Here is a 71,673-nt window from a genome sequence, read left to right as displayed (position 1 = left end):
TGTTATTTTCAAGTTCCTAGAATCATCAGTGTCTCCAGTCACCGTTTACTACTCTGCAAATCACCAGTGTCTTTAATTATTATTCTCAAGTTCCTGGAATCATCAGCGTCCTCAGTCACCGTTTACTACTTTGCAAATCACCAGTGTCTTTAATTATTATTCTCAAGTTCCTGGAATCATCAGCGTCTCCAGTCACCATTTACTACTCTGTAAACCACCAGTGTCTTTAACCATTATTCTTAAGTTCCTTAACTCATCAGCATCTTCAGTCACCATTTACAAGTCTGCAAATCACCAGTGTCTTCAATCATCATTTACAAGTTCCTTAACTCATCAGCATCTTCAGTCACCATTTACAAGTCTGCAAATCACCAGTGTCTTCAATCATCATTTACAAGTTCCTTAACTCATCAGCACCTTTAGTCACCGTTCACAAGTTTACAAATCATCAGTGTCATCCTGTGTTCCAGTTACAGTGCAATCCTGCAACCCTGGTACGTGCATACTCTACCACAGTCTACATCATTCTCATGTACTCACAGTTTCCTGGCATCCCATGTCCCCTCAGTTTTCCCTTTGTGTTCTCTAGTTATTCCTGCTTTATATTTATTGTTTACAGTTGTACGTTGCTTTAATAAACTAGTTATTATTCCATGAATCTCAGTCCCTGCTAATATGTTTTCACACTGGAAGATCCAAACGAATTCTGACATTAAGTATACTATCCATCTACATTCTATACCTGTGGTGCATTTTAGACAGTTTTGCAGTTTGCTGACAGTGTCCACCAGTTTATTTTATATATATACTTATAGCAGTACGTTAGGACACTGCTGTACCTACCTCTGTGTCGTTACTCGTCATCCATTAAGTATACTATCCATCTACATTCTATACCTGTGGTGCATTTTAGACAGTTTTGCAGTTTGCTGACAGTGTCCACCAGTATACTATATATATACTTATAGCAGTACGGTAGGCCACTGCTGTACCTACCTCTGTGTCGTCACTCGTCATCCATTAAGTATACTATCCATCTACATTCTATACCTGTGGTGCATTTTAGACAGTTTGACAGTTTGCTGACAGTGTCCACCAGTATACTATATATATACTTATAGCAGTACGGTAGGCCACTGCTGTACCTACCTCTGTGTCGTCACTTGTCATCCATTAAGTATACTATCCATCTACATTCTATACCTGTGGTGCATTTTAGACAGTTTTGCAGTTTGCTGACAGTGTCCACCAGTTTATTATATATATACTTATAGCAGTACGGTAGGCCACTGCTGTACCTACCTCTGTGTCGTCACTCGTCATCCATTAAGTATACTATCCATCTACATTCTATACCTGTGGTGCATTTTAGACAGTTTTGCAGTTTGCTGACAGTGTCCACCAGTATACTATATATATACTTATAGCAGTACGGTAGGCCACTGCTGTACCTACCTCTGTGTCGTCACTCGTCATCCATTAAGTATACTATCCATCTAAATTCTATACCTGTGGTGCATTTTAGACAGTTTTACAGTTTGCTGACAGTGTCCACCAGTTTATTATATATATATATACTTATAGCAGTACGGTAGGCCACTGCTGTACCTACCTCTGTGTCGTCACTCGTCATCCATTAAGTATACTATCCATCTACATTCTATACCTGTGGTGCATTTTAGACAGTTTTGCAGTTTGCTGACAGTGTCCACCAGTATACTATATATATACTTATAGCAGTACGGTAGGCCACTGCTGTACCTACCTCTGTGTCGTCACTCGTCATCCATTAAGTATACTATCCATCTACATTCTATACCTGTGGTGCATTTTAGACAGTTTTACAGTTTGCTGACAGTGTCCACCAGTTTATTATATATATATACTTATAGCAGTACGGTAGGCCACTGCTGTACCTACCTCTGTGTCGTCACTCGTCATCCATTAAGTATACTATCCATCTACATTCTATACCTGTGGTGCATTTTAGACAGTTTTGCAGTTTGCTGACAGTGTCCACCAGTATACTATATATATATACTTATAGCAGTACGGTAGGCCACTGCTGTACCTACCTCTGTGTCGTCACTCGTCATCCATTAAGTATACTATCCATCAACATTCTATACCTGTGGTGCATTTTAGACAGTTTTGCAGTTTGCTGACAGTGTCCACCAGTATACTATATATATACTTATAGCAGTACGGTAGGCCACTGCTGTACCTACCTCTGTGTCGCCACTCGTCATCCATTAAGTATACTATCCATCAACATTCTATACCTGTGGTGCATTTTAGACAGTTTTGCAGTTTGCTGACAGTGTCCACCAGTTTATTATATATATACTTATAGCAGTACGGTAGGCCACTGCTGTACCTACCTCTGTGTTGTCACTCGTCATCCATTAAGTATACTACCCATCTACATTCTATACCTGTGGTGCATTTTAGACAGTTTTGCAGTTTGCTGACAGTGTCCACCAGTTTATTATATATATATATACACTTATAGCAGTACGGTAGGCCACTGCTGTACCTACCTCTGTGTCGTCACTCGTCATCCATTAAGTATACTATCCATCTACATTCTATACCTGTGGTGCATTTTAGACAGTTTTGCAGTTTGCTGACAGTGTCCACCAGTATACTATATATATACTTATAGCAGTACGGTAGGCCACTGCTGTACCTACCTCTGTGTCGTCACTCGTCATCCATTAAGTATACTATCCATCTACATTCAATACCTGTGGTGCATTTTAGACAGTTTTACAGTTTGCTGACAGTGTCCACCAGTTTATTATATATATATACTTATAGCAGTACGGTAGGCCACTGCTGTACCTACCTCTGTGTCGTCACTCGTCATCCATTAAGTATACTATCCATCTACATTCTATACCTGTGGTGCATTTTAGACAGTTTTGCAGTTTGCTGACAGTGTCCACCAGTATACTATATATATACTTATAGCAGTACGGTAGGCCACTGCCGTACCTACCTCTGTGTCGTCACTCGTCATCCATTAAGTATACTATCCATCTACATTCTATACCTGTGGTGCGTTTTAAACAGTTTTACAGTTTGCTGACAGTGTCCACCAGTTTATTATATATATATATACTTATAGCAGTACGGTAGGCCACTGCTGTACCTACCTCTGTGTCGTCACTCGTCATCCATTAAGTATACTATCCATCTACATTCTATACCTGTGGTGAATTTTAGACAGTTTTGCAGTTTGCTGACAGTGTCCACCAGTTTATTATATATATACTTATAGCAGTACGGTAGGCCACTGCTGTACCTACCTCTGTGTCGTCACTCGTCATCCATTAAGTATACTATCCATCTACATTCTATACCTGTGGTGCATTTTAGACAGTTTTGCAGTTTGCTGACAGTGTCCACCAGTATACTATATATATACTTATAGCAGTACGGTAGGCCACTGCTGTACCTACCTCTGTGTCGTCACTCGTCATCCATTAAGTATACTATCCATCTACATTCTATACCTGTGGTGCATTTTAGACAGTTTTACAGTTTGCTGACAGTGTCCACCAGTTTATTATATATATATATATACTTATAGCAGTACGGTAGGCCACTGCTGTACCTACCTCTGTGTCGTCACTCGTCATCCATTAAGTATACTATCCATCTACATTCTATACCTGTGGTGCATTTTAGACAGTTTTGCAGTTTGCTGACAGTGTCCACCAGTTTATTATATATATACTTAAAGCAGTACGGTAGGCCACTGCTGTACCTACCTCTGTGTCGTCACTCGTCATCCATTAAGTATACTATCCATCTACATTCTATACCTGTGGTGCATTTTAGACAGTTTTGCAGTTTGCTGACAGTGTCCACCAGTATACTATATATATACTTATAGCAGTACGGTAGGCCACTGCCGTACCTACCTCTGTGTCGTCACTCGTCATCCATTAAGTATACTATCCATCTACATTCTATACCTGTGGTGCGTTTTAGACAGTTTTACAGTTTGCTGACAGTGTCCACCAGTTTATTATATATATATACTTATAGCAGTACGGTAGGCCACTGCTGTACCTACCTCTGTGTCGTCACTCGTCATCCATTAAGTATACTATCCATCTACATTCTATACCTGTGGTGAATTTTAGACAGTTTTGCAGTTTGCTGACAGTGTCCACCAGTTTATTATATATATACTTATAGCAGTACGGTAGGCCACTGCTGTACCTACCTCTGTGTCGTCACTCGTCATCCATTAAGTATACTATCCATCTACATTCTATACCTGTGGTGCATTTTAGACAGTTTTGCAGTTTGCTGACAGTGTCCACCAGTATACTATATATATACTTATAGCAGTACGGTAGGCCACTGCTGTACCTACCTCTGTGTCGTCACTCGTCATCCATTAAGTATACTATCCATCTACATTCTATACCTGTGGTGCATTTTAGACAGTTTTGCAGTTTGCTGACAGTGTCCACCAGTTTATTATATATATACTTATAGCAGTACGGTAGGCCACTGCTGTACCTACCTCTGTGTCGTCACTCGTCATCCATTAAGTATACTATCCATCTACATTCTATACCTGTGGTGCATTTTAGACAGTTTTGCAGTTTGCTGACAGTGTCCACCAGTTTATTTTATATATATATACTTATAGCAGTACGGTAGGCCACTGCTGTACCTACCTCTGTGTCGTCACTCGTCATCCATTAAGTATACTATCCATCTACATTCTATACCTGTGGTGCATTTTAGACAGTTTTACAGTTTGCTGACAGTGTCCACCAGTTTATTATATATATATATACTTATAGCAGTACGGTAGGCCACTGCTGTACCTACCTCTGTGTCGTCACTCGTCATCCATTAAGTATACTATCCATCTACATTCTATACCTGTGGTGCATTTTAGACAGTTTTGCAGTTTGCTGACAGTGTCCACCAGTTTATTATATATATACTTAAAGCAGTACGGTAGGCCACTGCTGTACCTACCTCTGTGTCGTCACTCGTCATCCATTAAGTATACTATCCATCTACATTCTATACCTGTGGTGCATTTTAGACAGTTTTGCAGTTTGCTGACAGTGTCCACCAGTATACTATATATATACTTATAGCAGTACGGTAGGCCACTGCCGTACCTACCTCTGTGTCGTCACTCGTCATCCATTAAGTATACTATCCATCTACATTCTATACCTGTGGTGCGTTTTAAACAGTTTTACAGTTTGCTGACAGTGTCCACCAGTTTATTATATATATATATACTTATAGCAGTACGGTAGGCCACTGCTGTACCTACCTCTGTGTCGTCACTCGTCATCCATTAAGTATACTATCCATCTACATTCTATACCTGTGGTGAATTTTAGACAGTTTTGCAGTTTGCTGACAGTGTCCACCAGTTTATTATATATATACTTATAGCAGTACGGTAGGCCACTGCTGTACCTACCTCTGTGTCGTCACTCGTCATCCATTAAGTATACTATCCATCTACATTCTATACCTGTGGTGCATTTTAGACAGTTTTGCAGTTTGCTGACAGTGTCCACCAGTATACTATATATATACTTATAGCAGTACGGTAGGCCACTGCTGTACCTACCTCTGTGTCGTCACTCGTCATCCATTAAGTATACTATCCATCTACATTCTATACCTGTGGTGCATTTTAGACAGTTTTACAGTTTGCTGACAGTGTCCACCAGTTTATTATATATATATATATACTTATAGCAGTACGGTAGGCCACTGCTGTACCTACCTCTGTGTCGTCACTCGTCATCCATTAAGTATACTATCCATCTACATTCTATACCTGTGGTGCATTTTAGACAGTTTTGCAGTTTGCTGACAGTGTCCACCAGTTTATTATATATATACTTAAAGCAGTACGGTAGGCCACTGCTGTACCTACCTCTGTGTCGTCACTCGTCATCCATTAAGTATACTATCCATCTACATTCTATACCTGTGGTGCATTTTAGACAGTTTTGCAGTTTGCTGACAGTGTCCACCAGTATACTATATATATACTTATAGCAGTACGGTAGGCCACTGCCGTACCTACCTCTGTGTCGTCACTCGTCATCCATTAAGTATACTATCCATCTACATTCTATACCTGTGGTGCGTTTTAGACAGTTTTACAGTTTGCTGACAGTGTCCACCAGTTTATTATATATATATACTTATAGCAGTACGGTAGGCCACTGCTGTACCTACCTCTGTGTCGTCACTCGTCATCCATTAAGTATACTATCCATCTACATTCTATACCTGTGGTGAATTTTAGACAGTTTTGCAGTTTGCTGACAGTGTCCACCAGTTTATTATATATATACTTATAGCAGTACGGTAGGCCACTGCTGTACCTACCTCTGTGTCGTCACTCGTCATCCATTAAGTATACTATCCATCTACATTCTATACCTGTGGTGCATTTTAGACAGTTTTGCAGTTTGCTGACAGTGTCCACCAGTATACTATATATATACTTATAGCAGTACGGTAGGCCACTGCTGTACCTACCTCTGTGTCGTCACTCGTCATCCATTAAGTATACTATCCATCTACATTCTATACCTGTGGTGCATTTTAGACAGTTTTGCAGTTTGCTGACAGTGTCCACCAGTTTATTATATATATACTTATAGCAGTACGGTAGGCCACTGCTGTACCTACCTCTGTGTCGTCACTCGTCATCCATTAAGTATACTATCCATCTACATTCTATACCTGTGGTGCATTTTAGACAGTTTTGCAGTTTGCTGACAGTGTCCACCAGTTTATTTTATATATATACTTATAGCAGTACGGTAGGCCACTGCTGTACCTACCTCTGTGTCGTCACTCGTCATCCATTAAGTATACTATCCATCTACATTCTATACCTGTGGTGCATTTTAGACAGTTTTACAGTTTGCTGACAGTGTCCACCAGTTTATTATATATATATATATACTTATAGCAGTACGGTAGGCCACTGCTGTACCTACCTCTGTGTCGTCACTCGTCATCCATTAAGTATACTATCCATCTACATTCTATACCTGTGGTGCATTTTAGACAGTTTTGCAGTTTGCTGACAGTGTCCACCAGTTTATTATATATATACTTAAAGCAGTACGGTAGGCCACTGCTGTACCTACCTCTGTGTCGTCACTCGTCATCCATTAAGTATACTATCCATCTACATTCTATACCTGTGGTGCATTTTAGAAAGTTTTGCAGTTTGCTGACAGTGTCCACCAGTATACTATATATATACTTATAGCAGTACGGTAGGCCACTGCTGTACCTACCTCTGTGTCGTCACTCGTCATCCATTAAGTATACTATCCATCTACATTCTATACCTGTGGTGCATTTTAGACAGTTTTGCAGTTTGCTGACAGTGTCCACCAGTTTACTATATATATACTTATAGCAGTACGGTAGGCCACTGCTGTACCTACCTCTGTGTCGTCACTCGTCATCCATTAAGTATACTATCCATCTACATTCTATACCTGTGGTGCATTTTAGAAAGTTTTGCAGTTTGCTGACAGTGTCCACCAGTATACTATATATATACTTATAGCAGTACGGTAGGCCACTGCTGTACCTACCTCTGTGTCGTCACACGTCATCCATTAAGTATACTATCCATCTACATTCTATACCTGTGGTGCATTTTAGACAGTTTTACAGTTTGCTGACAGTGTCCACCAGTTTATTATATATATACTTATAGCAGTACGGTAGGCCACTGCTGTACCTACCTCTGTGTTGTCACTCGTCATCCATTAAGTATACTATCCATCTACATTCTATACCGGTGGTGCATTTTAGACAGTTTTGCAGTTTGCTGACAGTGTCCACCAGTTTATTATATATATATACTTATAGCAGTACGGTAGGCCACTGCTGTACCTACCTCTGTGTCGTCACTCGTCATCCATTAAGTATACTATCCATCTACATTCTATACCTGTGGTGCATTTTAGACAGTTTTGCAGTTTTCTGACAGTGTCCACCAGTATACTATATATATATACTTATAGCAGTACGGTAGGCCACTGCTGTACCTACCTCTGTGTCGTCACTCGTCATCCATTAAGTATACTATCCATCTACATTCTATACCTGTGGTGCATTTTAGACAGTTTTACAGTTTGCTGACAGTGTCCACCAGTTTATTATATATATACTTATAGCAGTACGGTAGGCCACTGCTGTACCTACCTCTGTGTCGTCACTCGTCATCCATTAAGTATACTATCCATCTACATTCTATACCTGTGGTGTATTTTAGACAGTTTTGCAGTTTGCTGACAGTGTCCACCAGTTTATTATATATATATACTTATAGCAGTACGGTAGGCCACTGCTGTACCTACCTCTGTGTCGTCACTCGTCATCCATTAAGTATACTATCCATCTACATTCTATACCTGTGGTGCATTTTAGACAGTTTTGCAGTTTGCTGACAGTGTCCACCAGTATACTATATATATACTTATAGCAGTACGGTAGGCCACTGCTGTACCTACCTCTGTGTCGTCACTCGTCATCCATTAAGTATACTATCCATCTACATTCTATACCTGTGGTGCATTTTAGACAGTTTTGCAGTTTGCTGACAGTGTCCACCAGTTTATTATATATATACTTATAGCAGTACGGTAGGCCACTGCTGTACATACCTCTGTGTCGTCACTCTCATCCATTAAGTATACTATCCATCTACATTCTATACCTGTGGTGCATTTTAGACAGTTTTGCAGTTTGCTGACAGTGTCCACCAGTATACTATATATATACTTATAGCAGTACGGTAGGCCACTGCTGTACCTACCTCTGTGTCGTCACTCGTCATCCATTAAGTATACTATCCATCTACATTCTATACCTGTGGTGCATTTTAGACAGTTTTGAAGTTTGCTGACAGTGTCCACCAGTTTATTATATATATACTTATAGCAGTACGGTAGGCCACTGCTGTACCTACCTCTGTGTCGTCACTCGTCATCCATTAAGTATACTATCCATCTACATTCTATACCTGTGGTGCATTTTAGACAGTTTTGCAGTTTGCTGACAGTGTCCACCAGTATACTATATATATACTTATAGCAGTACGGTAGGCCACTGCTGTACCTACCTCTGTGTCGTCACTCGTCATCCATTAAGTATACTATCCATCTATATTCTATACCTGTGGTGCATTTTAGACAGTTTTGCAGTTTGCTGACAGTGTCCACCAGTTTATTATATATATACTTATAGCAGTACGGTAGGCCACTGCTGTACCTACCTCTGTGTCGTCACTCGTCATCCATTAAGTATACTATCCATCTACATTCTATACCTGTGGTGCATTTTAGACAGTTTTGCACAGTAAATATAGTAGTACGCCATTGCTATTGATACTGGCATATAATTCCACACATTAAAAAATGGAGAACAAAAATGTGGAGGTTAAAGGGAAAGATCAAGATCCACTTCCACCTCGTGCTGAAGCTGCTGCCACTAGTCATGGCCGAGACGATGAAATGCCATCAACGTCGTCTGCCAAGGCCGATGCCCAATGTCATAGTAGAGAGCATGTAAAATCCAAAACACAAAAGTTCAGTAAAATGACCCAAAAATCAAAAGCGTCTGAGGAGAAGCGTAAACTTGCCAATATGCCATTTACGACACGGAGTGGCAAGGAACGGCTGAGGCCCTGGCCTATGTTCATGGCTAGTGGTTCAGCTTCACATGAGGATGGAAGCACTCATCCTCTCGCTAGAAAAAAGAAAAGACTTAAGCTGGCAAAAGCACAGCAAAGAACTGTGCGTTCTTCAAAATCCCAAATCCCAAAGGAGAGTCCAATTGTGTCGGTTGCGATGCCTGACCTTCCCAACACTGGACGGGAAGAGCTTGCGCCTTCCACCATTGCACGTCCCCTGCAAGTGGTGTAAGGAGCACCCGCAGTCCAGTTCCTGATAGTCAAATTGAAGATGTCACTGTTGAAGTACACCAGGATGAGGATATGGGTGTTGCTGGCGCTGGGGAGGAAATTGACAAGGAGGATTCTGATGGTGAGGTGGTTTGTTTAAGTCAGGCACCCGGGGAGACACCTGTTGTCCGTGGGAGGAATATGGCCATTGACATGCCTGGTCAAAATACAAAAAAAATCAGCTCTTCGGTGTGGAATTATTTCAACACAAATGCGGACAACAGGTGTCAAGCCGTGTGTTGCCTTTGTCAAGCTGTAATAAGTAGGGGTAAGGACGTTAACCACATCGGAACATCCTCCCTTATACGTCACCTGCAGCGCATTCATCATAAGTCAGTGACAGGTTCAAAAACTTTGGGTGACAGCGGAAGCAGTCCACTGACCACTAAATCCCTTCCTCTTGTAACCAAGCTCCTGCAAACCACACCACCAACTCCCTCAGTGTCAATTTCCTCCTTACCCAGGAAAGCCAATAGTCCTGCAGGCCATGTCACTGTCAAGTCTGACGAGTCTTCTCCTGCCTGGGATTCCTCCGATGCATCCTTGAGTGTAACACCTACTGCTGCTGGCGCTGCTGTTGTTGCTGCTGGGAGTCAATCGTCATCCAAGAGGGGAAGTCGGAAGACCACTTGTACTACTTCCAGTGAGCAATTGACTGTCCAACAGTCCTTTGCGAGAAAGATGAAATATCACAGCAGTCATCCTGCTGCAAAGCAGATAACTCAGGCCTTGGCAGCCTGGGCGGTGAGAAACGTGGTTCCGGTATCCATCGTTAATTCAGAGGCAACTATAGACTTGATTGAGGTACTGTGTCCCCGTTACCAAATACCACCTAGGTTCCATTTCTCTAGGCAGGCGATACCGAAAATGTACACAGACCTCAGAAAAAGACTCACCAGTGTCCTAAAAAATGCAGTTGTACCCAATGTCCACTTAACCACGGACATGTGGACAAGTGGAGCAGGGCAGACTCAGGACTATATGACTGTGACAGCCCACTGGGTAGATGTATTGCCTCCCGCAGCAAGAACAGCAGCGGCGGCACCAGTAGCAGCATCTCGCAAACGCCAACTCGTTCCTAGGCAGGCTACGCTTTGTATCACCGCTTTCCAGAATAGGCACACAGCTGACAACCTCTTACGGCAACTGAGGAAGATCATCGCAGAATGGCTTACCCCAATTGGACTCTCCTGGGGATTTGTGACATTGGACAACGCCAGCATTATTGTGTGTGCATTACATCTGGGCAAATTCCAGCACATCCCATGTTTTGCACATACATTGAATTTGGTGGTGCAGAATTATTTAAAAAATGACAGGGGCGTGCAAGAGATGCTGTCGGTAGCCCGAAGAATTGCGGGCCACTTTCGGCATTCAGGCACCGCGTACAGAAGACTGGAGCACCACCAAACATTCCTGAACCTGCCCTGCCATCATCTGAAGCAAGAGGTGGTAACGAGGTGGAATTCAACCCTCTATATGCTTCAGAGGATGGAGGAGCAGCAAAAGGCCATTCAAGCCTATACATCTGCCCACGATATAGGCAAAGGAGGGGGAATGCACCTGACTCAAGCGCAGTGGAGAATGATTTCAACGTTGTGCAAGGTTCTGCAACCCTTTGAACTTGCCACACGTGAAGTCAGTTCAGACACTGCCAGCCTGAGTCAGGTCATTCCCCTCATCAGGCTTTTGCAGAAGAGGCTGGAAACATTGAAGGAGGAGCTAAAACAGAGCGATTCCGCTAGGCATGTGGGACTTGTGGATGGAGCCCTTAATTCGCTTAACCAGGATTCACGGGTGGTCAATCTGTTGAAATCAGAGCACTACATTTTGGCCACCGTGCTCGATCCTAGATTTAAAACCTACGTTGTATCTCTCTTTCCAGCAGACACAAGTCTGCAGAGGTTCAAAGACCTGCTGGTGAGAAAATTGTCAAGTCAAGCGGAACGTGACCCGTCAACATCTCCTCCTTCACATTCTCCCGCAACTGGGGGTGCGAGGAAAAGGCTAAGAATTCCTAGCCCACCCGCTGGCGGTGATGCAGGGCAGTCTGGAGCGAGTGCTGACATCTGGTCCGGACTGAAGGACCTGCCAATGATTACTGACATGTCGTCTACTGTCACTGCATATGATTCTCTCACCATGGAAAGAATGGTGGAGGATTATATGAGTGACCGCATCCAAGTAGGCACGTCAGACAGTCCGTACGTATACTGGCAGGAAAAAGAGGCAATTTGGAGGCCCTTGCAGAAACTGGCTTTATTCTACCTAAGTTGCCCTCCCTCCAGTGTGTACTCCGAAAGAGTGTTTAGTGCAGCCGCTCACCTTGTCAGCAATCGGCGTACGAGGTTACTTTCAGAAAATGTGGAGAAGACGATGTTCATCAAAATTAATTATAATCAATTCCTCCGTGGAGACATTCACCAGCAGCAATTGCCTCCAGAAAGTACACGGGGACCTGAGATGGTGGATTCCAGTGGGGACGAATTAATAATCTGTGAGGAGGGGGATGTACACAGTGAAAGGGGTGGGGAATCGGAGGATGATGATGAGGTGGACATCTTGCCTCTGTAGAGCCAGTTTGTGCAAGGAGAGATTGATTGCTTCTTTTTTGGTGGGGTCACAAACCAACCAGTCATTTCAGTCACAGTCGTGTGGCAGACCCTGTCGCTGAAATGATGGGTTCGTTAAAGTGTGCATGTCCTGTTTATACAACATAAGGGTGGGTGGGAGGGCCCAAGGACAATTCCATCTTGCACCTCTTTTTTCTTTCATTTTTCTTTGCATCATGTGCTGTTTGGGGACAATTTTTTGGAAGGGCCATCCTGCCTGACACTGCAGTGCCACTCCTAGATGGTCCAGGTGTTTGTGTCGGCCACTTGTGTCGCTTAGCTTAGTCACACAGCCACCTTGGTGCGCCTCTTTTTTTTTTTTTTTGCATCATGTGCTGTTTGGGGACAATTTTTTGGAAGTGCCATCCTGTCTTGATTGACACTGCAGTGCCACTCCTAGATGGGTCAGGTGTTTGTGTCGGCCACTTGTGTCGCTTAGCTTAGTCACACAGCCACCTTGGTGCGCCTCTTTTTTTCTTTGCATCATGTGCTGTTTGGGGACATTTTTTTGGAAGGGCCATCCTGCCTGACACTGCAGTGCCACTCCTAGATGGGCCAGGTGTTTGTGTCGGCCACTTGTGTCGCTTAGCTTAGTCACACAGCCACCTTGGTGTGCCTCTTTTTTTCTTTGCATCATGTGCTGTTTGGGGACAATTTTTTGGAAGTGCCATCCTGTCTTGATTGACACTGCAGTGCCACTCCTAGATGGTCCAGGTGTTTGTGTCGGCCACTTGTGTCGCTTAGCTTAGTCACACAGCCACCTTGGTGCGCCTCTTTTTTTCTTTGCATCATGTGCTGTTTGGGGACAATTTTTTGGACGTGCCATCCTGTCTTGATTGACACTGCAGTGCCACTCCTAGATGGGCCAGGTGTTTGTGTCGGCCACTTGTGTCGCTTAGCTTAGTCACACAGCCACCTTGGTGCGCCTCATTTTTTCTTTGCATCATGTGCTGTTTGGGGACATTTTTTTGGAAGGGCCATCCTGCCTGACACTGCAGTGCCACTCCTAGATGGGCCAGGTGTTTGTGTCGGCCACTTGTGTCGCTTAGCTTAGTCACACAGCCACCTTGGTGTGCCTCTTTTTTTCTTTGCATCATGTGCTGTTTGGGGACAATTTTTTGGAAGTGCCATTCTGTCTTGATTGACACTGCAGTGCCACTCCTAGATGGGAATGACCTGGTTGTCACATCCGTCAGAAATTTTTCTTAAAATATAACTTTTATTGGTGTTTATTTAAAAAAAGTGTGACAATAACTAACACACAAACATATGAGTATGGACGAAACATAGAGGTTAAAATCAAGACATATACAACATATACTCAGTGCAAATGAAAATAAAGAATGTGATTAAAGATTAAAAAGTGTGTCCGCGTATTTGTTCCTATGTCCTAATATCTATCGTTGCTCTTGATCGTACACCAGTCTGATAATTTTTATCAACATCTAGTCTAAATATATATATATGTGACTGGTTATTAATATATATAGTGTCAAAGTTATCTCCCTCTTATATTTGCGTTTATAACTATTGATCTAATAACACTAATATATATATTATTTTGTACAGATATCTACATTGTGCCAATCATGAATTGAAGGCAGGAAAATCAATATGTTTCCTCTGATCTCAATAGTTTTCTATGATGTCAAATATGTAGATCTTGTTCAATCACATTCATTCTCATATCGGATTATGCTTATCTGTTATAATTCACCAGTAATACGTAGTGTGTATAAAGCATGCAGATATTATTCCTCTGCCTGAGAGTTAGCACTCAGTATGCTAGTTGGTGCTTATGTGCTTGTTGTACTCATGGGCAATGCTTAATAACTTGTAGTTCAGAGGTATACTTATAGCTTTAATAAGATTCCGATACAGTTCCCTGTATTCACATGAGGCATCTATGTTTTAGAATCATGTTGTGTTCACTTGTTGGAGGTGGATAATTGCCTCACTATTAAACTTATAGGCAATACTTGATAGAATACAGTACAGGGGTGCACTTATAGCTTTAATAGGACTTCATCACTGTCTATATACTAGGTATTCATCAATTATATAGGATACTAATACTTCAATTGAGGATGACACTTTTAATAGTAAGGGAATAAATACATCTAAATCGAGGAGGGGAATGTTTTCATTTTATACATACATCCCTCTTTAAATATATAAGTTGCAAGATATTAGTGTATTATACTTTGCACATTGCTAAATACCTTGCTGCTCCTAGAGATATAGGCATACCCCTTTAATTGTGTCAGTTTTTCTTAAGTGGCACAGCCTGTCAGCTGCTACTCATATATTCCTATATCTGTTGCACTGGTTAGTGCTGAATTACTCAGTCACTTGATACTGGTTAGTTTGTATCTTATATGTCTCTAAATGGCTGCCAGGCAGCCTAAGTGATTAACTATGAAACAATGTTGCATTCCTGTCTGTTTGTTATTTTTCAACCTTCAATATCACTGCTGATTTGCTATTTGAGTACACAACATATATCTACTACATTCAGGCAGTCATTATCTATCTATTATACTGCAGCAGAACACTAGTTGTTTGATCTGGTGCTGTCTGAGCCAAGCTATAGCTTGATCTCCTATCTATCTATTAGCTATAACATGAATGCTGATGAAATTGACTGGTCACATTAAACTAGACTGGCTAAACATTTAATTGATATTAGAGCGCTCTAATATCAATTAAATGTTTAGCCAGTCTAGTTTAATGTGACCAGTCAATTTCATCAGCATTCATGTTATAGCTAATAGATAGATAGGAGATCAAGCTATAGCTTGGCTCAGACAGCACCAGATCAAACAACTAGTGTTCTGCTGCAGTATAATAGATAGATAATGACTGCCTGAATGTAGTAGATATATGTTGTGTACTCAAATAGCAAATCAGCAGTGATATTGAAGGTTGAAAAATAACAAACAGACAGGAATGCAACATTGTTTCATAGTTAATCACTTAGGCTGCCTGGCAGCCATTTAGAGACATATAAGATACAAACTAACCAGTATCAAGTGACTGAGTAATTCAGCACTAACCAGTGCAACAGATATAGGAATATATGAGTAGCAGCTGACAGGCTGTGCCACTTAAGAAAAACTGACACAATTAAAGGGGTATGCCTATATCTCTAGGAGCAGCAAGGTATTTAGCAATGTGCAAAGTATAATACACTAATATCTTGCAACTTATATATTTAAAGAGGGATGTATGTATAAAATGAAAACATTCCCCTCCTCGATTTAGATGTATTTATTCCCTTACTATTAAAAGTGTCATCCTCAATTGAAGTATTAGTATCCTATATAATTGATGAATACCTAGTATATAGACAGTGATGAAGTCCTATTAAAGCTATAAGTGCACCCCTGTACTGTATTCTATCAAGTATTGCCTATAAGTTTAATAGTGAGGCAATTATCCACCTCCAACAAGTGAACACAACATGATTCTAAAACATAGATGCCTCATGTGAATACAGGGAACTGTATCGGAATCTTATTAAAGCTATAAGTATACCTCTGAACTACAAGTTATTAAGCATTGCCCATGAGTACAACAAGCACATAAGCACCAACTAGCATACTGAGTGCTAACTCTCAGGCAGAGGAATAATATCTGCATGCTTTATACACACTACGTATTACTGGTGAATTATAACAGATAAGCATAATCCGATATGAGAATGAATGTGATTGAACAAGATCTACATATTTGACATCATAGAAAACTATTGAGATCAGAGGAAACATATTGATTTTCCTGCCTTCAATTCATGATTGGCACAATGTAGATATCTGTACAAAATAATATATATATTAGTGTTATTAGATCAATAGTTTGGGGACAATTTTTTGGAAGTGCCATCCTGTCTTGATTGACACTGCAGTGCCACTCCTAGATGGGCCAGGTGTTTGTGTCGGCCACTTGTGTCGCTTAGCTTAGTCACACAGCCACCTTGGTGCGCCTCTTTTTTTTCTTTGCATCATGTGCTGTTTGGGGACTATTTTATTGAAGGGCCATCCTGCCTGACACTGCAGTGCCACTCCTAGATGGGCCAGGTGTTTGTGTCGGCCACTTGTGTCGCTTAGCTTAGCCATCCAGCGACCTCGGTGCAAATTTTAGGACTAAAAATAATAGTGTGAGGTGTTCAGAATAGACTGGAAATGAGTGGAAATTATGGTTATTGAGGTTAATAATACTATGGGATCAAAATGACCCCCAAATTCTATGATTGAAGCTGTTTTTTAGGGTTTTTTGAAAAAAACACCCGAATCCAAAACACACCCGAATCCGACAAAAAATTTTCGGTGAGGTTTTGCCAAAACGCGTCCGAATCCAAAACACGGCCGCGGAACCGAACCCAAAACCAAAACACAAAACGCGAAATATTTCCGGTGCACATCACTAATATATATATATATATCTCTTAAGACAGCATCTTTAATATATATATATATATCTCTATATATACACATATATATATATATATATATATATATATATATCTACATACTAGGGTCTCAATCTCTGTTAATATGGTAACTGTCCACGCTACCACAGCGCTATAAACCCATGCCGACGCCATCGCCGGTCTGAGTAGTGTACCAGAATGTGCACGCTATCTGCAGGATCCCTGAGAATAGCTGTTACGACAGGGCTACCTTTTGTGACACCCTAGGGGAAGATTCCCATTGTATCCTGGCCCTAGTGGGGAAAGGATGCTGCCTGAGAATTCTTTGTGGGAAACTGCAGTCTCTTGTCTGGAGATTCCCGCTCTTTTTTATCATGAGAGGAGGGAAATTTACCTCAGCTTTCTTCCCCTTCAACATGTGTACCCTTGTGTCAGGAACAGATGAGTCATCAGTGATATGCAAATCATCTTTTATTACAATAATCATATATTGAATACTTTCCTGCCATTTTGGCTGTAACTTTTCATTATCGTAGTCGACACTGGATAGTGAGCATTGAGAGACTCTGAAGATCTCTGCAACAGAGGGACAGACATGGCTAGATTTCCTGTCTGTTCTCTAATCTTTTGTGCCATAAATTCACCTTAGCACTTACACATATCCAAACCGGTGTCGGCGTTGTCGACGGAGACACCCTCTCACACACATATTAGCTCCATCTCCTCCTTAGGGGAGCCTTTTACCTCAGACATGTCGACACACACGTACCGACACACCAGACACACAGGGGATGCTCTATTTGAAGACAGTTCCCCCACAAGGCCCTTTGGAGAGACAGAGGGGTATATGCAATTGCAGGCGAATTCCAGAAATAGTCGAATTCTGGAACTTTTTCGCCTCAAAAAAACAATTCGCCTATGCAGTACAGTACTTTATCGCAAAAAAACGGACATTCAAAATTCGACTTTTGGCAATTCGACTTTTTTCGCATTCGACTTTTCTGCAATGGTACAGATGCTGCAATTCGCCCAAAGCATATTCAATTCAAGTTTGGAAATTCGCCTGCAGTGCTTTTCGACCGCAAATTCGACTATTTCAGTCCGCCTCAGTTGACTGGCGGGATCTAAAAAAAAAATTTTAGTACATGATTTTTTTTGATATTTGAGGATTGCTAGTAGCATATCTATTTATATTTGAAAGGATTATCTACTTGGTTTGTCTTTTTTTGCTTCACAAGTATTATTTAATTGATTTTTTAAAGGAATATTTTTTTCTTCAATCTCCTGAGGGAAATTTACCCATGATTCCACAGTTTTACCCAGGATACACTTCTGCAAAGCCCCTCCTATCTCCTCACTCCCAGGTTTGAGACTACAGGGAGAAGGAGCCATTTTACAGTCAGCTCTGTGGAATCGTTTTTTTAGGAAAATTCCTGCGTTTTAAAACACATTCCTATTTTTGTACTGACTACAATGATGGAGCCTTTTTCTGACCAGATTGTGATGTTCATGCTGGCTGCAAGCATGATGGAGGAAGAAAGTGCTGATGAACATCAGGATCCAGGTCAGCAAATGTCTGCATTGGGTGAGCCAGTATTGCGGGTTTCATTTCCACGTCCACGCCAGTATCGCACTAGGCGTGAACTGGAGGATCTCAGCGAGTTCGAGGTGATACAAAATTATCGCTTATCGACTCGCGACATATATTCGCTGTTCGCTCTGTTGGAGGCCGACTTGGAACCTCGGGCACGGACAAATCGTGCAATCAGCGGTTTTCAGAAACTGCTGGGGACGTTACATTTTTTGGCGTCAGGCACATTCCAGCCTACACTGTCTCAAACATGCGGTTTTTCACAGTCGACACTGTCGCGCTGTATAACCCAGGTCATTAGGGCTTTCCGCAAATTGACGATCCAGTACATTACATTTCCAGAGACGGACAGCGAATGTCGTGAGATCAAATTAGGCTTTTTCAACAAATACAAATTTCCCAATGTGCTGGGCGCGATTGACTGTACCCACGTGCAGATCAGACCGCCACGGAATTCAGAGGAATGTTTTCGGAACCGAAAACAGTTCCATTCCCTGAACGTGCAAGCGGTCTGTGATGTAAACATGAGATTTTTGAACATTTTTGTTGGATTTCCTGGATCATCTCACGACTCCTTCATCCTAAGCCAGTCATCGCTGTTTGACAAGTTCGAAACAGGAAACATGCCTGGTGGCTGGCTGTTAGGTATGTATTTTCATTCTTTTATTTTTTTATTATTTTATTAATATTTTTTTATTATTATTTTTTACAAGTACCTAACATTTTTTTTATATTTTCTATAGGCGATGCGGGTTATCCAAACAAACCGTGGCTGTTGACCCCATTGTCTAATCCTGTTGGTAGAGCAGAAAAACGTTACCAAGAGACACACATTGCATCGAGGCAAATAATTGAACGTGCCTTCGGTGTACTTAAAAGCCGGTTTCGATGTTTAGACACTTCTGGCGGTGCTCTTTTGTACTCACCGTCGAAGGTTTGCGGCATGGTAAATGTGCATGTTGTATTTTACACAACATATGTGTCGCAAACCGTTTGCCGGTGACTCTTCGTCGTAGTGCTTTCCGACGCAGGAACCGGTCTTCTGCTCTACCGGTGGGTATGGGCGAAGGAGAGGATTCCCGGCGGACATTGATCCAAAATTATTTTGCAGTTGCCTGTGAGTATACTGACAACATTTGTATTATCGTGTAAACTGACATTGGAATATTTTTTAAAAAACCTCTTCATTTATCTATTTCAGAGTTTTACATCCTGTTGATGTATATCCCCAGGCCCGTTTGTACAGTTCGTTCCCCCCTGTTTTATCCTGTTGGGTTACCGCAAATATTTGACCCTTTTATCCAACTCTACCATGGGCGACCTACTGGAGATGTGGACCTGACCCTCCGCCATGTAGCAGACAACCCCCTCAGGTGAGATGTATTGACCAAGACTCCCTTGTCCAAAATCACCCCGGCATGTCCAAAGTGCAGCCCTCCGGCATTTGCAAGACTGCACATCCAAACATTCCCTCCTGATACACCAATGCTTGTCAGGGAATGTTTGGATGTGTAGTGACGCGAGTGGCGGAGGGTTGCATTTGGACCCACTGTTCCCCGCTTGTGTTGTGTGGACTTTATGTACCTCTTCTTTCCAGTCCCAGGGTGACACTATTACCCACATCTGGAAGCTCAAACTGTTCTCTTCCACAGGTCCTGCGATGTATCTTCCCAAGTGGCGTGGATGTGAAGAGACACGACATTTCAACTGATGTTCCATGGCCGACCTACTGGTGATGTGGACCTGACCCTCCGCCATGTAGCAGACAACCCCCCCTCAGGTGAGATGTATTGCCCAAAACTCCCATGTCCAAAATCACCCCGACATGTCCAAAGTGCAGCCCTCCAGCATTTGCAAGACTGCACATCCAAACATTCCCTGAAACACCAATGCTAGTCAGGGAATGTTTGGATGTGTAGTGATGCAAGTGCAGGAGGGTTGCATTTGGGCCGCTGTAACCCGCTTGTGTTGTGTGGACTGTTGTATGTACCTCTTTATTCCAGTCCCAGGGTGACACTATCACCCATATCTGGAAGCTCAAACTGTTCTCTTCCACAGGTCCTGCGATGTATCTTCCCAAGTGGCGTGGATGTGAGGAGACACGACATTTCAACTGATGTTCCATGGCCGACCTACTGGTGATGTGGACCTGACCCTCCGCCATGTAGCAGACAACCCCCCCTCAGGTGAGATGTATTGCCCAAAACTCCCTTGTCCAAAATCACCCCGACATGTCCAAAGTGCAGCCCTCCGGCATTTGCAAGACTGCACATCCAAACATTCCCTGAAACAGCAATGCTAGTCAGGGAATGTTTGGATGTGTAGTGATGCAAGTGCAGGAGGGTTGCATTTGGGCCGCTGTAACCCGCTTGTGTTGTGTGGACTGTTGTATGTACCTCTTTTTTCCAGTCCCAGGGTGACACTATCACCCATATCTGGAAGCTCATACTGTTCTCTTCCACAGGTCTTCCGGTGTATCCTTCCTAAGTGGCGTGGATGTGAAGAGACACAGTTCCCCTGATGTTCCCTGGGCAATCTACTTACGTACAATTCAACTGCATTACAAATTTTAATAAAAACCACAGGAAACTTCTATTTTTTAAAGTTTATTGAAGAAAAATGTTATTTTTTAAATAAAGTTTGAAAGTTAATTAAAACAAAAAAGTAGTTTGTTCTTCTTTACATTCTTTTCTTGTGTATATAGATATCTGTGGGGAAAAGAAAAAAAGTATATTAAAGTAAAGCCACACTAAATTCATGTTCATTTCTTTTCAATGAAAATTTGTGGAACAACACAGCCCAGCATGACCCATTGCTGGACTGTGTGGTTCTACAAAGGCATGCGGTTCAAAGTGCAATAGTGGCGTCAGTGGTCTGCACTTTGAAACGCTAACATTTGTGGAACAACACAGCCCAGCATGACCCATTGCTGGACTGTGTGGTTCTACAAAGGCATGCGGTTCAAAGTGAAATAGTGGCGTCAGTGGTCAGCACTTTGAAACGCTAAAATTTGTGGAACAACACAGCCCAGCATGACCCATTGCTGGACTGTGGTTCTACAAAGGCATGCGGTTCAAAGTGAAATAGTGGCGTCAGTGGTCTGCACTTTGAAATGCTAACATTTGTGGAACAACACAGCCAAGCATGACCCATTGCTGGACTGTGTGGTTCTACAAAGGCATGCGGTTCAAAGTGAAATAGTGGCGTCAGTGGTCAGCACTTTGAAACGCTAACATTTGTGGAACAACACAGCCCAGCATGACCCATTGCTGGACTGTGTGGTTCTACAAAGGCATGCGGTTCAAAGTGAAATAGTGGCGTCAGTGGTCAGCACTTTGAAACGCTAACATTTGTGGAACAACACAGTCCAGCATGACCCATTGCTGGACTGTGTGGTTCTACAAAGGCATGCGGTTCAAAGTGAAATAGTGGCGTCAGTGGTCAGCACTTTGAAACGCTAACATTTGTGGAACAACACAGCCCAGCATGACCCATTGCTGGACTGTGTGGTTCTACAAAGGCATGCGGTTCAAAGTGCAATAGTGGCGTCAGTGGTCTGCACTTTGAAACGCTAACATTTGTGGAACAACACAGCCCAGCATGACCCATTGCTGGACTGTGTGGTTCTACAAAGGCATGCGGTTCAAAGTGAAATAGTGGCGTCAGTGGTCAGCACTTTGAAACGCTAACATTTGTGGAACAACACAGCCCAGCATGACCCATTGCTGGACTGTGTGGTTCTACAAAGGCATGCGGTTCAAAGTGAAATAGTGGCGTCAGTGGTCAGCACTTTGAAACGCTAACATTTGTGGAACAACACAGCCCAGCATGACCCATTGCTGGACTGTGTGGTTCTACAAAGGCATGCGGTTCAAAGTGCAATAGTGGCGTCAGTGGTCTGCACTTTGAAACGCTAACATTTGTGGAACAACACAGCCCAGCATGACCCATTGCTGGACTGTGTGGTTCTACAAAGGCATGCGGTTCAAAGTTTCTTGAATAGATACATTGAAACATGGTTCTACTCACCTTGGTACGCACAACACGAACTTATGCCGTCCACTTCATTTTTCCCCACCAATCCTATGAATAAGTCAAAAACACAGACTAGTGAATAGTAAATTCACACAATGAAAGCCAACTATACACCATTACAAAAAGGATTTTTGGAAGAAAAAAGTGGTATCAGAATAGCTCTTTGGCCCATCATACATGTAGCCACAAGGAGCTTTCATCCGTTACCACACGCGCCCGCATACATGCCCGCGCATGTATGCCTACACAAAGCTCCTTGGTAGTACCCGGTCACGGGTGGGGAAGCCCAACACAGAAAACAATAGTAAGAAAAAAAACAAACTAATGGGAGGGGAAGAAAGGGATACATGAAAAACATATAAGTAAATAAAACAATACGACCGGGTTTATGGTGGAAGTCTGTCCGGATCCTCTTCTTCCCCCTGATAGGGCGTCGATGTCCTGGGAGGCTGGGTAGTATGTTGACTGGACCTCTGTGCCCATGCGGCTGAAGACTGTGTGGCCGGTGGTGGAGGCATCTGGGGGGTGGGGTACATCCCTGTATATCCCTGGTACATCTGTGACTGTCTGTACTGGGATGGGACTTGAGGAAGGGTACGAGGCGTCCTTGTGGCTTGCGACGGCGGATATGGTGGATCACCAGCGTGTTGATGAACTGGTCCTGGGAGCTTATCATAGATCATCTGCAGTGTGGTTGCGATGACCTGTTGGCTGGATGAGGAGTGTCGATGACTCTCCGACATGTTTTTATTGCTTTCTGCCAGACATGAGCTGTTGTCCACGAGCCGGGTCATGGATTCGGCCAGAACGTGAAGTACGTTCATATTCTCCCTATGATCTTGCATTCTGACCTGTAGTATTGTGGCCGTGCTGTCGGAAAGAGTCTTCTGCAGTTCAAGCAGACTGTTTGACATCTTCTCCATTGTCCTCTCAATGTTGTCCAGTCTGCTTCCCACGACATTGGTGTACGTATCCTGGCGGGTCCCAATCTCCGATGCCAGGGTGTGAACCCTCTGAACAGTTGAGGGATTCTGCCCTTCCTGGATGTCTGCCACCACTTGGATTTGGGCAGCTGAAAAGAAAATTAGAAAATATTATACACATTCATCATACATTTTTTTAAAGGCTCACAATTCAATTTACTCACACAGGGATGTAGCAACTGGAGCCTCCTGCACTTCCACCTCGTCATCCTCTGACGACTCCTGTAGGAGATCCGGCCTGAAGTAGGAACCAATCCCCGAAGCTAGTCCGCTGCTGGTCCGTGGCACCACTGTTTGCAAAATAATTTTTTTGGGAAAGTTAATAAACTTTACACAACTGCTGACCCCCCCCCCCCCCCTCCCACACACACACAAAATAAATACAAACCTTCTCCATCCTGTGATGCCGCTGCTCCAGGAGCTCCACTTGTCCTCGTTTCGGAAGACTTTTCAAGGGTCTGGCTGGATACGTCTGCACGGCTGTCCTCAAACCCAAGAAAAGTTTTGTCTGTTAACCCTGTAGACTCAAACAGATCGGGTGATGGGTCCACAAGGGTTGTGTCTTGAGGCTCTTCAGTCACAGTCCCAGAGCTCCTGGAGAGACGACGATCTGGTGATGGCCTGCGCGCAGGAGCTGTAGTTTGGCGCCCATCTTGTGGTGTGGTCGCCGACGGTGTCTGGCGCACAGGTGATAGTCTGTGCGCTGACGTCGTCTGGTGCACAGGTGACAAACTGCGCGATGACGAACTGTGGCGCACAGGTGACGATCTGTGTGCTCGCGATGCTTGCGGCGCAGTTGATGGTCCGCGCGCTGCTGCTGATGCCTGCTGCACAGGTGACGGTCCGTGCGCTGGCGATGTCCTCTGGGCAGGCCTGTCTGGAAAAAAAAAAAAAAGCACATTAGCACATACAAAAATTTTAAAGGGAAGTACAGCTCATGTGAATGTATTCTTACCATCAGGCCTCCTTTTGGACGGCTTATCTCCCGCCTTCTTCCGTCTTCTGGGCGGTTCTTCCTCCTCGGGAAAGCCAGCAGGACGGCTAGAGTCCACACCTCCGCGAACTCCTTCGACCATGGCAGGGTTCATGCGCCTTCTAATAACATCCTCCCAGGATAGCCACTTCAGGTTGAGAGCCGGGCCACCTCCCGTAGCTGTCTCATGTCGGCGCTGAATCCCCATCTTCTTCTTGGTCTGTCTGCGGCAATCACTGTACCGCTTCGAGCAATTTCTGGTGCTCCGGTGGTTTCCAGATATTGCAGTGACTTGACTCGCAATGGATTCCCAGATGATTCGCTTTGTCCTAGCTGCTGTTGTCTGTGCCCTTGGTCCATACAAAACGTCGTAGGACCTGTCGACGCAATCCACTAGGGTACAGTTTTCCGCCTCAGTGTATCTGGGTCCACGCGGCTTTTTCGGTCCTGCATCTTCACCAGAGGCTTCCTCCTCCGACTGCTCCTCTGGCTGGCTTCTTGCCTTTAGGGATTAAAAAAAAATAAATTTTTTTTTAATAAGATCGGTATGTACCTGTGAGTGTCAGTATCCCTGGCATTGCGCACATATTCCAGTAGGTGTGCATGGCATTGCACAAACTACAGTGGGTAAAGTTTGATGCTATTTGTGTCTGCAGGTGTGGTTAGTACCTTTCTACTAGGCTTTTTCTTGGACTTCTCATGGGCCCTTGACGACCGCGGCTGGTCACTACATGCCTGGTCGGTCGTATCCGCCTCCTGGGTTGGCTCCCACTCCTCGTTGCTATGCAGGGATAGATCCGAGGGGGTGGGGGAAGGGGCGGATCGGGTCTGCTTGTCCTTTGACATCTCTGTTATAAAATAAAATAAAAATAAAATAAACATACATACATGTATAAATGGCTGACCCACACAAAATGGCTGACCCACACAAAATGGCTGACCCACACAAAATGGCCAGAAAGCATCCCAGCACACTCAGGAGGTAGACCACAGCTAAATTAGGAGGGAAAACACATGTTTGCCAAACAGCCGACAGCACATGTCGACCAGACTGTCGACCAAACTTGCTCCAAATCACTCCAAAATGGCCAGAAAGCATCCCAGCACACTCAGGAGGTACACCACAGCTAAATTAGGAGGGAAAACACATGTTTGCCAAACAGCCGACAGCACATGTCGACCAGACTGTCGACCAAACTTGCTCCAAATCACTCCAAAATGGCCAGAAAGCATCCCAGCACACTCAGGAGGTACACCAATGCTAAATGAGGAGGGAAAACACATGTTTGCCAAACAGCCGACAGCACATGTCGACCAGACTGTCGACCAAACTTGCTCCAAATCACTCCAAAATGGCCAGAAAGCATCCCAGCACACTCAGGAGGTACACCAATGCTAAATGAGGAGGGAAAACACATGTTTGCCAAACAGTCCACAGCACATGTCGACCAGACTGTCGACCAAACTTGCTCCAAATCACCCCAAACTAGCCAGAAAGCATCCCAGCACACTCAGGAGGTACACCACAGCTAAATTAGGAGGGAAAACACATGTTTGCCAAACAACCGACAGCACATGTCGACCAGACTGTCGACCAAACTTGCTCCAAATCACCCCAAAATGGCCAGAAAGCATCCCAGCACACTCAGGAGGTACACCACAGCTAAATTAGGAGGGAAAACACATGTTTGCCAAACAACCGACAGCACATGTCGACCAGACTGTCGACCAAACTTGCTCCAAATCACTCCAAAATGGCCAGAAAGCATCCCAGCACACTCAGGAGGTACACCACAGCTAAATTAGGAGGGAAAACACATGTTTGCCAAACAGCCGACAGCACATGTCGACCAGACTGTCGACCAAACTTGCTCCAAATCACTCCAAAATGGCCAGAAAGCATCCCAGCACACTCAGGAGGTACACCAATGCTAAATGAGGAGGGAAAACACATGTTTGCCAAACAGCCGACAGCACATGTCGACCAGACTGTCGACCAAACTTGCTCCAAATCACTCCAAAATGGCCAGAAAGCATCCCAGCACACTCAGGAGGTACACCAATGCTAAATGAGGAGGGAAAACACATGTTTGCCAAACAGTCCACAGCACATGTCGACCAGACTGTCGACCAAACTTGCTCCAAATCACCCCAAACTGGCCAGAAAGCATCCCAGCACACTCAGGAGGTACACCACAGCTAAATTAGGAGGGAAAACACATGTTTGCCAAACAACCGACAGCACATGTCGACCAGACTGTCGACCAAACTTGCTCCAAATCACCCCAAAATGGCCAGAAAGCATCCCAGCACACTCAGGAGGTACACCAATGCTAAATGAGGAGGGAAAACACATGTTTGCCAAACAACCGACAGCACATGTCGACCAAACTTGCTCCAAATCACCCCAAAATGGCCAGAAAGCATCCCAGCACACTCAGGAGGTACACCAATGCTAAATGAGGAGGGAAAACACATGTTTGCCAAACAGTCCACAGCACATGTCGACCAGGCTGTCGACCAAACTTGCTCCAAATCACCCCAAAATGGCCAGAAAGCATCCCAGCACACTCAGGAGGTACACCAATGCTAAATGAGGGGGGAAAACACATGTTTGCCAAACAGTCCACAGCACATGTCGACCAGGCTGTCGACCAAACTTGCTCCAAATCACCCCAAAATGGCCAGAAAGCATCCCAGCACACTCAGGAGGTACACCAATGCTAAATGAGGAGGGAAAACACATGTTTGCCAAACAGTCCACAGCACATGTCGACCAGACTGTCGACCAAACTTGCTCCAAATCACCCCAAACTGGCCAGAAAGCACCCCAGCACACTCAGGAGGTACACCAATGCTAAATGAGGAGGGAAAACACATGTTTGCCAAACAGCCGACAGCACATGTCGACCAGACTGTCGACCAAACCTGCTCCAAATCACCCCAAAATGGCCAGAAAGCATCCCAGCACACTCAGGAGGTACACCAATGCTAAATGAGGAGGGAAAACACATGTTTGCCAAACAGTCCACAGCACATGTCGACCAGGCTGTCGACCAAACTTGCTCCAAATCACCCCAAAATGGCCAGAAAGCATCCCAGCACATTCAGGAGGTACACCAATGCTAAATTAGGAGGGAAAACACATGTTTGCCAAACAGTCCACAGCACATGTCGACCAGGCTGTCGACCAAACTTGCTCTAAATCACCCCAAAATGGCCAGAAAGCATCCCAGCACACCCAGGAGGTACACCAATGCTAAATGAGGAGGGAAAACACATGTTTGCCAAACAGTCCACAGCACATGTCGACCAGGCTGTCGACCAAGCTTGCTCCAAATCACCCCAAAATGGCCAAAAAACATCCCAGCACACTCAGGAGGTACACCAATGCTAATAGAAGACCCAAAAAGTAATTTAAAGAATAAAAAAAAAACGTGAAAAACTACCCCAAAACACAAGTCTCCCCCAAAAAATGCAGCAACACAAGCAAGGGGCTATACACATACCTGCACACATGCACACATACACAAACACCCCATGTACACCTCATGGCAACCCCCACTACACAAACACATACATGCAACACCAGACACACATGTGGTACTTAGTCTTACCTACAAATGTTGTAAAAGCTCCTAAAATGGCTCTCCTCCGGGGTAACAGGAATCCTCCTGACTGTCCTGGAATAAAGCCTGCTGGGGTGTCCAAACGATATCCACAGCAAACAACCAAATTGCTAGCTCTGCACCTCCTCACACCTCTCTGCAGGTTCACAAAATGGCTGCAGAGCACGCAGCAAACAAGCCCTAATAAAGGGCTGCTTTCGGCGGGAAGGCAAATTCTGGACGCCCACTACTCGCCGATTGGCCGTTATCCGCCTGAGGGTGGGTCGAATTCGTTTTATATTGCATATGGTGAATTCAGGGTCCCGGCGACAGGGCTGCGGCTGGCGAGTGCGGGCGAATTTTACAGGGGCGGATTAAATGACGCGATTCGCCCGCTATTGCATATACCCCATAGAGAGAGTATGCCAGCACACACCCCAGCGCTATATGACCCAGGAATCACACAGTAACGTAGTGTTAACCCAGTAGCTGCTGTATATATTGTTTTTACGCCAAATTTATGTGCCCCCCCCCCCTCTCTTTTCACCCCCTTCTATCGTGCTTCTGCAGGGGAGAGCCTGGGGAGCTTCCTCCCAGCTGAGCTGTGGAGAGAAAATGGCGCTGGTGAGTGCTGAGGAAGAAGCCCCGCCCCCTCAGCGGCGGGCTTCTGTCCCGCGATTTTGCGTAAAAATAATGGCGGGGGCTCATGCATATTACAGTGCCCAGCTGTATATATGCCCTATTTTGCCAGGAGGTACCCAATTGCTGCACAGGGCGCCCCCCCCCCCCCCCCCCCCCCCCTGCGCCCTGCACCCTACAGTGACCGGAGTGTGTGGGTTAGTGTGCGCGCAATGGCGCACAGCTGCAGTGCTGTGCGCTACCTCATATGAAGACAGGAGTCTTCTGCCGCCGATTTTTACGTCTTCTTGCTTCACCCGCCGGCTTCTGTCTTCTGGCTCTGCGAGGGGGACGGCGGAGCGGCTCCGGGAACGGACGACCAAGGTAAAGATCCTGTGTTCGAACCCTCTGGAGCTAATGGTGTCCAGTAGCCTACGAAGCGCAAACTAGCCGCAGTTAGTAGGTTTGCTTCTCTCCCCTCAGTCCCACGTAGCAGAGAGTCTGTTGCCAGCAGATCTCTCTGAAAATAAAAAACCTAACAAAATACTTTCTTATTAGCAAGCTCAGGAGAGCTCACTAAAATGCACCCAGCTCCTTCCGGGCACAGATTCTAACTGAGGTCTAGAGGAGGGGCATAGAGGGAGGAGCCAGTGCACACCAGTAGTCCTAATTCTTTCTTAGAGTCCCCAGCATCCACTAGGACGTTAGAGAAAAGGGGACAATACCTGCTGCAATGCCTGCCGTACTGTGTAAAAAGGGGACAATGCCTTCCGTACTGTGTAAAAAGGGGACAATGCCTGCTGTACTGTGTAAAAAGGGGACAATGCCTGCCGTACTGCGTAAAATAAGATTTTACTCACCGGTAAATCTATTTCTCGTAGTCCGTAGTGGATGCTGGTGACTCCGTAAGGACCATGGGGAATAGACGGTCTCCGCAGGAGACTGGGCACTCTAAGAAAGATTTAGTACTACAGGTGTGCACTGGCTCCTCCCTCTATGCCCCTCCTCCAGACCTCAGTTAAGGAAACTGTGCCCGGAAGAGCTGACATTACAAGGAAAGGATTTTGGAATCCAGGGTAAGACTCATACCAGCCACACCAATCACACCGTATAACTTGTGATAACATACCCAGTTAACAGTATGAACAACAATCGAGCATCACTCAACGGATGCCACATAACATAACCCTTTTTCTCTGACGTCCTAGTGGATGCTGGGTACTCCGTAAGGACCATGGGGTATAGACGGGCTCCGCAGGAGACTGGGCACTCTTAAAAGAAAGATTAGGTACTATATCTGGTGTGCACTGGCTCCTCCCTCTATGCCCCTCCTCCAGACCTCAGTTAGTATCTGTGCCCGGCCAGAGCCTCCTGAGCTTCCTAGAAAAGAAAGTATTTGTTAGGTTTTTTATTTTCTGTGAGATCTGCTGGCAACAGACTCACTGCTACGTGGGACTGAGGGGAGAGAAGCGAACCTACCTGCTTGCAGCTAGCTTGGGCTTCTAAGGCTACTGGACACCATTAGCTCCAGAGGGATCGAACACAGGCCCAGTCCTCGGTCGTCCGGTCCCGAAGCCGCGCTGCCGTCCCCCTTGCAGAGCCAGAAGAACGAAGAGAAGTTGAAAATCGGCGGCTGAAGACTCCGGTCTTCATTAAGGTAGCGCACAGCACTGCAGCTGTGCGCCATTGCTCCCTTAGCACACCACACACTCCGGTCACTGATGGGTGCAGGGCGCTGGGGGGGGGGGGGGGGCGCCCTGGGCAGCAATTAGATTACCTTACTTGGCGAAAAGCACATAATACAGTCTGATAAACTGTATATGTGCATTAACCCCCGCCATTAAAGTACATAAAAGGACAGAAGCCCGCCGCTGAGGGGGCCGGGCCTTCTTCCTCAGCACACCGGCGCCATTTTCTCTTCACAGCTCAGCTGGAAGGAAGCTCCCCAGGCTCTCCACTGCAGTATCCTGGTACACAAAGGGTAAAAAAGAGAGGGGGGGCACCTAAATTTAGGCGAAAAACTGTGTATATAAGCTGCTATAGGGGAAAAATCACTCAGTATAGTGTACATCCCTGTATTATATAGCGCTGTGGTGTGTGCTGGCATACTCTCTCTCTGTCTCTCCAAAGGGCCTGGTGGGGGAACTGTCTTCAAATAGAGCATCCCCTGTGTGTGTGGTGTGTCGGTACGCGCGTGTCGACATGTCTGAGGTAAAAGGCTCCTCTAAGGAGGTGATAGAGCGGATATGTGTGTGGGAGGGTGTCTCCGTCGACAACGCCGACACCTGTTTGGATATGTGTAAGTGCTGAGGTAAAATTATTGCACAAAAGGTTAGGGAACAGAAAGGAAATCTACCCTGGTCTGTCCCTATGTCACAGAGTCCTTCAGAGTCTCTCTATGTTCACTATCCAAAATAACAAAGTATCGACACGGAGTTTAACTCCACTGTCGACTACGATAATGCAAAGTTACAGCCAAGAGAGCTAAAAGATATTCAATATATGATTATTGGAATAAAAGATGATTTGCATATCACTGATGACTCATCTGTCCCTGACACAAGGGTACACATGTTAAGGGGAAGAATGCTGAGGTAAATTTCCCTCCTCTCATGAGGAAAAAGAGCGGGAATCTCCAGACAAGAGACGGCAGCTTCCCACAAAGGATTCTCAGGCTGTATCCTTTCCCCACTAGGGCCAGGATGTGTTGAGAACTTGAGAATCTTCCCCTTGGGTGTCCTGTTTGCACTAGCTATTCTCAGGGATCCTGCAGATAGTGTGCACATTCTAGTATACGGGCCCTCATTCCGAGTTGATCGGTCGCAAGGCGAATTTAGCAGAGTTACACACGCTAAGCCGCCGCCTACTGGGAGTGAATCTTAGCTTCTTAAAATTGCGACCGATGTATTCGCAATATTGCGATTACTAACTACTTAGCAGTTTCAGAGTAGCTTCAGACTTACTCTGCCTGTGCGATCAGTTCAGTGCTTGTCGTTCCTGGTTGACGTCACAAACACACCCAGCGTTCGCCCAGGCACTCCCACCGTTTCTCCGGCCACTCCTGCGTTTTTTCCGGAAACGGTAGCGTTTTCAGCCACACGCCCCTGAAACGCTGTGTTTCCGCCCAGTAACACCCATTTCCTGTCAATCACATTACTGATAAAGCTGAATATTTATCGTATATAAAACCCTTTATGAGGTCTAAGAACAATGTACGCTATTTACGTATGTAGTACCGTAAGGGTACGCTAGTTGCGTATCGATCGCTTAGCCGTGATCTAGACGCTCAAGCGTCACGTTCACTCACGGCCAAGAGATCACAGGCAGACACGTTATTGGCTGTTGACTATCGTAATGATTCGCTATAGCGTAGCGGCGCTCGGGACCACGAGGAGATCACCAGCGATGCAGACGCTCACAACGTTAAACCTTTATATCTATACCTTTAGCAATGAAATACACAGCAAACCTTAATGTAGAGACAAAGTGTAAGTGCAACCTTGTGTAACCTGATTAACTACAAAGCTGCTTGAGTGTCACCGATGCTCAGGGAGTACTTAACACTATAAAGAATACACAGATACCTGGGCTTAGGGTCCGAAACCTATTATGTGTATTATGACTATTATACTTGCAAAAGGAATCACAGTACAAAGCATACACTACAATATAACATAAACCAACTAACCAGATAACTACACGGGAAATACAATACAATACAATTCAAGTCTAATCAAGGAAAAATACGAGAGAAAGAGAAGAGAGGGAGAGAGAGAAATGGCTCACAGTAAGACAGTATGATTACGGAGAGAACTTACGCACAAGGGGAACGATCGCATGCGCCTCGATATCCAGCTCCCGATTATCAGCAATGAGAACCGTTGAAGAGAGTGAAGTTGGATATGGTCGGCCCGCTATTTATGCCCCACACACAATACAATTCAATGGTCCCTACAATCTCATTGTTCATTGGACACAGGAATTCGGCTTCGCATTATAACAAAAGGTCATAGGTTGATTCATACAGGTGGGCTGTGACTATTTCCAACTGCTCAGGTGGGAGGGAAACTGGGTTTCCCGCCGCATGGGTAATAAAGTGCAAATAAAGTAAATGTTCATAAACTTCTTATGTCCATAACTATTCGCACGAGCGATTGATCTGCTTCAAACCAACACCGGAATATTTCTAATTAAATATTCTTCCGATGGATACTAAACATCACTGTATTACTCCTGTCTGACCCTTCGTATCAAACAAAGAGGGATTCCTCTGTTCATAAACATTCTATATTAACCAAACTTTCAGAATCTATCAAAGGGACCATGATCTACAAAATACATTATTACTGAAAATATGTAACGATTGAGTCGCACGCTACGACTACACAAACTTTACCGTAAATACGCATACCGTGCACCAGCGGGTGCACGCAACTGCGGGTATGCGCCTTCACGGGAGAGCGCACGCATGCGCAGCGCGGACCAGTGTGAGGTGCAAATATGGCAGTGTGCATAGAGATATTTTTCTGACTTTGACAGTCCACCCTTTGGCAGTCAATAATAACTGCCACTTCCTGAAAACATTTCAAAAGGAGAAAAATATATGTCAGGGGTTAATTCATTTTCATGGTTGGGTAAGGGAGGAGAGAGGAGTAGGTGGGAAGAGGGTATGACCTAGTGAGATAGCAGAAGCATGTGTGTATGAGTCCATGTTTGGGGGGTCATGTATCATCGTGCCGTATGTGTTGTAAATCAAGCTTCGAGGTATTGCGAAGTATACATTTGAATTCCTTCTTATCCCGTATTAAGGGTCTGTGGATGGGCTGTCAAACTCTACCGAGCTCATTTCGGCTTTCAGTTGTAACAAAATGGGGAAGCACATTTTAGTTGATGATACATGAATGGGGGAATATGTGATTGCTGATATCTGTGCCTGTATTCCCTATACTATGTGTGTCATTACCTGAGGGTTGTAGAAATGAAGAAAAGACATAATTACGGTAAATGCGGTGGTATTCTATGTCAGGTTAATGTACATCTGTCGGTTGAAGTTTTGTTCGGTATCAGTTGAAAGTCGTCTTCTTTGCGCTGTTTTGCTCATTAGGCGTGAGCAATAAGCTTTGTCAATGCCATTAGATTTACAAAAAAATGTTGGGCTAGCGTAATTTTAAGAATTCTAGGGAAACTGGGGATCCATGGCAAAGTTCATCAAATGTCCATATCTCAAGTGGTCAAAACTCCTTCTTTGGTCCATCCGTTGTCTGTATAGCGTCTCATCAACTTCCTCGTCCAAGGGGGTCTTGTTATCTTGGAGAAAAACCAGAAAAACAGGTGAAAGAAACGGACCGTATAATCGCATTTTCATCACATCATTGTTTCTATCGTTGGGTCGTAAATCAAATCCAGATTAATTACAGTTTCCTCACTCCTCAAACTCATCACTCTGGTACTTTGTTTGCACCTCATTAAAGCCTGCCCGCATCTAAATATCAATCCAATCGATATAACAACACCTAAGATACATAGTAGAAACTTCCCAACATCCATTATGACTCCTTGAGCCCAGTCTCCCAAACCGGAGAACCAATTTCGCGGGTTCAACCATGACACCCAACCAGTCAGCTCATTACCTACAGCAGCAAGAGTGAGATTGTGTTTTCGGCGAAATTCCCACTTTAATTGGAGAATATCGTCCATCTTTTGGTCTATGACCTCTACTGGATCCTCGGTGCTATTCGTAATATATGTGCAACATTTCACACCGTATTGTGTTGCCAGTGTGACACAATATCCGCCTGTCACTGCTGTGAGGTAATTAAGAACCATTCTATGCTGTACCAGTTCTGTTTTATAAGCTTGAAGTTCTCTTCCAGTGTATCTAAACGTGTCATCATACATTTCAGTGATATTATCTAACAAATTGGCGAGTGCGGAAATGTATCTATAATTCATCACTCCTCGAGCGGTGCGAGTGAAATCTAACGCCACCAGAACCTGAATCCCGGTGGATTCATGGATCAGATCAGAGGCCGGATGCTCTAACCTTTCTGACAGTTGTCTTTTAACAAGGTGCTCGTAATGAGTGTGAGTATAAGGAGCTTGGGCACCACGGTGTATGTCTTTCATTTTGTCATGTGTTACAGTCATTACTTCAGGCAATACTTTTCCAATATAACACAATCCTTCAGAGTTTGGGGCAAGCCACTTGTACGCCTTTCTCCCGCATATGAAATATGCATCATCGGGGAGAACATATGGGACGGAGTAGGACATAACCATATTACACACCTTCCATGTGAAATCTCCTGACCCTAATTCTTCCATCTGCTTAGTACACGTATCAGGTTGTACGATATGTGCACAGTATCCTGGTGATACTTCTCCAACTCTCGTAATCCTATTTCCTAAGGTGTACCTATACCGGAAAGATTTTCCTCTACTGGCTATGTGGCGTACAAGCTCTGTATCTGTAGGCATTCTATCTGCTCAATGTGAAAAGGTCATGGTGTGGTTACTCCATGATACTTCCCAATTTCCCGGCTTTCTGGGATTGGAGATGTTAAAACATAATAGGGACCTATCCACGTGGTATTGGTGGAGCTTCAAACTAGGAGGGCTGGAGATATTAAACCTCCGGTCCACCGGTCTCCCACCCTTTAGCTCAAGTACCTCCCCTATCGTTAAAGGAAATGGTACTAGCCCTGATTTTGCTATGACCTTGAGGTACTTGAGAGCATACCCAACAATCTGTTTTATTTAACACATTACCCACTAAGGAGTGATAGTCACTCAATGGATGCCGGTCCGTATGGATATTAAAACTGGATTGGCATTTCTTAATGCACCCATCTTCAACTACGTTGTTACAGAGCCTACAGATACAGTTTTCTTCAGCTAATAATCCTTAAAAGAAAAATGTTTACAAATAACATGGCTGCTAGATCGTTTCCGGTACTCGCCTTTGCTTGGTGATTGGGTTGCTATTGGAAATTTACACCTCCGTCTCAGTCATCAGGACCTTTCTGGATCCTTTCTCGACCTCACTGGTACTCTCACCGAAACAGACTGCTCTGGTCAACATCATGGTTAACGGGAAAATCCATATCACAGTCTCTTGGGGCAAGTCCATCTTACAGGAGGAGAAAAGAAGAATTTTGTAAAGGGGGTATAAGAAAACAGTTTGAGGGGGAGAGAACTTGTTACGATAATAAGTTCTCTCGTCTTGTTGTTCTTCTTGTTCTGCTGTCCTCTCAAAGGTGCTGTCTCTCAGTCTTCCAAACGAACATTCTGGTGATGCAATATTCCTTCCCCATCAGCGATCTTTCTGTAAGGAGCAAAAATCTGGCATTACCATTGGTCCAACTGAGGGGTGACATACCATCTTTAAACCATGAAAACATGAGTGAGAAGAGAGAGAAAATAAAAAACAAAAGAGGTAGAGAACAATTCATGTGCATATATACATTACATAACTCGACAATAACCATCAATAAGAGAAGAGAAACAAAGCATTTTTAAACATTGTCAACATTAAGAAAACATTGTTAGCATTAGAAAAACATTGTCAGACTTATTAGGCTGTCATATCTACGTGTCTAATGGTCTCCTTGAGCAGTCCCTCCCCACCAGCACCTGCATTACTCCACTGTCTGTATCTGGCCAGAAATACATTGTGGCGGAGGTCATGCTGGGGTTTGGTAGACTTCTGCAAGGACCAAGTGGATATGCAATGTGTGAATTCTTACCAATACTCGTCAGAGATGGGGATAGAGAGAGAGAGAAAAAAAACATTTCACAGATACATTTACAACGTTTCACCTGGTCATTCCTGTGTCTTTCAGTGAATGACCTCCCACTTTATTAACCGTTACCTCAGGCTTACCATCCGTCGTATGATCACCTTTCTTGACTACCTATCATGGGTGTGGCCCCAAATTCTTCCTATATGATCTCTGATTATAATGGTGTGTGTTGTAATTTTGCTCATTTCTTGGTCTAGGGGGTCTAACTTTATGTGGGTTATTACAGTTGCTGGCATAATGCCCTTCTTTTCTACAATGGTAACAAATCCTTGGCTTTCTCCATGTGCTAGGGGCCTGGGGTTCTGGTCGACTTGAAGCATCCTCTAGTGCTTGGATGTTCAGTGTCATCAACCGCTCTCCCTGCGCTTCCCTGGTTCTTTGGATATTTCGGTCATGCTCGATAGCGGACTCTCTTAATGCCGCAACCGAGATACCTCTCCAATGAGGTATTGAGGTTTGTACCCTAATTTTTAGTGTGTCTTTTAAGTTGTTCATTAATACGGACACAGCTACCTCTCTGTGGTGTACGTTAGTTTCAATGTCATCTATACCAGTGTACCTAGCCATATCCTGCAGAGCCCGGTGAAAATACTCTTCTGCGGATTCAACTTCTTTTTGTTTTATTGTAAAGATTTTATTCCACTTTACTACTGTAGGAAAATATTCTTTCAACTGTAGATTGATTCTTTTTACATTATCTTGGTTATACTCGTTTGTTAGTGGCACTTCCTCATCTAGCTTACAATCAGCGATAAATTTCAATGAATCAACATCGGGGGGTAAACATGCCCTCAAAACTGTCCTCCAATCTTTGTTATTTGGCTCTGCAGTGTGTCCTAGCACTCTAATGTATCTTTGACAAGCAACTAAGTCTTTCCTGGGATCAGGAAATTCAGACAGAATTGCTCTTAATTCTGTTCGGGAAAAGGGGCAGTACATGGCGATGTTCCTGACGGGAGTGAATCCTGAAGTGTCAGTTTTCCCATTTGGTACTGCAATTACCCTAACAGGATTAAGTCCAGTAACGTCATTCTGAATTGATTTTCCGATATAGGGTACATTTGTTTGTGCGTGATGTATAATACCATACATACCTGTGGACACGACCTCACCTGACCCTCCATTAGGGGGTTTGATTACAGTTTTTACCGATTGGGTCGCGTCCACCTGGACGTCTTGTGTGATGGCTTCTGGAAGAGGTGCCGACATCGTTCTGGGTTCACTTTCTGGTTGGTGTTCCTGAGGAAAGTTTAACATGGGGTGCGACTTGCATGGGTTAATAGTTGTACATTCAACAGTATTACAATTATCTTTGTTACATTTATTACACTTATTCTTATCATCTATACTACAGTTGCTAAGAGCGTTTTTATTGTTCACCCTTGTGCTTTTCTCCGCAACCACCATCCCCTCCATTGTCATGTCTCTCCTCTCAAGATGAAAGTTAGGTGAGTAAGTTACATTTCTCTGCATTTCACTCTCCTGTTGCCATATCTGTAAACAATCATAATGCTTGATTCGTCTCTTTGCTGATTTAATGAGACATATCCTTCGCCTTAAATTATGCAACACCTCTGAGTTAAAACTACCTATCCCGGGAAATGGTACCTTATCCCCCGCAGTCATTCGTGTCCATTCATCACAAAAGGTCTCAGTGTGGGGACCATATTTCCCCCACATTACTAACCGAGCAGACCCTCGGGGTCTGCAAGCCTCTGGAGTCTGAATCCTGACCTCCGACCGTCTCTGTATTGTGCACTTGGCTGCCATTGTGGACCTTTTTAACACAGAAAAACTTCCTAAAATGCACCAAACACAGAACTTCGTTGGAAATCCTTAAAGCTCTTCCACTGAACTTCTTCTGCTCCGGGTATCTCCGTTCCGCCTTCTAGCAGACACGTGTAGCCGTTGCAGGCCCTATCTCTAGAGATTTTCCTGAGAAAATTCCCTTCCTTTTTCTTTTACACAAATCACGCTTGCATGTGCTCCCTACAACACGTATGAGGGCAAAATTTACGCATGGATATACGACCTCATATCACGTTGCGTTATTGGTCACACATACAACCGTGCGGTCCAATCGTACCACTTATAGACACTTGTTGCCCATAAATGGTAGGATCATTGGAGTCTCCCTACTGTGCTCCAAAACAGCCAGAGCGTAATACAACGAAAACTTTATCACACTCTGTTGCACGTTTTCACTTCAGACCGTGCTCATAGATCACACAGCTTCACAAAGTCCACAAAGCGGGGTTCAATACCGTTTTATCACACAGATCACAAAGTCCACAAAGCGGGATTCAATACATGACATTGGACAACGCCAGCATTATTGTGTGTGCATTACATCTGGGCAAATTCCAGCACATCCCATGTTTTGCACATACATTGAATTTGGTGGTGCAGAATTATTTAAAAAATGACAGGGGCGTGCAAGAGATGCTGTCGGTAGCCCGAAGAATTGCGGGCCACTTTCGGCATTCAGGCACCGCGTACAGAAGACTGGAGCACCACCAAACATTCCTGAACCTGCCCTGCCATCATCTGAAGCAAGAGGTGGTAACGAGGTGGAATTCAACCCTCTATATGCTTCAGAGGATGGAGGAGCAGCAAAAGGCCATTCAAGCCTATACATCTGCCCACGATATAGGCAAAGGAGGGGGAATGCACCTGACTCAAGCGCAGTGGAGAATGATTTCAACGTTGTGCAAGGTTCTGCAACCCTTTGAACTTGCCACACGTGAAGTCAGTTCAGACACTGCCAGCCTGAGTCAGGTCATTCCCCTCATCAGGCTTTTGCAGAAGAGGCTGGAAACATTGAAGGAGGAGCTAAAACAGAGCGATTCCGCTAGGCATGTGGGACTTGTGGATGGAGCCCTTAATTCGCTTAACCAGGATTCACGGGTGGTCAATCTGTTGAAATCAGAGCACTACATTTTGGCCACCGTGCTCGATCCTAGATTTAAAACCTACGTTGTATCTCTCTTTCCAGCAGACACAAGTCTGCAGAGGTTCAAAGACCTGCTGGTGAGAAAATTGTCAAGTCAAGCGGAACGTGACCCGTCAACATCTCCTCCTTCACATTCTCCCGCAACTGGGGGTGCGAGGAAAAGGCTAAGAATTCCTAGCCCACCCGCTGGCGGTGATGCAGGGCAGTCTGGAGCGAGTGCTGACATCTGGTCCGGACTGAAGGACCTGCCAATGATTACTGACATGTCGTCTACTGTCACTGCATATGATTCTCTCACCATGGAAAGAATGGTGGAGGATTATATGAGTGACCGCATCCAAGTAGGCACGTCAGACAGTCCGTACGTATACTGGCAGGAAAAAGAGGCAATTTGGAGGCCCTTGCAGAAACTGGCTTTATTCTACCTAAGTTGCCCTCCCTCCAGTGTGTACTCCGAAAGAGTGTTTAGTGCAGCCGCTCACCTTGTCAGCAATCGGCGTACGAGGTTACTTTCAGAAAATGTGGAGAAGACGATGTTCATCAAAATTAATTATAATCAATTCCTCCGTGGAGACATTCACCAGCAGCAATTGCCTCCAGAAAGTACACGGGGACCTGAGATGGTGGATTCCAGTGGGGACGAATTAATAATCTGTGAGGAGGGGGATGTACACAGTGAAAGGGGTGGGGAATCGGAGGATGATGATGAGGTGGACATCTTGCCTCTGTAGAGCCAGTTTGTGCAAGGAGAGATTGATTGCTTCTTTTTTGGTGGGGGCACAAACCAACCAGTCATTTCAGTCACAGTCGTGTGGCAGACCCTGTCGCTGAAATGATGGGTTCGTTAAAGTGTGCATGTCCTGTTTATACAACATAAGGGTGGGTGGGAGGGCCCAAGGACAATTCCATCTTGCACCTCTTTTTTCTTTCATTTTTCTTTGCATCATGTGCTGTTTGGGGACAATTTTTTGGAAGGGCCATCCTGCCTGACACTGCAGTGCCACTCCTAGATGGTCCAGGTGTTTGTGTCGGCCACTTGTGTCGCTTAGCTTAGTCACACAGCCACCTTGGTGCGCCTCTTTTTTTTTTTTTTGCATCATGTGCTGTTTGGGGACAATTTTTTGGAAGTGCCATCCTGTCTTGATTGACACTGCAGTGCCACTCCTAGATGGGTCAGGTGTTTGTGTCGGCCACTTGTGTCGCTTAGCTTAGTCACACAGCCACCTTGGTGCGCCTCTTTTTTTCTTTGCATCATGTGCTGTTTGGGGACATTTTTTTGGAAGGGCCATCCTGCCTGACACTGCAGTGCCACTCCTAGATGGGCCAGGTGTTTGTGTCGGCCACTTGTGTCGCTTAGCTTAGTCACACAGCCACCTTGGTGTGCCTCTTTTTTTCTTTGCATCATGTGCTGTTTGGGGACAATTTTTTGGAAGTGCCATCCTGTCTTGATTGACACTGCAGTGCCACTCCTAGATGGTCCAGGTGTTTGTGTCGGCCACTTGTGTCGCTTAGCTTAGTCACACAGCCACCTTGGTGCGCCTCTTTTTTTTTTTTTTTGCATCATGTGCTGTTTGGGGACAATTTTTTGGAAGTGCCATCCTGTCTTGATTGACACTGCAGTGCCACTCCTAGATGGGTCAGGTGTTTGTGTCGGCCACTTGTGTCGCTTAGCTTAGTCACACAGCCACCTTGGTGCGCCTCTTTTTTTCTTTGCATCATGTGCTGTTTGGGGACATTTTTTTGGAAGGGCCATCCTGCCTGACACTGCAGTGCCACTCCTAGATGGGCCAGGTGTTTGTGTCGGCCACTTGTGTCGCTTAGCTTAGTCACACAGCCACCTTGGTGTGCCTCTTTTTTTCTTTGCATCATGTGCTGTTTGGGGACAATTTTTTGGAAGTGCCATTCTGTCTTGATTGACACTGCAGTGCCACTCCTAGATGGGCCAGGTGTTTGTGTCGGCCACTTGTGTCGCTTAGCTTAGTCACACAGCCACCTTGGTGCGCCATTTTTTCTTTGCATCATCTGCTGTTTGGGGACAATTTTTTGGAAGTGCCATCCTGTCTTGATTGACACTGCAGTGCCACTCCTAGATGGGCCGGGTGTTTGTGTCGGCCACTTGTGTCGCTTAGCTTAGTCACACAGCCACCTTGGTGCGCCTCTTTTTTTCTTTGCATCATGTGCTGTTTTGGGACAATTTTTTGGAAGGGCCATCCTGCCTGACACTGCAGTGCCAATCCTAGATGGGCCAGATGTTTGTGTCGGCCACTTGTGTCGCTTAGCTTAGTCACACAGCCACCTTGGTGCGCCTCTTTTTTTCTTTGCATCATGTGCTGTTTGGGGACAATTTTTTGGACGTGCCATCCTGTCTTGATTGACACTGCAGTGCCACTCCTAGATGGGCCAGGTGTTTGTGTCGGCCACTTGTGTCGCTTAGCTTAGTCACACAGCCACCTTGGTGCGCCTCATTTTTTCTTTGCATCATGTGCTGTTTGGGGACAATTTTTTGGAAGTGCCATCCTGTCTTGATTGACACTGCAGTGCCACTCCTAGATGGGCCAGGTGTTTGTGTCGGCCACTTGTGTCGCTTAGCTTAGTCACACAGCCACCTTGGTGCGCCTCTTTTTTTTCTTTGCATCATGTGCTGTTTGGGGACTATTTTATTGAAGGGCCATCCTGCCTGACACTGCAGTGCCACTCCTAGATGGGCCAGGTGTTTGTGTCGGCCACTTGTGTCGCTTAGCTTAGCCATCCAGCGACCTCGGTGCAAATTTTAGGACTAAAAATAATAGTGTGAGGTGTTCAGAATAGACTGGAAATGAGTGGAAATTATGGTTATTGAGGTTAATAATACTATGGGATCAAAATGACCCCCAAATTCTATGATTGAAGCTGTTTTTTAGGGTTTTTTGAAAAAAACACCCGAATCCAAAACACACCCGAATCCGACAAAAAATTTTCGGTGAGGTTTTGCCAAAACGCGTCCGAATCCAAAACACGGCCGCGGAACCGAACCCAAAACCAAAACACAAAACGCGAAATATTTCCGGTGCACATCACTAATATATATATATATATCTCTTAAGACAGCATCTTTAATATATATATATATATCTCTATATATACATATATATATATATATATATATATATATATATCTACATACTAGGGTCTCAATCTCTGTTAATATGGTAACTGTCCACGCTACCACAGCGCTATAAACCCATGCCGACGCCATCGCCGGTCTGAGTAGTGTACCAGAATGTGCACGCTATCTGCAGGATCCCTGAGAATAGCTGTTACGACAGGGCTACCTTTTGTGACACCCTAGGGGAAGATTCCCATTGTATCCTGGCCCTAGTGGGGAAAGGATGCTGCCTGAGAATTCTTTGTGGGAAACTGCAGTCTCTTGTCTGGAGATTCCCGCTCTTTTTTATCATGAGAGGAGGGAAATTTACCTCAGCTTTCTTCCCCTTCAACATGTGTACCCTTGTGTCAGGAACAGATGAGTCATCAGTGATATGCAAATCATCTTTTATTACAATAATCATATATTGAATACTTTCCTGCCATTTTGGCTGTAACTTTTCATTATCGTAGTCGACACTGGATAGTGAGCATTGAGAGACTCTGAAGATCTCTGCAACAGAGGGACAGACATGGCTAGATTTCCTGTCTGTTCTCTAATCTTTTGTGCCATAAATTCACCTTAGCACTTACACATATCCAAACCGGTGTCGGCGTTGTCGACGGAGACACCCTCTCACACACATATTAGCTCCATCTCCTCCTTAGGGGAGCCTTTTACCTCAGACATGTCGACACACACGTACCGACACACCAGACACACAGGGGATGCTCTATTTGAAGACAGTTCCCCCACAAGGCCCTTTGGAGAGACAGAGGGGTATATGCAATTGCAGGCGAATTCCAGAAATAGTCGAATTCTGGAACTTTTTCGCCTCAAAAAAACAATTCGCCTATGCAGTACAGTACTTTATCGCAAAAAAACGGACATTCAAAATTCGACTTTTGGCAATTCGACTTTTTTCGCATTCGACTTTTCTGCAATGGTACAGATGCTGCAATTCGCCCAAAGCATATTCAATTCAAGTTTGGAAATTCGCCTGCAGTGCTTTTCGACCGCAAATTCGACTATTTCAGTCCGCCTCAGTTGACTGGCGGGATCTATAAAAAAAATTTTAGTACATGATTTTTTTTGATATTTGAGGATTGCTAGTAGCATATCTATTTATATTTGAAAGGATTATCTACTTGGTTTGTCTTTTTTTGCTTCACAAGTATTATTTAATTGATTTTTTAAAGGAATATTTTTTTCTTCAATCTCCTGAGGGAAATTTACCCATGATTCCACAGTTTTACCCAGGATACACTTCTGCAAAGCCCCTCCTATCTCCTCACTCCCAGGTTTGAGACTACAGGGAGAAGGAGCCATTTTACAGTCAGCTCTGTGGAATCGTTTTTTTAGGAAAATTCCTGCGTTTTAAAACACATTCCTATTTTTGTACTGACTACAATGATGGAGCCTTTTTCTGACCAGATTGTGATGTTCATGCTGGCTGCAAGCATGATGGAGGAAGAAAGTGCTGATGAACATCAGGATCCAGGTCAGCAAATGTCTGCATTGGGTGAGCCAGTATTGCGGGTTTCATTTCCACGTCCACGCCAGTATCGCACTAGGCGTGAACTGGAGGATCTCAGCGAGTTCGAGGTGATACAAAATTATCGCTTATCGACTCGCGACATATATTCGCTGTTCGCTCTGTTGGAGGCCGACTTGGAACCTCGGGCACGGACAAATCGTGCAATCAGCGGTTTTCAGAAACTGCTGGGGACGTTACATTTTTTGGCGTCAGGCACATTCCAGCCTACACTGTCTCAAACATGCGGTTTTTCACAGTCGACACTGTCGCGCTGTATAACCCAGGTCATTAGGGCTTTCCGCAAATTGACGATCCAGTACATTACATTTCCAGAGACGGACAGCGAATGTCGTGAGATCAAATTAGGCTTTTTCAACAAATACAAATTTCCCAATGTGCTGGGCGCGATTGACTGTACCCACGTGCAGATCAGACCGCCACGGAATTCAGAGGAATGTTTTCGGAACCGAAAACAGTTCCATTCCCTGAACGTGCAAGCGGTCTGTGATGTAAACATGAGATTTTTGAACATTTTTGTTGGATTTCCTGGATCATCTCACGACTCCTTCATCCTAAGCCAGTCATCGCTGTTTGACAAGTTCGAAACAGGAAACATGCCTGGTGGCTGGCTGTTAGGTATGTATTTTCATTCTTTTATTTTTTTATTATTTTATTAATATTTTTTTATTATTATTTTTTACAAGTACCTAACATTTTTTTTATATTTTCTATAGGCGATGCGGGTTATCCAAACAAACCGTGGCTGTTGACCCCATTGTCTAATCCTGTTGGTAGAGCAGAAAAACGTTACCAAGAGACACACATTGCATCGAGGCAAATAATTGAACGTGCCTTCGGTGTACTTAAAAGCCGGTTTCGATGTTTAGACACTTCTGGCGGTGCTCTTTTGTACTCACCGTCGAAGGTTTGCGGCATGGTAAATGTGCATGTTGTATTTTACACAACATATGTGTCGCAAACCGTTTGCCGGTGACTCTTCGTCGTAGTGCTTTCCGACGCAGGAACCGGTCTTCTGCTCTACCGGTGGGTATGGGCGAAGGAGAGGATTCCCGGCGGACATTGATCCAAAATTATTTTGCAGTTGCCTGTGAGTATACTGACAACATTTGTATTATCGTGTAAACTGACATTGGAATATTTTTTAAAAAACCTCTTCATTTATCTATTTCAGAGTTTTACATCCTGTTGATGTATATCCCCAGGCCCGTTTGTACAGTTCGTTCCCCCCTGTTTTATCCTGTTGGGTTACCGCAAATATTTGACCCTTTTATCCAACTCTACCATGGGCGACCTACTGGAGATGTGGACCTGACCCTCCGCCATGTAGCAGACAACCCCCTCAGGTGAGATGTATTGACCAAGACTCCCTTGTCCAAAATCACCCCGGCATGTCCAAAGTGCAGCCCTCCGGCATTTGCAAGACTGCACATCCAAACATTCCCTCCTGATACACCAATGCTTGTCAGGGAATGTTTGGATGTGTAGTGACGCGAGTGGCGGAGGGTTGCATTTGGACCCACTGTTCCCCGCTTGTGTTGTGTGGACTTTATGTACCTCTTCTTTCCAGTCCCAGGGTGACACTATTACCCACATCTGGAAGCTCAAACTGTTCTCTTCCACAGGTCCTGCGATGTATCTTCCCAAGTGGCGTGGATGTGAAGAGACACGACATTTCAACTGATGTTCCATGGCCGACCTACTGGTGATGTGGACCTGACCCTCCGCCATGTAGCAGACAACCCCCCCTCAGGTGAGATGTATTGCCCAAAACTCCCATGTCCAAAATCACCCCGACATGTCCAAAGTGCAGCCCTCCAGCATTTGCAAGACTGCACATCCAAACATTCCCTGAAACACCAATGCTAGTCAGGGAATGTTTGGATGTGTAGTGATGCAAGTGCAGGAGGGTTGCATTTGGGCCGCTGTAACCCGCTTGTGTTGTGTGGACTGTTGTATGTACCTCTTTATTCCAGTCCCAGGGTGACACTATCACCCATATCTGGAAGCTCAAACTGTTCTCTTCCACAGGTCCTGCGATGTATCTTCCCAAGTGGCGTGGATGTGAGGAGACACGACATTTCAACTGATGTTCCATGGCCGACCTACTGGTGATGTGGACCTGACCCTCCGCCATGTAGCAGACAACCCCCCCTCAGGTGAGATGTATTGCCCAAAACTCCCTTGTCCAAAATCACCCCGACATGTCCAAAGTGCAGCCCTCCGGCATTTGCAAGACTGCACATCCAAACATTCCCTGAAACAGCAATGCTAGTCAGGGAATGTTTGGATGTGTAGTGATGCAAGTGCAGGAGGGTTGCATTTGGGCCGCTGTAACCCGCTTGTGTTGTGTGGACTGTTGTATGTACCTCTTTTTTCCAGTCCCAGGGTGACACTATCACCCATATCTGGAAGCTCATACTGTTCTCTTCCACAGGTCTTCCGGTGTATCCTTCCTAAGTGGCGTGGATGTGAAGAGACACAGTTCCCCTGATGTTCCCTGGGCAATCTACTTACGTACAATTCAACTGCATTACAAATTTTAATAAAAACCACAGGAAACTTCTATTTTTTAAAGTTTATTGAAGAAAAATGTTATTTTTTAAATAAAGTTTGAAAGTTAATTAAAACAAAAAAGTAGTTTGTTCTTCTTTACATTCTTTTCTTGTGTATATAGATATCTGTGGGGAAAAGAAAAAAAGTATATTAAAGTAAAGCCACACTAAATTCATGTTCATTTCTTTTCAATGAAAATTTGTGGAACAACACAGCCCAGCATGACCCATTGCTGGACTGTGTGGTTCTACAAAGGCATGCGGTTCAAAGTGCAATAGTGGCGTCAGTGGTCTGCACTTTGAAACGCTAACATTTGTGGAACAACACAGCCCAGCATGACCCATTGCTGGACTGTGTGGTTCTACAAAGGCATGCGGTTCAAAGTGAAATAGTGGCGTCAGTGGTCAGCACTTTGAAACGCTAAAATTTGTGGAACAACACAGCCCAGCATGACCCATTGCTGGACTGTGGTTCTACAAAGGCATGCGGTTCAAAGTGAAATAGTGGCGTCAGTGGTCTGCACTTTGAAATGCTAACATTTGTGGAACAACACAGCCAAGCATGACCCATTGCTGGACTGTGTGGTTCTACAAAGGCATGCGGTTCAAAGTGAAATAGTGGCGTCAGTGGTCAGCACTTTGAAACGCTAACATTTGTGGAACAACACAGCCCAGCATGACCCATTGCTGGACTGTGTGGTTCTACAAAGGCATGCGGTTCAAAGTGAAATAGTGGCGTCAGTGGTCAGCACTTTGAAACGCTAACATTTGTGGAACAACACAGCCCAGCATGACCCATTGCTGGACTGTGTGGTTCTACAAAGGCATGCGGTTCAAAGTGAAATAGTGGCGTCAGTGGTCAGCACTTTGAAACGCTAACATTTGTGGAACAACACAGCCCAGCATGACCCATTGCTGGACTGTGTGGTTCTACAAAGGCATGCGGTTCAAAGTGCAATAGTGGCGTCAGTGGTCTGCACTTTGAAACGCTAACATTTGTGGAACAACACAGCCCAGCATGACCCATTGCTGGACTGTGTGGTTCTACAAAGGCATGCGGTTCAAAGTGAAATAGTGGCGTCAGTGGTCAGCACTTTGAAACGCTAACATTTGTGGAACAACACAGCCCAGCATGACCCATTGCTGGACTGTGTGGTTCTACAAAGGCATGCGGTTCAAAGTGAAATAGTGGCGTCAGTGGTCAGCACTTTGAAACGCTAACATTTGTGGAACAACACAGCCCAGCATGACCCATTGCTGGACTGTGTGGTTCTACAAAGGCATGCGGTTCAAAGTGCAATAGTGGCGTCAGTGGTCTGCACTTTGAAACGCTAACATTTGTGGAACAACACAGCCCAGCATGACCCATTGCTGGACTGTGTGGTTCTACAAAGGCATGCGGTTCAAAGTTTCTTGAATAGATACATTGAAACATGGTTCTACTCACCTTGGTACGCACAACACGAACTTATGCCGTCCACTTCATTTTTCCCCACCAATCCTATGAATAAGTCAAAAACACAGACTAGTGAATAGTAAATTCACACAATGAAAGCCAACTATACACCATTACAAAAAGGATTTTTGGAAGAAAAAAGTGGTATCAGAATAGCTCTTTGGCCCATCATACATGTAGCCACAAGGAGCTTTCATCCGTTACCACACGCGCCCGCATACATGCCCGCGCATGTATGCCTACACAAAGCTCCTTGGTAGTACCCGGTCACGGGTGGGGAAGCCCAACACAGAAAACAATAGTAAGAAAAAAAACAAACTAATGGGAGGGGAAGAAAGGGATACATGAAAAACATATAAGTAAATAAAACAATACGACCGGGTTTATGGTGGAAGTCTGTCCGGATCCTCTTCTTCCCCCTGATAGGGCGTCGATGTCCTGGGAGGCTGGGTAGTATGTTGACTGGACCTCTGTGCCCATGCGGCTGAAGACTGTGTGGCCGGTGGTGGAGGCATCTGGGGGGTGGGGTACATCCCTGTATATCCCTGGTACATCTGTGACTGTCTGTACTGGGATGGGACTTGAGGAAGGGTACGAGGCGTCCTTGTGGCTTGCGACGGCGGATATGGTGGATCACCAGCGTGTTGATGAACTGGTCCTGGGAGCTTATCATAGATCATCTGCAGTGTGGTTGCGATGACCTGTTGGCTGGATGAGGAGTGTCGATGACTCTCCGACATGTTTTTATTGCTTTCTGCCAGACATGAGCTGTTGTCCACGAGCCGGGTCATGGATTCGGCCAGAACGTGAAGTACGTTCATATTCTCCCTATGATCTTGCATTCTGACCTGTAGTATTGTGGCCGTGCTGTCGGAAAGAGTCTTCTGCAGTTCAAGCAGACTGTTTGACATCTTCTCCATTGTCCTCTCAATGTTGTCCAGTCTGCTTCCCACGACATTGGTGTACGTATCCTGGCGGGTCCCAATCTCCGATGCCAGGGTGTGAACCCTCTGAACAGTTGAGGGATTCTGCCCTTCCTGGATGTCTGCCACCACTTGGATTTGGGCAGCTGAAAAGAAAATTAGAAAATATTATACACATTCATCATACATTTTTTTAAAGGCTCACAATTCAATTTACTCACACAGGGATGTAGCAACTGGAGCCTCCTGCACTTCCACCTCGTCATCCTCTGACGACTCCTGTAGGAGATCCGGCCTGAAGTAGGAACCAATCCCCGAAGCTAGTCCGCTGCTGGTCCGTGGCACCACTGTTTGCAAAATAATTTTTTTGGGAAAGTTAATAAACTTTACACAACTGCTGACCCCCCCCCCCCCCCTCCCACACACACACAAAATAAATACAAACCTTCTCCATCCTGTGATGCCGCTGCTCCAGGAGCTCCACTTGTCCTCGTTTCGGAAGACTTTTCAAGGGTCTGGCTGGATACGTCTGCACGGCTGTCCTCAAACCCAAGAAAAGTTTTGTCTGTTAACCCTGTAGACTCAAACAGATCGGGTGATGGGTCCACAAGGGTTGTGTCTTGAGGCTCTTCAGTCACAGTCCCAGAGCTCCTGGAGAGACGACGATCTGGTGATGGCCTGCGCGCAGGAGCTGTAGTTTGGCGCCCATCTTGTGGTGTGGTCGCCGACGGTGTCTGGCGCACAGGTGATAGTCTGTGCGCTGACGTCGTCTGGTGCACAGGTGACAAACTGCGCGATGACGAACTGTGGCGCACAGGTGACGATCTGTGTGCTCGCGATGCTTGCGGCGCAGTTGATGGTCCGCGCGCTGCTGCTGATGCCTGCTGCACAGGTGACGGTCCGTGCGCTGGCGATGTCCTCTGGGCAGGCCTGTCTGGAAAAAAAAAAAAAAGCACATTAGCACATACAAAAATTTTAAAGGGAAGTACAGCTCATGTGAATGTATTCTTACCATCAGGCCTCCTTTTGGACGGCTTATCTCCCGCCTTCTTCCGTCTTCTGGGCGGTTCTTCCTCCTCGGGAAAGCCAGCAGGACGGCTAGAGTCCACACCTCCGCGAACTCCTTCGACCATGGCAGGGTTCATGCGCCTTCTAATAACATCCTCCCAGGATAGCCACTTCAGGTTGAGAGCCGGGCCACCTCCCGTAGCTGTCTCATGTCGGCGCTGAATCCCCATCTTCTTCTTGGTCTGTCTGCGGCAATCACTGTACCGCTTCGAGCAATTTCTGGTGCTCCGGTGGTTTCCAGATATTGCAGTGACTTGACTCGCAATGGATTCCCAGATGATTCGCTTTGTCCTAGCTGCTGTTGTCTGTGCCCTTGGTCCATACAAAACGTCGTAGGACCTGTCGACGCAATCCACTAGGGTACAGTTTTCCGCCTCAGTGTATCTGGGTCCACGCGGCTTTTTCGGTCCTGCATCTTCACCAGAGGCTTCCTCCTCCGACTGCTCCTCTGGCTGGCTTCTTGCCTTTAGGGATTAAAAAAAAATAATTTTTTTTTTAATAAGATCGGTATGTACCTGTGAGTGTCAGTATCCCTGGCATTGCGCACATATTCCAGTAGGTGTGCATGGCATTGCACAAACTACAGTGGGTAAAGTTTGATGCTATTTGTGTCTGCAGGTGTGGTTAGTACCTTTCTACTAGGCTTTTTCTTGGACTTCTCATGGGCCCTTGACGACCGCGGCTGGTCACTACATGCCTGGTCGGTCGTATCCGCCTCCTGGGTTGGCTCCCACTCCTCGTTGCTATGCAGGGATAGATCCGAGGGGGTGGGGGAAGGGGCGGATCGGGTCTGCTTGTCCTTTGACATCTCTGTTATAAAATAAAATAAAAATAAAATAAACATACATACATGTATAAATGGCTGACCCACACAAAATGGCTGACCCACACAAAATGGCTGACCCACACAAAATGGCCAGAAAGCATCCCAGCACACTCAGGAGGTAGACCACAGCTAAATTAGGAGGGAAAACACATGTTTGCCAAACAGCCGACAGCACATGTCGACCAGACTGTCGACCAAACTTGCTCCAAATCACTCCAAAATGGCCAGAAAGCATCCCAGCACACTCAGGAGGTACACCACAGCTAAATTAGGAGGGAAAACACATGTTTGCCAAACAGCCGACAGCACATGTCGACCAGACTGTCGACCAAACTTGCTCCAAATCACTCCAAAATGGCCAGAAAGCATCCCAGCACACTCAGGAGGTACACCAATGCTAAATGAGGAGGGAAAACACATGTTTGCCAAACAGCCGACAGCACATGTCGACCAGACTGTCGACCAAACTTGCTCCAAATCACTCCAAAATGGCCAGAAAGCATCCCAGCACACTCAGGAGGTACACCAATGCTAAATGAGGAGGGAAAACACATGTTTGCCAAACAGTCCACAGCACATGTCGACCAGACTGTCGACCAAACTTGCTCCAAATCACCCCAAACTAGCCAGAAAGCATCCCAGCACACTCAGGAGGTACACCACAGCTAAATTAGGAGGGAAAACACATGTTTGCCAAACAACCGACAGCACATGTCGACCAGACTGTCGACCAAACTTGCTCCAAATCACCCCAAAATGGCCAGAAAGCATCCCAGCACACTCAGGAGGTACACCACAGCTAAATTAGGAGGGAAAACACATGTTTGCCAAACAACCGACAGCACATGTCGACCAGACTGTCGACCAAACTTGCTCCAAATCACTCCAAAATGGCCAGAAAGCATCCCAGCACACTCAGGAGGTACACCACAGCTAAATTAGGAGGGAAAACACATGTTTGCCAAACAGCCGACAGCACATGTCGACCAGACTGTCGACCAAACTTGCTCCAAATCACTCCAAAATGGCCAGAAAGCATCCCAGCACACTCAGGAGGTACACCAATGCTAAATGAGGAGGGAAAACACATGTTTGCCAAACAGCCGACAGCACATGTCGACCAGACTGTCGACCAAACTTGCTCCAAATCACTCCAAAATGGCCAGAAAGCATCCCAGCACACTCAGGAGGTACACCAATGCTAAATGAGGAGGGAAAACACATGTTTGCCAAACAGTCCACAGCACATGTCGACCAGACTGTCGACCAAACTTGCTCCAAATCACCCCAAACTGGCCAGAAAGCATCCCAGCACACTCAGGAGGTACACCACAGCTAAATTAGGAGGGAAAACACATGTTTGCCAAACAACCGACAGCACATGTCGACCAGACTGTCGACCAAACTTGCTCCAAATCACCCCAAAATGGCCAGAAAGCATCCCAGCACACTCAGGAGGTACACCAATGCTAAATGAGGAGGGAAAACACATGTTTGCCAAACAACCGACAGCACATGTCGACCAAACTTGCTCCAAATCACCCCAAAATGGCCAGAAAGCATCCCAGCACACTCAGGAGGTACACCAATGCTAAATGAGGAGGGAAAACACATGTTTGCCAAACAGTCCACAGCACATGTCGACCAGGCTGTCGACCAAACTTGCTCCAAATCACCCCAAAATGGCCAGAAAGCATCCCAGCACACTCAGGAGGTACACCAATGCTAAATGAGGGGGGAAAACACATGTTTGCCAAACAGTCCACAGCACATGTCGACCAGGCTGTCGACCAAACTTGCTCCAAATCACCCCAAAATGGCCAGAAAGCATCCCAGCACACTCAGGAGGTACACCAATGCTAAATGAGGAGGGAAAACACATGTTTGCCAAACAGTCCACAGCACATGTCGACCAGACTGTCGACCAAACTTGCTCCAAATCACCCCAAACTGGCCAGAAAGCACCCCAGCACACTCAGGAGGTACACCAATGCTAAATGAGGAGGGAAAACACATGTTTGCCAAACAGCCGACAGCACATGTCGACCAGACTGTCGACCAAACCTGCTCCAAATCACCCCAAAATGGCCAGAAAGCATCCCAGCACACTCAGGAGGTACACCAATGCTAAATGAGGAGGGAAAACACATGTTTGCCAAACAGTCCACAGCACATGTCGACCAGGCTGTCGACCAAACTTGCTCCAAATCACCCCAAAATGGCCAGAAAGCATCCCAGCACACTCAGGAGGTACACCAATGCTAAATTAGGAGGGAAAACACATGTTTGCCAAACAGTCCACAGCACATGTCGACCAGGCTGTCGACCAAACTTGCTCTAAATCACCCCAAAATGGCCAGAAAGCATCCCAGCACACCCAGGAGGTACACCAATGCTAAATGAGGAGGGAAAACACATGTTTGCCAAACAGTCCACAGCACATGTCGACCAGGCTGTCGACCAAGCTTGCTCCAAATCACCCCAAAATGGCCAAAAAACATCCCAGCACACTCAGGAGGTACACCAATGCTAATAGAAGACCCAAAAAGTAATTTAAAGAATAAAAAAAAAACGTGAAAAACTACCCCAAAACACAAGTCTCCCCCAAAAAATGCAGCAACACAAGCAAGGGGCTATACACATACCTGCACACATGCACACATACACAAACACCCCATGTACACCTCATGGCAACCCCCACTACACAAACACATACATGCAACACCAGACACACATGTGGTACTTAGTCTTACCTACAAATGTTGTAAAAGCTCCTAAAATGGCTCTCCTCCGGGGTAACAGGAATCCTCCTGACTGTCCTGGAATAAAGCCTGCTGGGGTGTCCAAACGATATCCACAGCAAACAACCAAATTGCTAGCTCTGCACCTCCTCACACCTCTCTGCAGGTTCACAAAATGGCTGCAGAGCACGCAGCAAACAAGCCCTAATAAAGGGCTGCTTTCGGCGGGAAGGCAAATTCTGGATGCCCACTACTCGCCGATTGGCCGTTATCCGCCTGAGGGTGGGTCGAATTCGTTTTATATTGCATATGGTGAATTCAGGGTCCCGGCGACAGGGCTGCGGCTGGCGAGTGCGGGCGAATTTTACAGGGGCGGATTAAATGACGCGATTCGCCCGCTATTGCATATACCCCATAGAGAGAGTATGCCAGCACACACCCCAGCGCTATATGACCCAGGAATCACACAGTAACGTAGTGTTAACCCAGTAGCTGCTGTATATATTGTTTTTACGCCAAATTTATGTGCCCCCCCCCCCTCTCTTTTCACCCCCTTCTATCGTGCTTCTGCAGGGGAGAGCCTGGGGAGCTTCCTCCCAGCTGAGCTGTGGAGAGAAAATGGCGCTGGTGAGTGCTGAGGAAGAAGCCCCGCCCCCTCAGCGGCGGGCTTCTGTCCCGCGATTTTGCGGAAAAATAATGGCGGGGGCTCATGCATATTACAGTGCCCAGCTGTATATATGCCCTATTTTGCCAGGAGGTACCCAATTGCTGCACAGGGCGCCCCCCCCCCCCCCCCTGCGCCCTGCACCCTACAGTGACCGGAGTGTGTGGGTTAGTGTGTGCGCAATGGCGCACAGCTGCAGTGCTGTGCGCTACCTCATATGAAGACAGGAGTCTTCTGCCGCCGATTTTTACGTCTTCTTGCTTCACCCGCCGGCTTCTGTCTTCTGGCTCTGCGAGGGGGACGGCGGAGCGGCTCCGGGAACGGACGACCAAGGTAAAGATCCTGTGTTCGAACCCTCTGGAGCTAATGGTGTCCAGTAGCTTACGAAGCGCAAACTAGCCGCAGTTAGTAGGTTTGCTTCTCTCCCCTCAGTCCCACGTAGCAGAGAGTCTGTTGCCAGCAGATCTCTCTGAAAATAAAAAACCTAACAAAATACTTTCTTATTAGCAAGCTCAGGAGAGCTCACTAAAATGCACCCAGCTCCTTCCGGGCACAGATTCTAACTGAGGTCTAGAGGAGGGGCATAGAGGGAGGAGCCAGTGCACACCAGTAGTCCTAATTCTTTCTTAGAGTCCCCAGCATCCACTAGGACGTTAGAGAAAAGGGGACAATACCTGCTGCAATGCCTGCCGTACTGTGTAAAAAGGGGACAATGCCTTCCGTACTGTGTAAAAAGGGGACAATGCCTGCTGTACTGTGTAAAAAGGGGACAATGCCTGCCGTACTGCGTAAAATAAGATTTTACTCACCGGTAAATCTATTTCTCGTAGTCCGTAGTGGATGCTGGTGACTCCGTAAGGACCATGGGGAATAGACGGTCTCCGCAGGAGACTGGGCACTCTAAGAAAGATTTAGTACTACAGGTGTGCACTGGCTCCTCCCTCTATGCCCCTCCTCCAGACCTCAGTTAAGGAAACTGTGCCCGGAAGAGCTGACATTACAAGGAAAGGATTTTGGAATCCAGGGTAAGACTCATACCAGCCACACCAATCACACCGTATAACTTGTGATAACATACCCAGTTAACAGTATGAACAACAATCGAGCATCACTCAACGGATGCCACATAACATAACCCTTTTTCTCTGACGTCCTAGTGGATGCTGGGTACTCCGTAAGGACCATGGGGTATAGACGGGCTCCGCAGGAGACTGGGCACTCTTAAAAGAAAGATTAGGTACTATATCTGGTGTGCACTGGCTCCTCCCTCTATGCCCCTCCTCCAGACCTCAGTTAGTATCTGTGCCCGGCCAGAGCCTCCTGAGCTTCCTAGAAAAGAAAGTATTTGTTAGGTTTTTTATTTTCTGTGAGATCTGCTGGCAACAGACTCACTGCTACGTGGGACTGAGGGGAGAGAAGCGAACCTACCTGCTTGCAGCTAGCTTGGGCTTCTAAGGCTACTGGACACCATTAGCTCCAGAGGGATCGAACACAGGCCCAGTCCTCGGTCGTCCGGTCCCGAAGCCGCGCTGCCGTCCCCCTTGCAGAGCCAGAAGAACGAAGAGAAGTTGAAAATCGGCGGCTGAAGACTCCGGTCTTCATTAAGGTAGCGCACAGCACTGCAGCTGTGCGCCATTGCTCCCTTAGCACACCACACACTCCGGTCACTGATGGGTGCAGGGCGCTGGGGGGGGGGGGGGCGCCCTGGGCAGCAATTAGATTACCTTACTTGGCGAAAAGCACATAATACAGTCTGATAAACTGTATATGTGCATTAACCCCCGCCATTAAAGTACATAAAAGGACAGAAGCCCGCCGCTGAGGGGGCCGGGCCTTCTTCCTCAGCACACCGGCGCCATTTTCTCTTCACAGCTCAGCTGGAAGGAAGCTCCCCAGGCTCTCCACTGCAGTATCCTGGTACACAAAGGGTAAAAAAGAGAGGGGGGGCACCTAAATTTAGGCGAAAAACTGTGTATATAAGCTGCTATAGGGGAAAAATCACTCAGTATAGTGTACATCCCTGTATTATATAGCGCTGTGGTGTGTGCTGGCATACTCTCTCTCTGTCTCTCCAAAGGGCCTGGTGGGGGAACTGTCTTCAAATAGAGCATCCCCTGTGTGTGTGGTGTGTCGGTACGCGCGTGTCGACATGTCTGAGGTAAAAGGCTCCTCTAAGGAGGTGATAGAGCGGATATGTGTGTGGGAGGGTGTCTCCGTCGACAACGCCGACACCTGTTTGGATATGTGTAAGTGCTGAGGTAAAATTATTGCACAAAAGGTTAGGGAACAGAAAGGAAATCTACCCTGGTCTGTCCCTATGTCACAGAGTCCTTCAGAGTCTCTCTATGTTCACTATCCAAAATAACAAAGTATCGACACGGAGTTTAACTCCACTGTCGACTACGATAATGCAAAGTTACAGCCAAGAGAGCTAAAAGATATTCAATATATGATTATTGGAATAAAAGATGATTTGCATATCACTGATGACTCATCTGTCCCTGACACAAGGGTACACATGTTAAGGGGAAGAATGCTGAGGTAAATTTCCCTCCTCTCATGAGGAAAAAGAGCGGGAATCTCCAGACAAGAGACGGCAGCTTCCCACAAAGGATTCTCAGGCTGTATCCTTTCCCCACTAGGGCCAGGATGTGTTGAGAACTTGAGAATCTTCCCCTTGGGTGTCCTGTTTGCACTAGCTATTCTCAGGGATCCTGCAGATAGTGTGCACATTCTAGTATACGGGCCCTCATTCCGAGTTGATCGGTCGCAAGGCGAATTTAGCAGAGTTACACACGCTAAGCCGCCGCCTACTGGGAGTGAATCTTAGCTTCTTAAAATTGCGACCGATGTATTCGCAATATTGCGATTACTAACTACTTAGCAGTTTCAGAGTAGCTTCAGACTTACTCTGCCTGTGCGATCAGTTCAGTGCTTGTCGTTCCTGGTTGACGTCACAAACACACCCAGCGTTCGCCCAGGCACTCCCACCGTTTCTCCGGCCACTCCTGCGTTTTTTCCGGAAACGGTAGCGTTTTCAGCCACACGCCCCTGAAACGCTGTGTTTCCGCCCAGTAACACCCATTTCCTGTCAATCACATTACTGATAAAGCTGAATATTTATCGTATATAAAACCCTTTATGAGGTCTAAGAACAATGTACGCTATTTACGTATGTAGTACCGTAAGGGTACGCTAGTTGCGTATCGATCGCTTAGCCGTGATCTAGACGCTCAAGCGTCACGTTCACTCACGGCCAAGAGATCACAGGCAGACACGTTATTGGCTGTTGACTATCGTAATGATTCGCTATAGCGTAGCGGCGCTCGGGACCACGAGGAGATCACCAGCGATGCAGACGCTCACAACGTTAAACCTTTATATCTATACCTTTAGCAATGAAATACACAGCAAACCTTAATGTAGAGACAAAGTGTAAGTGCAACCTTGTGTAACCTGATTAACTACAAAGCTGCTTGAGTGTCACCGATGCTCAGGGAGTACTTAACACTATAAAGAATACACAGATACCTGGGCTTAGGGTCCGAAACCTATTATGTGTATTATGACTATTATACTTGCAAAAGGAATCACAGTACAAAGCATACACTACAATATAACATAAACCAACTAACCAGATAACTACATGGGAAATACAATACAATACAATTCAAGTCTAATCAAGGAAAAATACGAGAGAAAGAGAAGAGAGGGAGAGAGAGAAATGGCTCACAGTAAGACAGTATGATTACGGAGAGAACTTACGCACAAGGGGAACGATCGCATGCGCCTCGATATCCAGCTCCCGATTATCAGCAATGAGAACCGTTGAAGAGAGTGAAGTTGGATATGGTCGGCCCGCTATTTATGCCCCACACACAATACAATTCAATGGTCCCTACAATCTCATTGTTCATTGGACACAGGAATTCGGCTTCGCATTATAACAAAAGGTCATAGGTTGATTCATACAGGTGGGCTGTGACTATTTCCAACTGCTCAGGTGGGAGGGAAACTGGGTTTCCCGCCGCATGGGTAATAAAGTGCAAATAAAGTAAATGTTCATAAACTTCTTATGTCCATAACTATTCGCACGAGCGATTGATCTGCTTCAAACCAACACCGGAATATTTCTAATTAAATATTCTTCCGATGGATACTAAACATCACTGTATTACTCCTGTCTGACCCTTCGTATCAAACAAAGAGGGATTCCTCTGTTCATAAACATTCTATATTAACCAAACTTTCAGAATCTATCAAAGGGACCATGATCTACAAAATACATTATTACTGAAAATATGTAACGATTGAGTCGCACGCTACGACTACACAAACTTTACCGTAAATACGCATACCGTGCACCAGCGGGTGCACGCAACTGCGGGTATGCGCCTTCACGGGAGAGCGCACGCATGCGCAGCGCGGACCAGTGTGAGGTGCAAATATGGCAGTGTGCATAGAGATATTTTTCTGACTTTGACAGTCCACCCTTTGGCAGTCAATAATAACTGCCACTTCCTGAAAACATTTCAAAAGGAGAAAAATATATGTCAGGGGTTAATTCATTTTCATGGTTGGGTAAGGGAGGAGAGAGGAGTAGGTGGGAAGAGGGTATGACCTAGTGAGATAGCAGAAGCATGTGTGTATGAGTCCATGTTTGGGGGGTCATGTATCATCGTGCCGTATGTGTTGTAAATCAAGCTTCGAGGTATTGCGAAGTATACATTTGAATTCCTTCTTATCCCGTATTAAGAGTCTGTGGATGGGCTGTCAAACTCTACCGAGCTCATTTCGGCTTTCAGTTGTAACAAAATGGGGAAGCACATTTTAGTTGATGATACATGAATGGGGGAATATGTGATTGCTGATATCTGTGCCTGTATTCCCTATACTATGTGTGTCATTACCTGAGGGTTGTAGAAATGAAGAAAAGACATAATTACGGTAAATGCGGTGGTATTCTATGTCAGGTTAATGTACATCTGTCGGTTGAAGTTTTGTTCGGTATCAGTTGAAAGTCGTCTTCTTTGCGCTGTTTTGCTCATTAGGCGTGAGCAATAAGCTTTGTCAATGCCATTAGATTTACAAAAAAATGTTGGGCTAGCGTAATTTTAAGAATTCTAGGGAAACTGGGGATCCATGGCAAAGTTCATCAAATGTCCATATCTCAAGTGGTCAAAACTCCTTCTTTGGTCCATCCGTTGTCTGTATAGCGTCTCATCAACTTCCTCGTCCAAGGGGGTCTTGTTATCTTGGAGAAAAACCAGAAAAACAGGTGAAAGAAACGGACCGTATAATCGCATTTTCATCACATCATTGTTTCTATCGTTGGGTCGTAAATCAAATCCAGATTAATTACAGTTTCCTCACTCCTCAAACTCATCACTCTGGTACTTTGTTTGCACCTCATTAAAGCCTGCCCGCATCTAAATATCAATCCAATCGATATAACAACACCTAAGATACATAGTAGAAACTTCCCAACATCCATTATGACTCCTTGAGCCCAGTCTCCCAAACCGGAGAACCAATTTCGCGGGTTCAACCATGACACCCAACCAGTCAGCTCATTACCTACAGCAGCAAGAGTGAGATTGTGTTTTCGGCGAAATTCCCACTTTAATTGGAGAATATCGTCCATCTTTTGGTCTATGACCTCTACTGGATCCTCGGTGCTATTCGTAATATATGTGCAACATTTCACACCGTATTGTGTTGCCAGTGTGACACAATATCCGCCTGTCACTGCTGTGAGGTAATTAAGAACCATTCTATGCTGTACCAGTTCTGTTTTATAAGCTTGAAGTTCTCTTCCAGTGTATCTAAACGTGTCATCATACATTTCAGTGATATTATCTAACAAATTGGCGAGTGCGGAAATGTATCTATAATTCATCACTCCTCGAGCGGTGCGAGTGAAATCTAACGCCACCAGAACCTGAATCCCGGTGGATTCATGGATCAGATCAGAGGCCGGATGCTCTAACCTTTCTGACAGTTGTCTTTTAACAAGGTGCTCGTAATGAGTGTGAGTATAAGGAGCTTGGGCACCACGGTGTATGTCTTTCATTTTGTCATGTGTTACAGTCATTACTTCAGGCAATACTTTTCCAATATAACACAATCCTTCAGAGTTTGGGGCAAGCCACTTGTACGCCTTTCTCCCGCATATGAAATATGCATCATCGGGGAGAACATATGGGACGGAGTAGGACATAACCATATTACACACCTTCCATGTGAAATCTCCTGACCCTAATTCTTCCATCTGCTTAGTACACGTATCAGGTTGTACGATATGTGCACAGTATCCTGGTGATACTTCTCCAACTCTCGTAATCCTATTTCCTAAGGTGTACCTATACCGGAAAGATTTTCCTCTACTGGCTATGTGGCGTACAAGCTCTGTATCTGTAGGCATTCTATCTGCTCAATGTGAAAAGGTCATGGTGTGGTTACTCCATGATACTTCCCAATTTCCCGGCTTTCTGGGATTGGAGATGTTAAAACATAATAGGGACCTATCCACGTGGTATTGGTGGAGCTTCAAACTAGGAGGGCTGGAGATATTAAACCTCCGGTCCACCGGTCTCCCACCCTTTAGCTCAAGTACCTCCCCTATCGTTAAAGGAAATGGTACTAGCCCTGATTTTGCTATGACCTTGAGGTACTTGAGAGCATACCCAACAATCTGTTTTATTTAACACATTACCCACTAAGGAGTGATAGTCACTCAATGGATGCCGGTCCGTATGGATATTAAAACTGGATTGGCATTTCTTAATGCACCCATCTTCAACTACGTTGTTACAGAGCCTACAGATACAGTTTTCTTCAGCTAATAATCCTTAAAAGAAAAATGTTTACAAATAACATGGCTGCTAGATCGTTTCCGGTACTCGCCTTTGCTTGGTGATTGGGTTGCTATTGGAAATTTACACCTCCGTCTCAGTCATCAGGACCTTTCTGGATCCTTTCTCGACCTCACTGGTACTCTCACCGAAACAGACTGCTCTGGTCAACATCATGGTTAACGGGAAAATCCATATCACAGTCTCTTGGGGCAAGTCCATCTTACAGGAGGAGAAAAGAAGAATTTTGTAAAGGGGGTATAAGAAAACAGTTTGAGGGGGAGAGAACTTGTTACGATAATAAGTTCTCTCGTCTTGTTGTTCTTCTTGTTCTGCTGTCCTCTCAAAGGTGCTGTCTCTCAGTCTTCCAAACGAACATTCTGGTGATGCAATATTCCTTCCCCATCAGCGATCTTTCTGTAAGGAGCAAAAATCTGGCATTACCATTGGTCCAACTGAGGGGTGACATACCATCTTTAAACCATGAAAACATGAGTGAGAAGAGAGAGAAAATAAAAAACAAAAGAGGTAGAGAACAATTCATGTGCATATATACATTACATAACTCGACAATAACCATCAATAAGAGAAGAGAAACAAAGCATTTTTAAACATTGTCAACATTAAGAAAACATTGTTAGCATTAGAAAAACATTGTCAGACTTATTAGGCTGTCATATCTACGTGTCTAATGGTCTCCTTGAGCAGTCCCTCCCCACCAGCACCTGCATTACTCCACTGTCTGTATCTGGCCAGAAATACATTGTGGCGGAGGTCATGCTGGGGTTTGGTAGACTTCTGCAAGGACCAAGTGGATATGCAATGTGTGAATTCTTACCAATACTCGTCAGAGATGGGGATAGAGAGAGAGAGAAAAAAAACATTTCACAGATACATTTACAACGTTTCACCTGGTCATTCCTGTGTCTTTCAGTGAATGACCTCCCACTTTATTAACCGTTACCTCAGGCTTACCATCCGTCGTATGATCACCTTTCTTGACTACCTATCATGGGTGTGGCCCCAAATTCTTCCTATATGATCTCTGATTATAATGGTGTGTGTTGTAATTTTGCTCATTTCTTGGTCTAGGGGGTCTAACTTTATGTGGGTTATTACAGTTGCTGGCATAATGCCCTTCTTTTCTACAATGGTAACAAATCCTTGGCTTTCTCCATGTGCTAGGGGCCTGGGGTTCTGGTCGACTTGAAGCATCCTCTAGTGCTTGGATGTTCAGTGTCATCAACCGCTCTCCCTGCGCTTCCCTGGTTCTTTGGATATTTCGGTCATGCTCGATAGCGGACTCTCTTAATGCCGCAACCGAGATACCTCTCCAATGAGGTATTGAGGTTTGTACCCTAATTTTTAGTGTGTCTTTTAAGTTGTTCATTAATACGGACACAGCTACCTCTCTGTGGTGTACGTTAGTTTCAATGTCATCTATACCAGTGTACCTAGCCATATCCTGCAGAGCCCGGTGAAAATACTCTTCTGCGGATTCAACTTCTTTTTGTTTTATTGTAAAGATTTTATTCCACTTTACTACTGTAGGAAAATATTCTTTCAACTGTAGATTGATTCTTTTTACATTATCTTGGTTATACTCGTTTGTTAGTGGCACTTCCTCATCTAGCTTACAATCAGCGATAAATTTCAATGAATCAACATCGGGGGGTAAACATGCCCTCAAAACTGTCCTCCAATCTTTGTTATTTGGCTCTGCAGTGTGTCCTAGCACTCTAATGTATCTTTGACAAGCAACTAAGTCTTTCCTGGGATCAGGAAATTCAGACAGAATTGCTCTTAATTCTGTTCGGGAAAAGGGGCAGTACATGGCGATGTTCCTGACGGGAGTGAATCCTGAAGTGTCAGTTTTCCCATTTGGTACTGCAATTACCCTAACAGGATTAAGTCCAGTAACGTCATTCTGAATTGATTTTCCGATATAGGGTACATTTGTTTGTGCGTGATGTATAATACCATACATACCTGTGGACACGACCTCACCTGACCCTCCATTAGGGGGTTTGATTACAGTTTTTACCGATTGGGTCGCGTCCACCTGGACGTCTTGTGTGATGGCTTCTGGAAGAGGTGCCGACATCGTTCTGGGTTCACTTTCTGGTTGGTGTTCCTGAGGAAAGTTTAACATGGGGTGCGACTTGCATGGGTTAATAGTTGTACATTCAACAGTATTACAATTATCTTTGTTACATTTATTACACTTATTCTTATCATCTATACTACAGTTGCTAAGAGCGTTTTTATTGTTCACCCTTGTGCTTTTCTCCGCAACCACCATCCCCTCCATTGTCATGTCTCTCCTCTCAAGATGAAAGTTAGGTGAGTAAGTTACATTTCTCTGCATTTCACTCTCCTGTTGCCATATCTGTAAACAATCATAATGCTTGATTCGTCTCTTTGCTGATTTAATGAGACATATCCTTCGCCTTAAATTATGCAACACCTCTGAGTTAAAACTACCTATCCCGGGAAATGGTACCTTATCCCCCGCAGTCATTCGTGTCCATTCATCACAAAAGGTCTCAGTGTGGGGACCATATTTCCCCCACATTACTAACCGAGCAGACCCTCGGGGTCTGCAAGCCTCTGGAGTCTGAATCCTGACCTCCGACCGTCTCTGTATTGTGCACTTGGCTGCCATTGTGGACCTTTTTAACACAGAAAAACTTCCTAAAATGCACCAAACACAGAACTTCGTTGGAAATCCTTAAAGCTCTTCCACTGAACTTCTTCTGCTCCGGGTATCTCCGTTCCGCCTTCTAGCAGACACGTGTAGCCGTTGCAGGCCCTATCTCTAGAGATTTTCCTGAGAAAATTCCCTTCCTTTTTCTTTTACACAAATCACGCTTGCATGTGCTCCCTACAACACGTATGAGGGCAAAATTTACGCATGGATATACGACCTCATATCACGTTGCGTTATTGGTCACACATACAACCGTGCGGTCCAATCGTACCACTTATAGACACTTGTTGCCCATAAATGGTAGGATCATTGGAGTCTCCCTACTGTGCTCCAAAACAGCCAGAGCGTAATACAACGAAAACTTTATCACACTCTGTTGCACGTTTTCACTTCAGACCGTGCTCATAGATCACACAGCTTCACAAAGTCCACAAAGCGGGGTTCAATACCGTTTTATCACACAGATCACAAAGTCCACAAAGCGGGATTCAATACATGACATTGGACAACGCCAGCATTATTGTGTGTGCATTACATCTGGGCAAATTCCAGCACATCCCATGTTTTGCACATACATTGAATTTGGTGGTGCAGAATTATTTAAAAAATGACAGGGGCGTGCAAGAGATGCTGTCGGTAGCCCGAAGAATTGCGGGCCACTTTCGGCATTCAGGCACCGCGTACAGAAGACTGGAGCACCACCAAACATTCCTGAACCTGCCCTGCCATCATCTGAAGCAAGAGGTGGTAACGAGGTGGAATTCAACCCTCTATATGCTTCAGAGGATGGAGGAGCAGCAAAAGGCCATTCAAGCCTATACATCTGCCCACGATATAGGCAAAGGAGGGGGAATGCACCTGACTCAAGCGCAGTGGAGAATGATTTCAACGTTGTGCAAGGTTCTGCAACCCTTTGAACTTGCCACACGTGAAGTCAGTTCAGACACTGCCAGCCTGAGTCAGGTCATTCCCCTCATCAGGCTTTTGCAGAAGAGGCTGGAAACATTGAAGGAGGAGCTAAAACAGAGCGATTCCGCTAGGCATGTGGGACTTGTGGATGGAGCCCTTAATTCGCTTAACCAGGATTCACGGGTGGTCAATCTGTTGAAATCAGAGCACTACATTTTGGCCACCGTGCTCGATCCTAGATTTAAAACCTACGTTGTATCTCTCTTTCCAGCAGACACAAGTCTGCAGAGGTTCAAAGACCTGCTGGTGAGAAAATTGTCAAGTCAAGCGGAACGTGACCCGTCAACATCTCCTCCTTCACATTCTCCCGCAACTGGGGGTGCGAGGAAAAGGCTAAGAATTCCTAGCCCACCCGCTGGCGGTGATGCAGGGCAGTCTGGAGCGAGTGCTGACATCTGGTCCGGACTGAAGGACCTGCCAATGATTACTGACATGTCGTCTACTGTCACTGCATATGATTCTCTCACCATGGAAAGAATGGTGGAGGATTATATGAGTGACCGCATCCAAGTAGGCACGTCAGACAGTCCGTACGTATACTGGCAGGAAAAAGAGGCAATTTGGAGGCCCTTGCAGAAACTGGCTTTATTCTACCTAAGTTGCCCTCCCTCCAGTGTGTACTCCGAAAGAGTGTTTAGTGCAGCCGCTCACCTTGTCAGCAATCGGCGTACGAGGTTACTTTCAGAAAATGTGGAGAAGACGATGTTCATCAAAATTAATTATAATCAATTCCTCCGTGGAGACATTCACCAGCAGCAATTGCCTCCAGAAAGTACACGGGGACCTGAGATGGTGGATTCCAGTGGGGACGAATTAATAATCTGTGAGGAGGGGGATGTACACAGTGAAAGGGGTGGGGAATCGGAGGATGATGATGAGGTGGACATCTTGCCTCTGTAGAGCCAGTTTGTGCAAGGAGAGATTGATTGCTTCTTTTTTGGTGGGGGCACAAACCAACCAGTCATTTCAGTCACAGTCGTGTGGCAGACCCTGTCGCTGAAATGATGGGTTCGTTAAAGTGTGCATGTCCTGTTTATACAACATAAGGGTGGGTGGGAGGGCCCAAGGACAATTCCATCTTGCACCTCTTTTTTCTTTCATTTTTCTTTGCATCATGTGCTGTTTGGGGACAATTTTTTGGAAGGGCCATCCTGCCTGACACTGCAGTGCCACTCCTAGATGGTCCAGGTGTTTGTGTCGGCCACTTGTGTCGCTTAGCTTAGTCACACAGCCACCTTGGTGCGCCTCTTTTTTTTTTTTTTTGCATCATGTGCTGTTTGGGGACAATTTTTTGGAAGTGCCATCCTGTCTTGATTGACACTGCAGTGCCACTCCTAGATGGGTCAGGTGTTTGTGTCGGCCACTTGTGTCGCTTAGCTTAGTCACACAGCCACCTTGGTGCGCCTCTTTTTTTCTTTGCATCATGTGCTGTTTGGGGACATTTTTTTGGAAGGGCCATCCTGCCTGACACTGCAGTGCCACTCCTAGATGGGCCAGGTGTTTGTGTCGGCCACTTGTGTCGCTTAGCTTAGTCACACAGCCACCTTGGTGTGCCTCTTTTTTTCTTTGCATCATGTGCTGTTTGGGGACAATTTTTTGGAAGTGCCATCCTGTCTTGATTGACACTGCAGTGCCACTCCTAGATGGTCCAGGTGTTTGTGTCGGCCACTTGTGTCGCTTAGCTTAGTCACACAGCCACCTTGGTGCGCCTCTTTTTTTTTTTTTTGCATCATGTGCTGTTTGGGGACAATTTTTTGGAAGTGCCATCCTGTCTTGATTGACACTGCAGTGCCACTCCTAGATGGGTCAGGTGTTTGTGTCGGCCACTTGTGTCGCTTAGCTTAGTCACACAGCCACCTTGGTGCGCCTCTTTTTTTCTTTGCATCATGTGCTGTTTGGGGACATTTTTTTGGAAGGGCCATCCTGCCTGACACTGCAGTGCCACTCCTAGATGGGCCAGGTGTTTGTGTCGGCCACTTGTGTCGCTTAGCTTAGTCACACAGCCACCTTGGTGTGCCTCTTTTTTTCTTTGCATCATGTGCTGTTTGGGGACAATTTTTTGGAAGTGCCATTCTGTCTTGATTGACACTGCAGTGCCACTCCTAGATGGGCCAGGTGTTTGTGTCGGCCACTTGTGTCGCTTAGCTTAGTCACACAGCCACCTTGGTGCGCCATTTTTTCTTTGCATCATCTGCTGTTTGGGGACAATTTTTTGGAAGTGCCATCCTGTCTTGATTGACACTGCAGTGCCACTCCTAGATGGGCCGGGTGTTTGTGTCGGCCACTTGTGTCGCTTAGCTTAGTCACACAGCCACCTTGGTGCGCCTCTTTTTTTCTTTGCATCATGTGCTGTTTTGGGACAATTTTTTGGAAGGGCCATCCTGCCTGACACTGCAGTGCCAATCCTAGATGGGCCAGATGTTTGTGTCGGCCACTTGTGTCGCTTAGCTTAGTCACACAGCCACCTTGGTGCGCCTCTTTTTTTCTTTGCATCATGTGCTGTTTGGGGACAATTTTTTGGACGTGCCATCCTGTCTTGATTGACACTGCAGTGCCACTCCTAGATGGGCCAGGTGTTTGTGTCGGCCACTTGTGTCGCTTAGCTTAGTCACACAGCCACCTTGGTGCGCCTCATTTTTTCTTTGCATCATGTGCTGTTTGGGGACAATTTTTTGGAAGTGCCATCCTGTCTTGATTGACACTGCAGTGCCACTCCTAGATGGGCCAGGTGTTTGTGTCGGCCACTTGTGTCGCTTAGCTTAGTCACACAGCCACCTTGGTGCGCCTCTTTTTTTTCTTTGCATCATGTGCTGTTTGGGGACTATTTTATTGAAGGGCCATCCTGCCTGACACTGCAGTGCCACTCCTAGATGGGCCAGGTGTTTGTGTCGGCCACTTGTGTCGCTTAGCTTAGCCATCCAGCGACCTCGGTGCAAATTTTAGGACTAAAAATAATAGTGTGAGGTGTTCAGAATAGACTGGAAATGAGTGGAAATTATGGTTATTGAGGTTAATAATACTATGGGATCAAAATGACCCCCAAATTCTATGATTGAAGCTGTTTTTTAGGGTTTTTTGAAAAAAACACCCGAATCCAAAACACACCCGAATCCGACAAAAAATTTTCGGTGAGGTTTTGCCAAAACGCGTCCGAATCCAAAACACGGCCGCGGAACCGAACCCAAAACCAAAACACAAAACGCGAAATATTTCCGGTGCACATCACTAATATATATATATATATCTCTTAAGACAGCATCTTTAATATATATATATATATATCTCTATATATACACATATATATATATATATATATATATATATCTACATACTAGGGTCTCAATCTCTGTTAATATGGTAACTGTCCACGCTACCACAGCGCTATAAACCCATGCCGACGCCATCGCCGGTCTGAGTAGTGTACCAGAATGTGCACGCTATCTGCAGGATCCCTGAGAATAGCTGTTACGACAGGGCTACCTTTTGTGACACCCTAGGGGAAGATTCCCATTGTATCCTGGCCCTAGTGGGGAAAGGATGCTGCCTGAGAATTCTTTGTGGGAAACTGCAGTCTCTTGTCTGGAGATTCCCGCTCTTTTTTATCATGAGAGGAGGGAAATTTACCTCAGCTTTCTTCCCCTTCAACATGTGTACCCTTGTGTCAGGAACAGATGAGTCATCAGTGATATGCAAATCATCTTTTATTACAATAATCATATATTGAATACTTTCCTGCCATTTTGGCTGTAACTTTTCATTATCGTAGTCGACACTGGATAGTGAGCATTGAGAGACTCTGAAGATCTCTGCAACAGAGGGACAGACATGGCTAGATTTCCTGTCTGTTCTCTAATCTTTTGTGCCATAAATTCACCTTAGCACTTACACATATCCAAACCGGTGTCGGCGTTGTCGACGGAGACACCCTCTCACACACATATTAGCTCCATCTCCTCCTTAGGGGAGCCTTTTACCTCAGACATGTCGACACACACGTACCGACACACCAGACACACAGGGGATGCTCTATTTGAAGACAGTTCCCCCACAAGGCCCTTTGGAGAGACAGAGGGGTATATGCAATTGCAGGCGAATTCCAGAAATAGTCGAATTCTGGAACTTTTTCGCCTCAAAAAAACAATTCGCCTATGCAGTACAGTACTTTATCGCAAAAAAACGGACATTCAAAATTCGACTTTTGGCAATTCGACTTTTTTCGCATTCGACTTTTCTGCAATGGTACAGATGCTGCAATTCGTCCAAAGCATATTCAATTCAAGTTTGGAAATTCGCCTGCAGTGCTTTTCGACCGCAAATTCGACTATTTCAGTCCGCCTCAGTTGACTGGCGGGATCTAAAAAAAAAATTTTAGTACATGATTTTTTTTGATATTTGAGGATTGCTAGTAGCATATCTATTTATATTTGAAAGGATTATCTACTTGGTTTGTCTTTTTTTGCTTCACAAGTATTATTTAATTGATTTTTTAAAGGAATATTTTTTTCTTCAATCTCCTGAGGGAAATTTACCCATGATTCCACAGTTTTACCCAGGATACACTTCTGCAAAGCCCCTCCTATCTCCTCACTCCCAGGTTTGAGACTACAGGGAGAAGGAGCCATTTTACAGTCAGCTCTGTGGAATCGTTTTTTTAGGAAAATTCCTGCGTTTTAAAACACATTCCTATTTTTGTACTGACTACAATGATGGAGCCTTTTTCTGACCAGATTGTGATGTTCATGCTGGCTGCAAGCATGATGGAGGAAGAAAGTGCTGATGAACATCAGGATCCAGGTCAGCAAATGTCTGCATTGGGTGAGCCAGTATTGCGGGTTTCATTTCCACGTCCACGCCAGTATCGCACTAGGCGTGAACTGGAGGATCTCAGCGAGTTCGAGGTGATACAAAATTATCGCTTATCGACTCGCGACATATATTCGCTGTTCGCTCTGTTGGAGGCCGACTTGGAACCTCGGGCACGGACAAATCGTGCAATCAGCGGTTTTCAGAAACTGCTGGGGACGTTACATTTTTTGGCGTCAGGCACATTCCAGCCTACACTGTCTCAAACATGCGGTTTTTCACAGTCGACACTGTCGCGCTGTATAACCCAGGTCATTAGGGCTTTCCGCAAATTGACGATCCAGTACATTACATTTCCAGAGACGGACAGCGAATGTCGTGAGATCAAATTAGGCTTTTTCAACAAATACAAATTTCCCAATGTGCTGGGCGCGATTGACTGTACCCACGTGCAGATCAGACCGCCACGGAATTCAGAGGAATGTTTTCGGAACCGAAAACAGTTCCATTCCCTGAACGTGCAAGCGGTCTGTGATGTAAACATGAGATTTTTGAACATTTTTGTTGGATTTCCTGGATCATCTCACGACTCCTTCATCCTAAGCCAGTCATCGCTGTTTGACAAGTTCGAAACAGGAAACATGCCTGGTGGCTGGCTGTTAGGTATGTATTTTCATTCTTTTATTTTTTTATTATTTTATTAATATTTTTTTATTATTATTTTTTACAAGTACCTAACATTTTTTTTATATTTTCTATAGGCGATGCGGGTTATCCAAACAAACCGTGGCTGTTGACCCCATTGTCTAATCCTGTTGGTAGAGCAGAAAAACGTTACCAAGAGACACACATTGCATCGAGGCAAATAATTGAACGTGCCTTCGGTGTACTTAAAAGCCGGTTTCGATGTTTAGACACTTCTGGCGGTGCTCTTTTGTACTCACCGTCGAAGGTTTGCGGCATGGTAAATGTGCATGTTGTATTTTACACAACATATGTGTCGCAAACCGTTTGCCGGTGACTCTTCGTCGTAGTGCTTTCCGACGCAGGAACCGGTCTTCTGCTCTACCGGTGGGTATGGGCGAAGGAGAGGATTCCCGGCGGACATTGATCCAAAATTATTTTGCAGTTGCCTGTGAGTATACTGACAACATTTGTATTATCGTGTAAACTGACATTGGAATATTTTTTAAAAAACCTCTTCATTTATCTATTTCAGAGTTTTACATCCTGTTGATGTATATCCCCAGGCCCGTTTGTACAGTTCGTTCCCCCCTGTTTTATCCTGTTGGGTTACCGCAAATATTTGACCCTTTTATCCAACTCTACCATGGGCGACCTACTGGAGATGTGGACCTGACCCTCCGCCATGTAGCAGACAACCCCCTCAGGTGAGATGTATTGACCAAGACTCCCTTGTCCAAAATCACCCCGGCATGTCCAAAGTGCAGCCCTCCGGCATTTGCAAGACTGCACATCCAAACATTCCCTCCTGATACACCAATGCTTGTCAGGGAATGTTTGGATGTGTAGTGACGCGAGTGGCGGAGGGTTGCATTTGGACCCACTGTTCCCCGCTTGTGTTGTGTGGACTTTATGTACCTCTTCTTTCCAGTCCCAGGGTGACACTATTACCCACATCTGGAAGCTCAAACTGTTCTCTTCCACAGGTCCTGCGATGTATCTTCCCAAGTGGCGTGGATGTGAAGAGACACGACATTTCAACTGATGTTCCATGGCCGACCTACTGGTGATGTGGACCTGACCCTCCGCCATGTAGCAGACAACCCCCCCTCAGGTGAGATGTATTGC

At 45.3% G+C, this 71,673-nt stretch overlaps 5 protein-coding genes across 5 annotated transcripts; 3 read left to right on the top strand and 2 right to left on the bottom strand.

Annotated features, from left to right (window-relative positions):
• The first annotated feature begins 17,972 nt into the window (after positions 1–17,972).
• LOC134929482 (putative nuclease HARBI1) lies at positions 17,973–20,192 on the top strand. The gene is made up of 2 exons (XM_063925095.1): positions 17,973–19,286; positions 19,385–20,192. Exons 1-2 carry the CDS (start codon positions 18,524–18,526, stop codon positions 19,642–19,644), a joined length of 1,023 nt encoding a protein of 340 aa, XP_063781165.1. The 5' UTR covers positions 17,973–18,523; the 3' UTR covers positions 19,645–20,192.
• Positions 20,193–21,307: 1,115 nt separating this feature from the next.
• Positions 21,308–28,466, bottom strand: LOC134928558 (mucin-2-like). Its single transcript, XM_063924435.1, has 7 exons — positions 28,250–28,466; positions 25,302–25,480; positions 24,615–25,134; positions 24,048–24,536; positions 23,824–23,949; positions 22,671–23,748; positions 21,308–21,349 (listed from the first exon to the last, which is right to left on the bottom strand). The coding sequence occupies exons 2-6, from the start codon at positions 25,476–25,478 to the stop codon at positions 23,063–23,065; spliced, it is 1,998 nt and encodes a 665-aa protein (XP_063780505.1). The 5' UTR covers positions 25,479–25,480; positions 28,250–28,466; the 3' UTR covers positions 21,308–21,349; positions 22,671–23,062.
• A 15,391-nt stretch (positions 28,467–43,857) lies between these two features.
• On the top strand, positions 43,858–45,816 carry LOC134929481 (putative nuclease HARBI1). The gene is made up of 2 exons (XM_063925094.1): positions 43,858–44,910; positions 45,009–45,816. The coding sequence occupies exons 1-2, from the start codon at positions 44,148–44,150 to the stop codon at positions 45,266–45,268; spliced, it is 1,023 nt and encodes a 340-aa protein (XP_063781164.1). The 5' UTR covers positions 43,858–44,147; the 3' UTR covers positions 45,269–45,816.
• Positions 45,817–46,931: 1,115 nt separating this feature from the next.
• Positions 46,932–54,062, bottom strand: LOC134928557 (mucin-2-like). The gene is made up of 7 exons (XM_063924434.1): positions 53,874–54,062; positions 50,926–51,104; positions 50,239–50,758; positions 49,672–50,160; positions 49,448–49,573; positions 48,295–49,372; positions 46,932–46,973 (listed from the first exon to the last, which is right to left on the bottom strand). Exons 2-6 carry the CDS (start codon positions 51,100–51,102, stop codon positions 48,687–48,689), a joined length of 1,998 nt encoding a protein of 665 aa, XP_063780504.1. The 5' UTR covers positions 51,103–51,104; positions 53,874–54,062; the 3' UTR covers positions 46,932–46,973; positions 48,295–48,686.
• A 15,276-nt stretch (positions 54,063–69,338) lies between these two features.
• Positions 69,339–71,430, top strand: LOC134929480 (putative nuclease HARBI1). Its single transcript, XM_063925093.1, has 2 exons — positions 69,339–70,524; positions 70,623–71,430. The coding sequence occupies exons 1-2, from the start codon at positions 69,762–69,764 to the stop codon at positions 70,880–70,882; spliced, it is 1,023 nt and encodes a 340-aa protein (XP_063781163.1). The 5' UTR covers positions 69,339–69,761; the 3' UTR covers positions 70,883–71,430.
• Positions 71,431–71,673: the final 243 nt, after the last annotated feature.

The sequence above is a fragment of the Pseudophryne corroboree genome, chromosome 5, assembly GCF_028390025.1.
Source record: "Pseudophryne corroboree isolate aPseCor3 chromosome 5, aPseCor3.hap2, whole genome shotgun sequence".
Taxonomy (NCBI): Eukaryota; Metazoa; Chordata; class Amphibia; order Anura; family Myobatrachidae; genus Pseudophryne; species Pseudophryne corroboree.
The sequence above is the reverse complement of the archived record's forward strand: the minus strand, read 5'-3'. Positions and strand labels throughout refer to the sequence as shown.

Bases quoted from the DNA above. Each gene is read 5' to 3' on its own strand.
- LOC134929482 (XM_063925095.1), top strand. From the start codon at position 18,524: ATGATGGAGCCTTTTTCTGACCAGATTGTGATGTTCATGCTGGCTGCA. The intron at 19,287-19,384 runs GTATGTATTTTC...TATTTTCTATAG, and splicing joins GCCTGGTGGCTGGCTGTTAG to GCGATGCGGGTTATCCAAAC.
- LOC134928558 (XM_063924435.1), bottom strand. From the start codon at position 25,478: ATGTCAAAGGACAAGCAGACCCGATCCGCCCCTTCCCCCACCCCCTCG. The intron at 25,135-25,301 runs GTACTAACCACA...TAATCCCTAAAG, and splicing joins AGAAAAAGCCTAGTAGAAAG to GCAAGAAGCCAGCCAGAGGA. The intron at 24,537-24,614 runs GTAAGAATACAT...TTTTTTTTCCAG, and splicing joins GTCCAAAAGGAGGCCTGATG to ACAGGCCTGCCCAGAGGACA.
- LOC134929481 (XM_063925094.1), top strand. From the start codon at position 44,148: ATGATGGAGCCTTTTTCTGACCAGATTGTGATGTTCATGCTGGCTGCA. The intron at 44,911-45,008 runs GTATGTATTTTC...TATTTTCTATAG, and splicing joins GCCTGGTGGCTGGCTGTTAG to GCGATGCGGGTTATCCAAAC.
- LOC134928557 (XM_063924434.1), bottom strand. From the start codon at position 51,102: ATGTCAAAGGACAAGCAGACCCGATCCGCCCCTTCCCCCACCCCCTCG. The intron at 50,161-50,238 runs GTAAGAATACAT...TTTTTTTTCCAG, and splicing joins GTCCAAAAGGAGGCCTGATG to ACAGGCCTGCCCAGAGGACA. The intron at 49,574-49,671 runs GTTTGTATTTAT...TTTTGCAAACAG, and splicing joins GGCATCACAGGATGGAGAAG to TGGTGCCACGGACCAGCAGC.
- LOC134929480 (XM_063925093.1), top strand. From the start codon at position 69,762: ATGATGGAGCCTTTTTCTGACCAGATTGTGATGTTCATGCTGGCTGCA. The intron at 70,525-70,622 runs GTATGTATTTTC...TATTTTCTATAG, and splicing joins GCCTGGTGGCTGGCTGTTAG to GCGATGCGGGTTATCCAAAC.